Source organism: Leuciscus leuciscus (assembly GCF_965113295.1).
Source record: "Leuciscus leuciscus genome assembly, chromosome: 12".
NCBI classification, from domain to species: Eukaryota; Metazoa; Chordata; class Actinopteri; order Cypriniformes; family Leuciscidae; genus Leuciscus; species Leuciscus leuciscus.
The window spans coordinates 27,015,750-27,076,697 of record NC_138736.1 but is presented as its reverse complement, the minus strand read 5'-3'; the positions used below and the strand labels follow the sequence as shown (position 1 = coordinate 27,076,697).

Below are 60,948 nucleotides of genomic sequence, written 5' to 3'. Positions count from 1 at the left end.
TAGATAGATAGATAGATAGATAGATAGATAGATAGATAGATAGATAGATAGACTATCACGCCCTACAGTGTGGTAATCTTTTCCCCTCGTTTCTGTGGTTCATGGACAGTTACATGTAACTCAGCAATGACATCTACTGTTGAAAGTATTTGAAGAGTACACCGGTTTAGCAGGTCAAACAGAAGAGGGAGTAGCAGTATGTTTTGACATCTACGTAAAACACTAGTTTTGTATAATATAATATATATTTTATAATATAATATATATTTTGTATAATATAATATATATAAAAATAATGGATAAAACTCCCCAGTTGACTTTTTTTTTTTATCCAAGAGCGAAATGGGTTAGGAAGCGACAAAAGCATGTTTGCTTGTGATTGGCTCTTTAAATGAACGACAACAGAAATGGCCCAATCAGAGCTTGTTGCGATGGTAATTCCGTCGCATGTGAGTGGGATTTGATGAATTATGCAAATTTGAGCAGTTGTTCCCCTCTTCGGATGAGAGGCTCGATTCAGGATAGTCGGGGACTTTTATTGTTCTTTTAATAAGATAAAAAGTTTATTTTTTGTCGTTCGCTACAGAATAGATGAGATGATAATGACTCCTTGTGTTTTGATACATTAGAGGAAGGCACTATCTCCGCATTAGGATGTTATAGGTCCGGAAATTATGAGAAGCCGGTAGTGTGTAAGTGCAGCGAACAGTTTCGCCGGTCGGGGCTGCTCTTTGTCTGACACAGAGAGTAGTCAACGCGTGCTCTTTTGTTTAGGATTTTGTCTTTGTGTAACTGCAAACGGGCGATCTTTGTTCTCGTTCAGGCCTCCCGAGGTTGAAATATTTGTTTTGAAACATGCATCATATGAAGAAATATTTCACCGAGGGACTCATTCAGTTTACGATTCTGCTTAGTTTGATAGGTGTTCGCGTGGATGTCGACACTTATTTTAGCGGCTACTTTTCGCCGTTGATAGAAACGGACGGAGGGCCGAGCTCGGCTTTTATACAGACCCCTTTTCACCACTATCGGGACACCGCGGCGGGCCATCAAGTGCATCCAAAATGTCCCGAGCTGGACTATTTTTTCACCAGCCGCAGGCTGCTGAATGAAGTGCGTGCGCTCGGGTCCCCGGCCCGCTTCCCCACGCGTGTCAGCGCATGGTTGGTGCACCTGGTGCCTGATGACGGTTCCGATGTCAGTGAGCCACACGACCTGTCAGGGGATCCTGATGACGAGGACGTAAATACCGAAAATCACCGGGAAGAGTCTGATCACAGGACCGGAGAGGGCTTCGGACGGTCAGTATCTCAGGACTGCACCGTTTCAAGGCCTTGCTGTGCAGCTGGCGAACTTTCCAAAGAGGTAACAATGCAGTGCCATATAACACCCTTTCCATACTTAAGAGTTATATTATGTTGTTTTCTCCTCACTGGGTACACAGGAGCAGCATGTGAACAGCTCTAAGTATTTGTTTGTTTGTATTTTGCTGAGTTAGCCTGTTAGCTTCATGGCAAGTGGTGCTTTTGCACTCGTGAGCATCTAACGTTAGGCGAAAGCGAAACAATAAGTGACATATCCTATCCATAAGCAAAGTAAACCAGTTTAATGTTACATATTAAATGTTGTTAAATATATGGTCAAATTAGATCGACTTGTTTGAATTGATCTGTACTGATCTTTATGCTATGATTGTGTGTATTTACGTATTTTTTCATCAGCAAATTTACTGCAAATTTTTGTGAGGAAATAAAGTCGTGTTTACGATTTATCTGTTAACTTATTAGTTTAAATGTCAGTTACTATGGTAACTAAATGTACAGGTGCGTCAGGCAAACGTCACATTTAAACCATATGTTTAAACGTCAAGTATGTAAACAACTTTTTTTTGTCAAAGTACAGTGTTATAAAATTAATACTAAACGAAATTCCCTTCTTTTTTTCAGTTTTTTTAATGGATAAATCGTTTGTTTTATAATAGAGTATTCTGAGAGAAGAGTGGTAAATTACCATTTGGTCCAGCCCAAACCTGCTCTTTCTGTTCGTTGTTACTTGATCATGTCTTGACAGAGTTCAGCCTAGTTTCTGAAATCCGTTAATTAACGTGTTCTCCCTAGAGCACTGTTTAAACCGTGCATGTTATGCAAATATTTCTTCCTTTTAATTAACTACCACAGGTGCAGGTAAAATTCATAAAGTTCTTTGAATAAAATTAATCTATTGAATGAGTTGCAGAGAAATAAATTGGTCCTAAACAGGTGCACCATAGTTTATGGAGTATCTCTTGGAAGTACTCTTGAATTTAACTGTTTAATCAACATTTTTTTAAAGAAGAACATTTTAAGCCTTTATTTTGACAACACAATTTCTTTCTTTCCAGGAAACTTTACTGAAGCAAGAGAATGAGGAGGAGGACGAGAAAGACGAGAGAGGGCAGGAGGAAACCAGCCCTGCTTCACTGAACCAGCTGACTCAAAGCTCAGCATTAGAGCAGGAGGTAAACAAACACTAACTTTTCTACCTGTCTTACAGGAAGGGTGTGTTTATCAGGTTCAATGTAAAACTACCGTATAACTTTTTTTTGTTTCAAAATGAATACAATTCAAATGAGTCAATACATCAATCCTTCTTCCAAAACATGTTTTTGTCTTACCCTGATTCACTATGGTAAACCTATTATAAGCGTTTATATTTTAGACCCGACAGGATGGTTTTCATAAGTCACACATCTGTGCTTTTCTCGTCATATCTGTAAATAGAGAACAGTTGCTCAGGCTACTTTGAAGCATGTATGGTGTGGGAGTGGCATAGGTTAGTTGTCACAACGAGCGAGAAAGGTTGACATGGAGCAGCTAAGTCGAGAACCTCCGAGGAATCACCCGTTAAAAACAAACGCAAAACAGAGGAGTGTCTGCCGGCAAAAAGAGAATGCGACAGAGCTTGTAATAAAACAAGATTGAACATTGGCTTGGCTTTTTAGAGATAGAGAGAATTGAGGGATTTGAAATGTTGTAAAAGTGATGCGGAGATGTCATTTTTATTACTCAACAGGCGAGTAAGGTATTATATTAATCTATTAATGGGTATAGTGTGTAGTAGGGATGCACCGATCCACATTTTTTCACTTCCGATCCGATCCCGATACCTGAATTTGGATATCGGCCGATACCGATACTATTCCGATACCAGAGCTGTGTTTGCTTTAATATTATTATTATCATTATTGTTTATTTTATATGATGCTGAAATAAACTCCTCTCAACAGGCAAGTATGATATGTAGGCCTACATATTTATGCATGTATGGTAAGTATAAGGTCAGAAAAGGAAGTCAGAAAAACAGTAAATCCTGTTAACAGGAAAAATCCCATTCTGAAAACAAATATGCAACTGTAGGTCATGTCAATATTTATTACATTCCCAAAATGTCAAATACTTGAGTCTTGAAATATAAGAAAAGTGCAAGTGTAAACATCTTACACACACACACACACACACACACACTATCTAAAGGGTGATCCTCGCTCCGATGCTGTAACTCTCTCGATGAATGCTCGATCAACATCAGCCATGTGCAAACAGACAAGCGGATTTCGCCTCAGACGCGCGTCAATTTCGCTTCAAACTTTTGCTTTTTACGAGCGTCAATTTCGCTCTGGGCGCGCGAATGGATTCAAAATATTCAAGCGTCCAACTAGACGCGGCAGACGCGAATTTGACGCGCTATTCGCGTTTGGTGTGAACGCACAGTAACGTGGTGCTTTTTTAAATGTTTGATTGCATTCGTTGTGTTGTACGACGCGAGGGAGCTTCAACGAGCTCTGAATTACGGCTTTGCAAACATTGCATTTTGCTGTCTTGCTCTGCGGTGTTTCCAGTGTGAAGAATTTCCACACAGCGGCCGCAAACTGCGGAATGGATTTCCTGAGCGGTGGCGTGTCTCATAACTCTGTGTCTCATTGAGCCGCGCCTCCGTTCAGGAAATCCATTCCGCAGTTTGCAGCCAGCTAGCAGACTAGCCGGCGGGAATCACTTTTGGAGTCATTTCAGCAGACAACGTTAAAGCGCAGACATGACTCAAGGATATCGGATATCTCCGCAGGTTGGATCGGGAAAATCCGATACGTGAATTACGCTGGTATCGGTCCCGATACCGATACTGGATCGGATCGGCCCCATCCCTAGTGTGTAGTTATAACCACTAAAGGGCCAAAAGTTATGGAAGCTTGTTTTCCGCCACAGAATACAACAATTTAGAAGATAATTGTGACTTTTTATCTCACAATTCTGTCTTTTCCTCACAATTGTGCGTTAACATATCGCGCAGTTTATATCTCGCAATTTTGACTTCTTTTCTCAGAATTGTTAGACATAAACTTGCAATAGTGAGTTATAAAGTCTGATCTGAAAAAAGTTCTCAGAATTGCGAGTTTATATCTCACACTTCTGACTTTATAGCTTGCAATTGACCGTTCGCAAAGACCTGTCCTCTTTAGTTATTGTTGCTATATCAGACAAGCCACACATCATGTTCTCACGCATTGAAAAATACACCGTGGAGCAGAGAGGAAATTGACAACACGCTGACAGACAAGACAGAGCAGGTTACTTTTGGTTTCCGTTTTGTGACTCTTTAATGTGTCGTGACAGATCGCTGTAGCACCTCTCCTCCTCGATCATCTCTTCCTCCTAATAAACATGAATGAACATCAGAAGGAATGTTGTTTCAACTACGGAAAGTCAATCTACTAATGCCCTGTCCAAATACACATTCTTTGCACTTGACCATTTGTCTACTTGCATGGTGTATTTCCTGTATTTGGCCCAAGTGTTCAGGTTGACTACAAGTGTGTAGAACTTTTGATTACCCGATGGGACACAATTATAGTGTTGCAAAAAATACAAGTGTTTACAGAGCTTTTTCATTTTCATTACTTTGCATTGTCAATATTCGCTATGTAACTAACAGAAGGCACCATTTTAAAATTGTGGTGCTTCTAATTAAATGATAAAAAGCAGTTACAAATGTTGTACAAAATTCGCATTCCCTACTTTGCACCAATACAATGTGCAACACTTTGTTTTACTTCCAAATTATTTATAATATCGAATTATTTTAAGTTACAGTGGAATGTTTTCCTTGACATCTCACTATTTCGGGGCACATAATGCATGATGGGATATACTTAAAGGAGAACTTGGTAACTTTTTTAACTTAATAAAACTGTCTAGAAATCATTTGGATGGTTAAACAACCTGTTCTGGTGATATTGGTGACTTTCCCCGCTCCCCCCAGCGTTCCCAGGCGGAAAACCAACCTTGCAACTTGCGCACTGCCGTCCCGGCAAAGTGAAATTGGAAGTCTCGTGAGAACCGAGAACGAGAAGAGAACGAGCGCGAAACACAAATTGCTTTACGGCAATTCGACATAAACACACACGCATGTATGATGTATTACCAGATGACCCACCTCGGTAGACATAGCTCCACACGATACAGTTGGCTTGCTCCGATCAAAACAAACGCACATGAGCAGCGGTAGAGAGGGGGAGGAGGCCGCCGCAAGTGAGTTTTTTACGTCTGTGTTGTGAAATATACGCCCTCCCACAGCTGTAGGGGGAGCTCGTGGGGAAAACATGCGACAACAAAAGGGAAAATCAGCGAAGAAGTGACTAGAGTTCGCTAGAGTTACAGAGTTCTCCTTTAACTCTCCTGACTGCTTTGTCGGGCAAAATGGCGGATCCGGCGGATGGCGGATTATGATTGGTCAGATCACCTGTCAATCGAACTCTTGGTGAAGGGGGGAATTGCGAGTTCATCACGCAATTCTGAGAAAAAACAGATTTTAAACGAGCTTCCATTTTAGTGTACCTTTAAGAAATGATTGCATAATGTTACATAACAGTAATTTAGTTCATATTTTATCAGCTAAATGAATCAATGAATGAGATAAGTTATGTTAGTTATGTTTCTGGTCATGCAACTCCATATTAACTGTTGCTGGTGTGAGATTTTAAATGTTCTCTTCTCTTTCCAGGATTTGCTGGGTAGTACCCTTCCTCCACCTCTTTCTGGGCTTGAGCTTCCTCCCCAGTGGCAGGACTTCCTCTCTGAATTTGATGTAAGTGTGGACGCTCTGTCCTCAATTCAAGATTAAAGGAATGTTCTGGTTCAGTACAAATATATCGACATCAGTTATGGTAGAATGATTGCCACTGAAAATATGACTTATCTCATTTACTTCTAGGTGTGTTACAGTTACTGTAAGCTTAATTTTATTTTATTTTTTATTGGAAATGGCCATTATGCAACCAATGCTGTCAGTAGACACTGAACAATACTCCTAACAAAAAATAGCTAACAATACCAAACCAAAAAAAAAAAAATTCCAACTATGGGCTATATAAATGCTAGATTCTTTTTCTTGTTTGTTGTGCACATTTGCATTGAATAAGAATTTTGAAAATGTTTACATTGACAATATTTTCCTCTTCCATCTACAGGATTTTGACTCTATGGTCCCCCAGCGCATGTCAGATTTAGAAGCCGACCTTCCTAATCCCATCAGCTATGATGTAAGCCTTCAAGATGCCATGGTAACCAGGGGAGATTCAGCTAACTGCAGGCCGGCATCTTCCCGAGCACCCCTCTTCCGTCTGGAATCCACAAACTCTTCTCACTCAGTCCCACCTCAGACCTCAGCAGGGCCAATTCCTTCATCGCTCTTCTGTTTGTCTGGGAACAGCTCTCGTAATGAAACCTCCGCTACGCAGATGGGAGGCTTTCTAGATGAGGCTGTTTTTGAGCACATCAACATGTTGGATCTGGGTAATCTTGGTACGATCGACCCTCAGATGCTGGACGGCATGCAAAGTGAGATGGACACTCCATGGCTGGAGGATTCAGACTCTGGTCTGTCTTTGGAGAGCAGTTCTAGGAGCGCCGCATCCCCGTCTACTTCGTCCGATTCATTTTGCGAGGATGAGGGTGGAGCTACGGGCTATAGCAGTGAAGTGGAGTCTCTTTCTTCAAAAGGCGGCGCTTGTGCAGCTGCTTATCGTGATTGGTCGCCTGTGAACCTTCTTGACAACATCTGGCATGATCATACCTACTCAGCCCCACAGGCTCAAAATTCCACATCGCCTAGCTGGATCACAACTATCAAACAGGAAGTGATGAGCGAAGATGAGTCTGAACCTGAAGAGATAAGTCGCGACGAGCGTCGGGTGCAGGCGTTGGGTCTTCAATTTTCAGCTTTTCAGATTGTCAACATGCCTGTAGAAAACTTCCTGGAGCTGCTGGACAGGCAGAATCTTTCAGGATCAGAAGTCACGCTCTTGCGTGACGTGCGCAGAAGAGGTAAAAACAAGCTCGCCGCTCAGAATTGCCGCAAGAGGAAGTTGGATGCGATCATGGGCCTGCAGGGTGAGGTTGAGGGCCTTGCGGTGCAGCGGGATGCTCTCCTGCGCCAGAGAGCCCACACAGCCAAGGCACTTTCTGCTGCTGCTGAACATTTCGAGGCGCTTTCGAGGACTGTGTTGAGCCACATCCGGGATGAATATGGACATCCTCTGAACCCTGAGAACTACACGCTGCACTGCAGTGCTAACGGACGGGTGATGGTTCAGCCCCGCACAAACACAACGTCAAGGACAATGACTGGTAGCAAGACAGTGAAAAGAAAGAAGGTCAAGAAGCCCTAAGAAACTTTTTTTGAGAGTGTGTGTGTGCATGCGTGTTTGTGTTTACATACAAATATTTTTGTTTTCTGAAAGGTGAGTTTTTATCCTTGAGACAAGATGTTTTGGGGCATTTCTGGCTCTTCTTTGTTCCTAAAAGCCATTCGTAACTCAAGTGGAGGGCAAAAAGAATACTTTAAAAAATACTACACTTACGTTTGGGAGCAGCCTTGTTCGCTTGCTGGAGAGAATGTACTGAAAACACTGGATGTTGTGTATAAGAGTTCGTATAAAGAGTATTTCTAAAGAGCACATAAAAAAAACAAAAAAAACGTAATTTTGCTTTTCTTTAACTGTTCATTTAAATGGCAAGTTATTAAGTAAAGAATGTTTGCAGATGGTCACTGGAGGACCATGTTAAAAAGTGTGCCTCGCTATTTCTTGCTGGATAGAGCTTATAGGGACAGTTCATCCATGAATGAAAATTGTAATTTACTCACTCTCATGTCGGTCCAAACCTGTATTACTTTTCTTTTTCTTTTTTCCCCCCTGCAGAACACAAAAGAAAGTATTTTGAAAAATGTCTGTACAATGAAAGTCAGTCCAATGTTGTTTGTCATTGTCTGTCTTCTTTTGTGTTTCACAAAGCATGCAGGTTTGGAATGACATGAGGGTGAGTTAAAATGTTTGGGTGAACTATCCCTTTAACACAAAGAACCCCACAGCAATGACCCTAATTCAATTTAAACTGTTTGCAAACATTAAATAAAATACAACTTTCATCCAAGAAGACCACTGCAGTCACCTTCACACCTCGATTTATGTTTTTCTCACCACTGAGATAAATAAAACGATACACAGTTAAAATAATGTGATTTTATTCATGACAAACAGGATCCCGCTGCTTAAACTGTTCCTGTATATTACTTTACTGTCAAATTACATTTGCATTTTACATCTATGCACTTGCCTAACAAAAACAATTATAATGCGTTCTAATAGCTTTTTATAAAGGCTTTATACGGTTGGATTGCAGTTATGTTTTCAACTTGGTTTTCCTTTTTATTTTTTGCACACTGTCACATATTAAATATACATATAGAAGTGGTTATCTCTGAAGTGAAGTCAAAGTAAAAAAAAAAATGGAATTAAAAGAAAACGCAATTGACGAGTTTTGGTCTACCTCATTGCACAGTTATAATTTGGAAAAGGCAAGTACTACATCAGCTATTAGTGAATTAGTATAAAAAGAATTCTGGGCCCAAGCAAATGATCCAGTCTTGTTTATTTCCTTTATTTGCAGAGTGGTTTGATTTGTTGTTTGAGTAGAAGCGGTTTCTCTCTCTCTTTCTAGCTCGCTCTCTTTTTATTTCTTCAGTTTTTCTATTTTGTGTGTTTTTGAGCAATTATTTGTATGTATGTGTTTGTAAGGGGTTGGAATACCTTTAACTTTAAACAGGGATATTCAAAATCTGGCTCTTTTATATCTTTTAAAATGAATAAAGGAGGACATTGAAGTTACTGGTGAGTTTATTCTTTTTATTGTATTTTTGTTTTATGGATCCTAGATGCAATGCCGCATTTGATGAAGCAGTGTCAAGCTAAATTCTGTTTTCTAAATTTTAAACTGCACAAATTGTTAATAGTGCACAGTTATGTTGTTGTACTTGATGATGTTTCATGGCATAATGAGACTAAATTCTTGCTCTCTGGGCTGAATGCAAACAACCAAACAACAGGCAACACATGAAACACAATCATCAATATAAAGGTGGTTGCAACATCATGCACTGGTTTTGAATTGTTTTTATATACAAATTAAGGATTTTGAGGAAATGTTGAATTTGTGTTGATGAAAGGAAAAAGTTATTAAATGTGACAAAGGTAAAAATAAAAAAATGTTAATTTAAAAATGTTCAAAATATTGGTCATTTGTTTACATATTGCTATATTGACCCTTTCTTTCATAGTGATTTTAGGTGGCTCTATAACAGATGCTATAGGTCCTTCACAAGTGACAATATACATGCCAACAGTGTTTTTAATGTGCATGTAACTGAATACCACTGATTAGTGGATAATTTTTTTATGGGTGCCAGAACATATTATGATTAAAGACAAAGAAATCGATACAATAGCTATGGGTCATTAAGCCAGGAAATAGTGGCCTGGTTTCAACGGGACTTAGATTAAGCCAGGAGTAGGCCTTAGTTAAATTAGGACTTTTAAGTAGTATAAAAGCAATTTAAGTAGCTTTTATAAACGTGCCTATAAATTCTGGTGTACATTTTGAGACTAAACAATGGCAGTGTGTGTTTCAACATTTAGTTACGATAAAATGGTGGGGGTAGCGCTCGACCGGCCACAATGCTATATAAATATATAAATCCAGAAGTTTTGTAGACAAGACTGTAAATATTTTGTTTGTATATTATAACAACGTGTAAAAAAAAAAAAACAATACACAAACTTTATGTGTACTAATAAACTGTCTGAAGATGATCTCTTTGTCAAGTAGTCTAGGTCAGTTTGATATATTGTTTAGGTCAGATTACAAAACTACAAAAGGTTGGCATTAGTCCCCTTATCTGTTCCAAAAATAATAAATAATGTTAATGAATTAATTGACTTGCAGTATTCCAAATGAGTAAAACAAACAAACAACAAAAGATGCATTATTACTGACATCATCGCTCTTTGAAGATAGTCACAGGAATGTCCATAGTGGGAATGGGATGTCTTCCATATAGAATCTCTTTAAGTGTGACAATTTTGCAGATTCAAGATCACATCTGAAGTGCATTATACATTTTAAATATACTTTCAGACTGTTAGCACTCAGTTATTTAAATCAAGGAATTCAATCATTGCAATCAGTCTTTCATCAAATAATATGTGTGCTGTTCACATGTTCTGGATGTAAAACTTGGATAGCCTACAACAATGAACAGATTAAGAGTATGGCCTACTTTTAATTTTCTGAGTGTGTGGAACTTAAAGTTGATATCCAATGATATAATGTACTTCACAATGTACTGAACTATTATTTTAAATGATTTGAAATCACGGTTGCCCCGCCTTCTGAAAAAAACCTCATTGGACACACGTGACCGGTCGTAGGCGTGGCTTTACGTCCTCACGCACGATTCGGGCTGGCCTTCGTCGAGCCTCAGTCGATTTCTCTTCTGTTGATTTATAGTGTACCAAGAGAGTAAAAGTTTTTAAAGTTTGTGCCTCGTTATAGTGCGAAACATTTTCGCTGCAGTAATTTGCAGGTCGAGAAGCCTAAAGATTTGTAAATCACATCTTGATCCTTTTCCATTGTGAGGGTGAGTTTTCGCGCGCATGCATCTCGTGCTGCTCCATTGTAGTTTGCTGTTAGAATGCTGCAGCCTCGTTTGTTGCAATACGTTTTTTCTTAAATCTGTTTTAGTGTCTTTAATTGTTTCAGTTTGCATGGATGTAACATACTTACTGTTATATAACACACACATAATTTATTACACTGTTTTTGTTGGTTTGTTTGTGTATTTTTTCAACTAGCGATTAAGCTAACTGGCTATCTAAAACCAGCGCGTGTTTCAGCGAATATCTAGTAAGCAACGATTTCGTGAAACAGCAAGACATTATTTCGGACAGCACGGTTATTTAGAAATAATAGTGTTAATAATTATAAATAAACCTAAAAAGTAGTTTAAACTGCGCTCGTGCCTCTGGCCTGTTCATGCGTGCGTAGGTAACGTTAGCACGCATACTAGCACATATAAAAGGTAGCTGCTACCGTAGTCTATACCACATAACTAACGTTATTTAGTTTGAACGTTAATCGTAAAGGCTTCGGTGGATTCTTAAGATCATAGACCATTTACGAACGGACTTGAACTAATCTTTCAGTAAATGTGTAAACAATAGCCATTTTAGCATTATTGTGCAAGTCATAAATAAGGCAACTATTTTTTTTAAAGGAACATGCCTTTTAAATCATTTAAGTTTTATTTCATTTTTAAATCGCTAATCAGGTTCCTGATTCTGAGTCTTTTGTACGTTTTAGGTCGACATGGGTAAGAAGCAGGGAAGCAAATCAAAGAAAGATGTTCAAGAGGTGGAGGAGTTTGTGGTAGAGAAGGTGATGGACCAGCGAGTGGTCAATGGAAAAGTAGAGTTTTTCCTCAAGTGGAAAGGCTTCACAGAGTGAGTATTTTTTTTTATATATATTTTTGAATCCTTCTTTAAAGTTCATTTGATTTCTTGCAGGTATAATGATAATGAGGAATGATTGTTTGGGATTTTTCTTAATAAATTCTGCTGCATGTGATGAGAGTAACAAGATATGCTAATGTTTTCTTCAGTGCTGACAATACCTGGGAGCCTGAAGAAAATTTAGATTGTCCTGAACTGATCTCTGCGTACCTGGAGGCTCAGAAAGGAGTGGTGGAGAAACCAGAAGCTGTGAAAAGAAAATCCTCCACTGATGAACCAGAAACAGAGGAGAGCAAGGCAAAGAGAAAGAAGGAAATGGTAAGATTGTGTGTTGGTCATCAATTTATTAGTTTGTCCCTTGAAGGCTCTAATCTAGCAGGTTATCTAGATTTTAACATTGGTTCTTATTGCTAAAACTGATGTTTTGCTGCAGTCTGACAAGCCAAGAGGGTTTGCAAGAAACCTTGAGCCAGAGAGGATCATTGGAGCGACTGACAGCAGTGGGGAGCTCATGTTCCTCATGAAGTGGTAAGAAACTCACATAGTTATCAATTTTAATTGACTGGATATGAGACCATAACCTTAAATAAAATGGACATTTCCTCATCTTTAAGTTGCTCCAACCTGTATTTTTTCTGTGGAACACAATTTCTTTTTAAAAACATAATTCTCCTCCCTCCCAATCACACCTTTGTGTTCCACAGAAGGAAGTCATACAGGTTTGGAACAACATAAAGAGATGACAAGTGTTTTCCCTTTTAGATGAATCACTTTAATATTCTTCTAAAGGCCTGTAGGGGGCAGCAAAGCCTTTCTAAGTCACAATAGAATTGCTTATGTTCAACACTGTACCTCCTACTCTAATTTTCATGTTACGGGGTTTGTTTTATATTATAGCACTCTAACCAGAGATCTGTTTTGTGTTCACAGGAAGGACTCTGATGAGGCGGACTTGGTGCCTGCACGAGAGGCCAACACCCGTTGCCCACAGATAGTCATTGCCTTTTATGAGGAAAGACTAACTTGGCATTCCTGTCCTGAGGATGAGCAGCAGTAGCACCCCAAATCTAATTAAACCATACGTTAGTGTCTTCCACCTGTACAGTATTAGCAGAAGTGTTAATAGTCTGACGGTGGAGGAATTTTAAATGTATTGAGATTTGGCTGGAAGCTATGTGCATGACTGTAGTGAACCAATGAAAGTATGTGCAAATGAGATGAGTGTTTTTAAAAGTTGCTATATAGGATGCTTTAACTGTTTCTTTGAACTAAGTGTCACAGCAGTGCTGTTCATCTGTAATGCACCGGCTTGTGTTTTTTTCTCTACTCATCTCATACTTTCTATTCATGTTCATAGTTTCTTTTGGTTGTCATTATTGTAGTAGTTTTTCTTTTAATTATTGTTTACATGAATAATGGAAGTGTTTATGTAAATGTTTGTGTAAATATTTCTTCTTTTTTAGTTCAATAAAGGTTTATATGCCTGCTTTTAATCTGCTTGCATGATGTGTCTTGAATATCCAAAGCAGATGTTTTGTTGGATATTTGACTAAAAAGCCTTTACTATCTGCCTCAAAACATGGTTATTTGAGGGGGAGGGGGTGTTGGCTGTTAGCATGCAAAGTGCTTTTTTTGGGGTGTGCTATAGTGAACTGTTTTCCACCTCATGTCAACTGACCAGAGTACAAGTGCCACAGCTGTCTTGTGCCTGTTTTGCAGTTCAAATCTCTTTTGCAGTAATAATGGATTTTAAAGCTACACCATGTAACTATGCTGAGTAGTCCAGTACCTCCGTGACTCGTCATACACATACACACAGAGAAGTAGTTCTGGCTACAATGTCCTTCCACAAGTTGCATGCAGTTTTGTTTAACCGCTAGAGCGCCAAAAGTTACATAGTGTACCTTTTAAATAGAGCGCCTTACCAACTGGTAATTAAAAATGAGGAAGAGTGTTTTTTCCATTCTTATTTCACAATGCATTTGCTTCCACTCTGGGTAGTCTCTAATGTATTAGATTTTGTTTTTAGCAAAAAAGTTAATCTGAGTGTGAGTTTGTATTAGTGTGGCACTTTCATTTGAATAGTCTCCAACAGAATTGTGGGTTGCCTTTTTTTTTTTTTTATGATGTCTGTTTGCCTTTCCTGTTTGTGTAGGCTATTTTGTGATCTGTTCAGAGCTAAAATACTTCTCATCCACAGTCATTTGAGAATTTAGGAAGTAGATAAAAAAAAATTCCACATTTTGTAATCAGACCAACGAATGACTTATACATTTTTAATTGCACAATTTAGTTGAGTCATAAATTTTCCAGAGTCAAAATCATTAAATTTCTCCTCGTTAATCTTTCAGAGATTTCTCTCCTAAAACTTCTGAGCGCCAATCACACAACTCAGAAATTGCTTTTCAAGACATAAGCTGGAATCTGTTAGATATTTATTCTGTGTATCTAAAATACACAGAGGCGGTCTGTTAACCATGGAAAAAGCAATGTGACCAATAATGTCATTACAGTTCCTGACCTCATTGCTTTCTTGCCGTCAGGGTCAGAGTTCACGACTTCATGTTCTTCTCACTTTATCAGACGTGAGATGCAGATGGTGCCTCTTTCTATTTGTAAACTCATCAAATACAGGTGTACATCAGGGAGATATGCCTAAAAAATGAATAGGCCAATCTGTAATCTGAATTGTGATATGTTATTAATTTGAGAAAAAGAAACAAACGAGAGAAGGGAAAAGTGCTGCCTGAGGTCTGTAACCTCACTGCCTACTAACAGGATTATGACCACAGAAGAGACATTTATTAGCCTTCCATTTGCTCAGCTGGTTGCAGGTCTCATGACAAAGATTAGCGGTATAGAGATGGACTTTGAGTTCTGAGGCTTTTTCCTCTCAAGAACCTGTTTTTGTAATGTCATCCTGAAAACACACTTTACAGTCATAATAAAAAAATAAAAAACTGCACACTGGTTGGCTCATGTGTATACTGGCTACTTAAAGAATAATCCCTATATTATATAACACCTTGACAGACAGTCTGGAATGTCTCTGTAACAAGGGAACAATCCAATATCTGTATATCCTTATGGTCACAAGTACTTCAAGTACACAAGTACAAAATCCTTTTGGGTGTTGTGGTTGAGATGTCTCAAAGTGGTGGACTGCATTATGACACAGTGTTTGGTATTGATAGGTAAAAGTCCAGCTTCCCACCCTACTGGACCTTTGAGTGAGTTATCAATATAAAACAACATAATTAGTTATATTTTGGAGATCCATTCAATTAACAATAATCAGGCGATTTGAACACCCCTGCAGAGCTGAAAATGCTTCTGTGAAAAATTACATTGGGGAAACAGATTGTTGGGTGGGGAATGTCAAAACAACAGAGAACTCAAGTTACACAATTTTTGTATGTACATTTTGACTCGCACTCCACCCGATGGGGCTGCCCATGTGTCCCTTCCTCATATTTAAGTCAGAAAACAGTGATGTAAGCTGGGCCTGCTGAGTGTGTTAAGGTAATGCTGCAAATTAGTTATTTCCCAGACAGGGTAAGAAAAGTACAATTTAAAAATTAAAGAAGCAGGATTTACATTTCCACAAGTGATTCAAGTATACATAATTATTAATGAAAGTGGAAGGGAAGTCTCTCTTTTTTTTCTTTTTCTTTTTTTTCTTCTTTCCCCCCCCCTTTTTTTTTTTTTTCCTTAGCTGAAGAATAACTGACTGTGATAGACTATGTCAACAAATGAACCAGAGAATTCTGGAGAGCAGCAGAGCAGTCAGCTCTTACCAGAGAGGAATATTGCAAGTAGCCAACCACTGAAAACCAGTCACGCACTTCAGCACATGGAGGATCAAGACAAGGACCAAGACAATGGAAGGTAAAAACTATAATGTTAAATATGAAAGTGTTTGTATATGAACTAAATGAAATATGCTAAATATAATAAATGTAGTCTATAAATATATATATATATAAAAACAGAACCTCAAAACTTCCTAGCTGTTTTAAATCCCCGATACTGCCCACTACATCCGTAAATGTGCTATTGTTTTAGAGTAACATTTTATGGTAATCGATTCTAGCATTCTATCAGATAATCTGCAATTTGCTGAAGCCTGGATTTTAAATAGAAAAGATAATAATAATAACAATAAACATTTATTTGTAAGGCCCTTTTCATACATGAAATGCAAAAGACTTCACAAGCATAAAAACAAATATTGGCAATACAATTTCACACATTATCAATATAGGCTATACAGATATTCAAAAACAACTATAAAAGGTTCACAAGGTAAAATAAAGACACAAAACAAACTTTTACACAATATCAAATACTCATTAGCAACTTTAAAAAGTTTGTCTTATGCCTTTTAACAACATGAACACTGTAAAAAATGATCGTGATTTTAACGGTCAAAGACTGTAAAAATGCTACAGTGAAAAACTGTTAAATGGTTAAGAGAAAGTTTCCTTATACGGTAAACAACTGTGATAGATCTAACGGTACATTTAATGTAATTTTACTGTAAAATACTGTTAAATTTACAGTTTTTGGAAGTGAAAAAGAACAAGTCATTGTATAATTTACAGTGAAAAAGCGTAAATTGACGTTCCCACAATTCCCTGCGTGACACTTCACATTTGATGTATTTTTGTTGAAATAACTATGTTTCTTCATAGTTTTCTTAGTTTTTTCTAATCAGTTATGTACATTAGGGTTTTATGTTACATTTAATGTTTTTAAATTAATGCTTATGGCATTTCTAAAATTTCAGGTGTGTTACCATGATGGTGTTTAGTGTTTGTATGAATGACACTGTGCAGCTTCTTTATATTATTATTAATTAGTTTGTGAAGCGCTGTTTGTGATGATCTGAAATTCATCATGTGACTTTCATCTCCACTGTGATTGGTGGTTGTCAGTGTGTTAGTATGGTATAAAACAGATATAAATTCATCAATAGGTCAATAAATTAACATTACATCATATAATTAAATAGGGTTTATTACTGTAAATGTAAGTAAAGTCTGTAAAATCTAAAATGTTGCTACCGTATTTTTGACGGTAAAGTTCTGGCAACCACAGCTGCCGATATTTTACAGTAAATTTAACAGATTTTTTTTTTTACAGTGAATGCTAGAAGCCTCTTGCGTTTAATTTAATAAACAATTCCACATTTTTGGAGCATAGTAGCTAAAAGAAGCGCCACTGTATCACTTAAGATTTGCTGTATAATGTGTCAAAAGACCAGCACTAGGCCTACTCTTAAACTACAATTTGGAACATATCTTGACAGACAGTCAGTAATATATTAAGTTGACAAATTATGCAGTTTTTATAAACTAATAAAAGAACCTTAAAATCAATCCTTTGGTGAACTGGCAACCAATGTAATTCCATTGGTGTAATATGCTCTCTCATTTTTATTTTCATTAGTACTCTGGCTGCTACATTCTGTATCAATTTTAGCTTAGCTATACAAACCAAATGGAGCATGTAGAATGAAAAATAAAAGTGGCCCAAGAATTGATCCTTGGGGAGCACCATATAATATTTCATGTCTTTGGTATACAGTCACCATATTGACTAAGAAGTTCCTTTCTGTACATTACATTAATATGCATACTGAAAATATATGCAATTAGGAAACAAATATTTGTGTACATAATAGTAAAGACCTAAACTCCTCGTAAAAAAAAAAACATTTGATGTTTATTTTGTAAGACTTAAAATAAATGTTTTGTTTAGCAAAATAGCAGCTGTTCTGCTTGTTTTGGACACTTTCATATTTCAACAATTAAGATGTTGAAAATGAGTCATTGATGCCAAATGAAAATGTCAGGTCTTGTGCACTTATCACAGTAAAGAGAGATGCTGATATAGTTGTCATATGTCAGTCACAGTTCACATTGCGGTGACTGTCATGTGACTTGGCTTCTGACATTTAGTTAGATTTGAATAATGAAACTGAAATGATAAAAAGAGACATTCTCCTTACAATATTTATTTATTTATTTATTACGGGCTATTTTTGCTTCTATACCAGACTATTTAATATTTCTACATGTAAATGACCTCTACTATGATTGTCTATGATTGACTTTGCATGTGAACCAATAACGGTTATGGGTTGTGGTTTTACTGTCAGGTCCCATTTAGTTTGCAGTGTTCCAGTCTCTTTGCAAGGTCTGCATTACATTGTCACAGGTTAACAAAACAATATGCACAAAAATCAGGTCAGACTGATCAGGGACACGGGTGAAAAAAAAATAAATAAAACTATAGCCATTTGTGTCTAATGCTGAGATCTCCAGAAGGATATCCCATGGGCAGAACATCACAATGATTTCTCCCGCATCTATACCAACTGGAATTATTTGCTTCATTGGATGTTTGGGATGATGTCATAAAATGGAAATATGGAAATATGTTAAATCATAACCATGATGATTTCTAAATGATTCATTTTTGTGTAACTTTGTTCCAGTTATAGGTTCTGGGTGTATTAGGGAGGGAGCTTATCATTGTGAATGTTCAGCATGTCTGTATGATCTTTTCAAAAAAAGCATTTAAAACCTGTTTTTTCAAGATATGGATTAACAAATGATGAGCTGGTTCCATGGAACAGTTTTCGAATATAATTTTGCTAGAACTTTTCTTTTCTTTTTTTATTGAGCAGTTGGCATTGTCAGTGTAAAACTTTGGGTAATTTGTTAATTTACATTTACATTTACATTTATTCATTTAGCTGACGCTTTTATCCAAAGCGACTTACAATTGCTATATTTACAATACAACATTTACAATTTAACAACAAAGTCAAGTTAAAAATAGATTAAAAACAGCTGTTATATTTATAAAGAGGTCTCTATAGGCTTAGAGTAGCCTACCAGAAATAAATATTGAACTTATTCTGAAAATTTTCCAAATCAATACCAACGCACATATTTTGTACATTTGTTTATTGATTATTATAATAATAATAATTATTGTTATTATCATATTTTATTTGGTGTAATAATAACGGTGAAGCACCTGCTGATTTACACTTACAATAAACTTAAGTGACGAGAAGTATTTTCAGTGTTGAGAGCCGCGCATGCGCATGTCAAAGTCTAAGTCCGGAAAAAAACTTTCATTTCTCTTGGATTACCCACACGCGTCGCGAACTTGTTGCCATTAATCACATTAGTTTCTAAGGAGCACCTGGAGAGCGGCGGAAGAGTTACAAAACACCAAGGCATAAAACACGACAGAAAAGGTGAGAATAACAAATTAATGTAGCCTAGGCTATCTCATTTTATGACGTGAACTTATAAATAAACTTATAGGCTTTACTATAATGAATGTTAACGAAACAGTAGAGTAGAGAAAGTAGGCTACCGCTGAACTGTAACCGTTCAGCGAGATTTTCTAACAGAACATTACCGCAGCATATGGTTCTTTTTCCACACTGTAGTAAAACATTTTTTTATGTTTTTATTATTGAATGCCACCTCTTTTGATTTCTTTTCTTCAAAAAATCTTTCGATTTTGTTAAAACTATTCTTTTATCTTTTTTTGCTGTACATTGAACATATAGCCGTTCGTTTTAAGTGGTTTATTTCTAAGTGGTCACAATGTATAAATCTGTTGTGCTTAGGGTCACTTGCTGTCTGCTGGCCAGTTAGTCTGGGATTCCTAGAGTACTACTAGAGGAACTAAAGAGTAATCATAGTGAAAATCATAACAATTATTTTGAGTATCAATGAAAGTCACAGATCGCATGTTTGTTTGGACTAATGCTAATGAGACTTCCATTTTAGGATGCACAAAATAAGGAAAAGTGGTCTGCTTTATGATTCACATAGACGATTCTCTCTTACTCAGCATGCCATTAGGCTACTAAGCATGCACAGCAAAACCTGATTTCATTGAAAGAGTTGAAATGAATATGGGTTTGCTGTTCGATACGATTGATTTATTGTTTTAATGTCTGACATTACCCCATTCCTCACTGGGACTTGCTGCCCTGCTCAGTAGAAAAGTTAGCATTGCTGCTTAACCATTTCAGTGAAAGTGTTTTATTTTCACATTGATTTATATCAGGTCGATCAAAATGGTTTTTCATCATTTTGATTAAGCTCTTGAATCGCAGTTATAACACTGTAAAACTTGTTAGTTGTTATTTTTAGACCATTTCCTATTTTCTCTAGTCTTAGTCCAAGAGAAACAAAACAATCCCAACACTCAAAACCAGTCTCTTTCTATTTCCAGTCAAATCTCTGAGATGGAAAATGAAAGCCTTGTGAAGAAGGTCAGTGTCTTGTTTTTCTTTACATTTCATGTTCATCTGTTTTTTTAATTTTTATTATTATTATAATTTTTTTTAAATGAAACCACAACTTTCAAAAAGAGTCATTTGAAATTAGTCTCATCTTGTGATTGGTGTTCTGATGTTCAAAATTATATTCAAATATAAATTAAGTCTACTCAAATGGATTATTTTGTTTTGCTAAAATTAAATGTTTGCAGCATTTAACTAGTAACTTTTTATCCCAATGCCCTTTTAGATCAATGTTGACTTGATCATTGTATGAGAGAAAAAAAATGAAACCCTCTTTGGTGGAAAGTTTTTTATTACACTTTGTAACTGAACTGCAATTGTATCACGCCTTTGTCTGGAATTTTTCAAGAGGAAACTGGCAGCACATAATTTCATTGGCAATAGTTTACTTTTGTTTATCAAATGACTTTTCACAACCTTGCAATACTATAAAGACTAGTTTTCATTAAAATTATTTATATTTTGGGATATGTTTATTCAAAAATAATAACTTTAATGCATATCTCTAAGATTAGATGCAACATGGGTTATGCGCAACAAACTTCTGTATTCTTCCATTGTCTTTAGTGTGCTTTGTTAAATATAGAGCTGTTTTACTCAAGATGCCTTCAAAGGAGCGAGCAAAGATGAGCATAAACAATGTTCATCACATATGGACATTGATATCTAAAATATTTTTTTCTTCTCTTCTCACTAACATTCAGATATTAAAATTGAATAAAATGCCAACAGTAAAAATAACTAGCTAGGTTAGCTGATTTCAATAAAGTCCATTGATATCGCCATCAGTTCATACTGCTGTTAACACTTTCTCTGACAAGCGGAAACGATGAGACCTGTTTTTCTGTTTGTTCATGTGACGTTTGGCATAAAGCCTATTCATATGGCTTGTATATATTGGCTACAGGAAATTGTTCTGTTTTGCCAGTAAGTTCCTCTAAAAACCCTTTGAAATGTCTAAGAGGGTATTTTTGGGAAGTGTTCTGTTTGACCTCAAATGGGTTTGTCGGCTGTGATACAACAAATTGTGTTGATTTGAGAAATTCCAATTGCACATTACAAATAAATTCCAAATACCCTTTCAAAACTCCAGTTAGTGTGAAAGGTGAATGAAAGGGCAGTCTGAAGCAAAACTTATCTTAAAATGGAGTAAAACTGTAACTCATAATGGGAAAAAGTACAAGCACACTTTCTGCTGTGCTGAGTCACTTCCTTGTTCAATTTGAAACATTTCAGTGATCATAAACGCCTAACACTGACTGTTTCTCTTGTTGCAGGAGTTTATAAGTGTATGGGTACGAGATCCTCAGGTACACAAGGAGGATTTCTGGCACACGTACATCAACTATGAGATCTGTCTTCATGTGAGTGCAGTACCCACGTGTTTACATTGCACTGTTGTTACTGGGAAATGTTATTAATCAGACTTTATTTTCTAATGGATATTTGGCTTGCCATCTGTGTATATATTTTTTTCCATCGCCACACGTTTACCAATGTGAACATTAGTTTCAATATATTCTTCTTGATTATAGACCAATAGTATGTGTTTCCGAAAGAAGACCTCTTGTGTGAGGAGGAGGTATAGTGAGTTTGTTTGGCTGCGGCAGAAACTGCAGAACAACGCACTGCTCATGTGAGTACATTTGAGGATATCATACTCAGGGCAATACAAAATTATATTTTTATTTAAAAGAAAAAAGTAATGCAGAAAAAAACAAACAATACTGCATTGGCATTTGGTCTTATTAGGGGTCTTATAGGCCCCGTTTACACCTAGTATTAAGATGCGTTTTCGTCAATTCGATCACAAGCGTTCGAACTGCCACAAAAGACCACCCACTGACCTAGTGCGTAAACATTATGGGAAGCGCGTTATCCAAATGGGATTTAAACTTTGTCGGCTGAAGACCCAAGTTTGGTTTGAAGACAAACTTACCAAGCACATTGTTCTCTCACCATTCCTGATTTCTAACGCACACTCACAGCATTCGGCGGCATCTTGTGGCTATCAGCAGAAACGAAAGCTGCTGCAGAAAAGGCAAAATACAGCTAAAGGTTTTAGAAAAACACAAAAGCTCTAGGAAAAAGAATACATTGACAACAGAATAATCAATAATTAATATTTTTTACTGATTCTCTCCTGCTTTTTGCATGTGTTCATAATTTCTTTTCATGATTTGGCACGTTTCATTGCGTTATCACAAATAAAAAACAATTGACTCCAAGCACAACTGAGCAGTATGCTTACAAAATCTTTAACACATTTTTAATAATATTTGGAAAAAGGATGAAGATGATAATTTTCCTAGGCTAGAACACTTTTTGCCACTACTGTATGGCAGTTCATTGACTTTCCAACTGATCTTCAAACCATGTGGCAAAAGCAAGTCACTTTATTAGGATTGCAATCTTTCCTGGAGTTGTTGGAGCCGTTGATAGAACTCATGTTCACCTCGTGCTCGAACTATAAATTAAGAGACGTATATCAATAGAAAAGGATTCAGTAGCATCAACACTAATTTGTTATTTTCCGCAATACAAATCCATTAAAAAAAAATGTCAGTGTCTTAATTGATTTTATTATAATTACGTTACATGATTGGTGTCATGCTGCTGTGACTTAACCCTTGCAGGCTCACTATTGGATGATTTAAAGTCCCTCTGTAGTCAATAATTTTATCCCTTAAAACTCACCTTTGATCACTAAAATGGCATATTTAAAAAAAAAAAGTTATCCCTGTGAAATTGTTGTATTCATGCCTTAAATGCAACTCTACACCCTTGCTTCATTTAGAATATGCAAATTAGCCCCGCCTTCACTCACTCATACCGGCTCTGCAAGTAGATGTATCAGAATGCTAATGTGCTTTATGTCGGACACATAACAGTAATTCATATGATTAGCCTTTTGCTTGACTACGTTATAAAAGTTAATAATGTTTTGCTAATGTTACACAAACTATGTTCCCGTTCACCATCTCAGAGTCTGCCTTCTAAAACTCAGCGTCCTTAGATTCCACTGCTTCGCAGCATAGTAATAATGATGATATGCTAAATCCTGTCAGCATGTTGACGGGATTGGTTACAAGGTAGTTTGTGATGCAAGGAACACCGCGATTTCAAACCGCGTCTTTTTTCACTGCAGTTTTAAGGAGAAAATTCTCAGCAATGGTGTTGACTTATGAATTTGCACATGATTTGTCTTAAAGCATATTAAAAACACCACATTAACATATAAACAACATTTAAAACACCACAGGGGGTCTTTGAAAGTTGAGGGCAGCCATTTTTGAGGGCAGAGTCTTAGACTTTGCTGAAAGTTGATTTTTCCCTCATCTAGTTACCTCTACTTGTGATCCGATCGACCAAAACGCATCTTAATACCAGGTGTAAACATGGCCATAAAGTCACTGTATAAATTTGTTTAAGGATATGAGTGTAATCTCTCCCTTTCTTTGCAATATGTCTTTTGTTTCTGTAGAGAGTTACCTAAACTTCCTCCATGGAATCCTTTCTTTAATCTCAATAATGACAGCCAGATCACTCAACGGATGCAGGGGCTGCAACAGTTTCTTGAGGCGTGAGTTTCTTCTGGCACTCCTTGACACTGTGTCTCCTTTTTTGGTCATGATTTATGATTAACTTGATAAAAATTAATTTGAAAAATAATTCTAGACTTTCAGCAATTAATACATTCTATTCTAGATTAGACATGAAGGAAATGCAGTATTTTTGCCATCTATAGAAAAATACAGGTATAGAAATTAATATAGATAGTAATGCAGTGTTTCATTGTATAGCATTATTGTTGTTTTATTGGAAACCTTTTTATTCTTTTCTCTTTTTAATATTTATTCTATGTCAAAATTAACAGTTAAGCCACTTAATATTTTGCACTTCTTTAAATAGAAGTTTTTTAAATAGAATTTCAATCCTCATCACCAATTTCTCAAACTCATTATACTCCATGTAGTTTTATTTAATTGTTTGTGTTTATAGAGTTCTACAGACACCATTACTGCTGTCAGACAGTCGACTGCACCTGTTCTTGCAGTCACAACTGAGCATTGCAAAAATGGACGCTTGTGCACACGGACTGACACATTACACTGTTGCACAGGCAATCCAGCGATGTATCGGTGATGCACGTTTCCCTGTGGAGGAACCGCATCAAGAAGAAGACAGCAAAACATGCTGCGACTCAGACTGTGACAGGTGTGCGCCTCTGTCTCATAAGTATCATAAACCCAGTGTTACTTAGATATGTAAATTGCTTAAACGAGACAGATTTGGTATTTTAAATGTTTTATTCATCAATGAATCATGCCCATGGTAGAACTTGGTAGATGTTGAGAAAAAGAGACATTTGGCCATTAATAAATAAAAGGGGCATTTAAATATGTAGATTGATTAAATTTATGCATGTATTGCATTTAATACATCTGTACAAATATTGTGATGCACAACATGAATATTCCTGTCTGATTGACTTTGTGTGGCAATTGATTTCTTTTTGCAGTACAACATCCTCTGGCTTGGGCAATAGTATAGGACCTGTTGAAGAAGACTCTTCCCATAACGAGAGCTTTGCCCATGAATTTCAAGCCACGACCCCTGAGGCAGAACTCTTTAGCAGCCTGTCTTCATCTCCTAGCAACCCGCAGCATGTGCACCCTTGAAGTGCACTCAGTTATGTGAACTCAAGAGATGTGCACATACATATACTCTGTCAAAGAGAGCCCCTGTTGCTGCTTACAGCCTCCAGAGTTCTATCTGGATGGATAAGTGAAAAAAGTTTTTTTATTACATGTTGTGTTTGTCCATGCTGTTTTTTATTTTATTTTTTATGTATAAAATATCTTTTTATTTCATTTCCTAATATTAGTTGGCTTCATATTAAATCATCCTCCTTAACTAAAGTGCTGACATGGAAATAAAACAACAACAACAATTAGAGTAAAGTAGACGGGAGTGAATTACAGTATGACTTGGCATCATTCCTGTTTTTCTTGATGCTGTCATTCAGGTGCGTTTAATGTGTGCCTGACAAAGAAGCTTTTTAAAATCTCTCTTCAGCATTTTCTTCTGTACAGATGTGCTTTTGTTTAACAGATTTTAAAATAATATCAGTAAGTTGAATAATATCATTTATTACTTTAAATGTTTCTTAAAAAATCTTATATTGACATTGCTGAAAATGAGTGTTGAAGAATGTAAATGTGTGACGGAAGTGTTATAAGTACTTTTTTTTTATTGTGATGTGGTGTATATTCAGCATTAAATGAATAAATGTTTGGTTTTTTTAAATCCTAGTTGTGAATGGAATTTATGAAATGCCTAGAGATAACGTATTATCTAAATAAAACAAACACTAAATACGTTTTCAAATAGAGAAAGAGACTAGTTTCTGCCTGTTGTTCACATGACATGAGCCATTCAAATGATATTAAATGCATTTCATTTGTTAAGCCAACATGATCATAAGATTGATCATTATAGGATAAAGAGCATCATCATACGGGCAACATATTAATATTGCGAAGGTCATTGGTGCATAAGAACTGGATGCAACAAGCTTAACTTTCCTCTAACATGGACTACTTGTTTGAAAGATTAAGGGTGCACTGTTAGACTTTTCAAGGGTTTTTTACAGTAACTTACTGGCAACACTGTTGCCAGTAAGTTACTGTAATTAAGAGTTACAGTACCAAACCGTATTTCAGTTTTGTGTAATACAGTGCATTACTGTAAAAACGAAGCTAATCAGTACAGTGCATTACTGTAAAAACTAAGCTAATCAGTACACTACTGTAATTATTTTTATTTGTACTAAATATAAATTAGATTTGATAATTTTGATATATGATTAATTTTATTTTTATCCTACATAAGTACTACTTTCATACAAACCAATTAGACAAAGTTATCACAAAATACCATTTTTTTATTTAAAACATTTCATATCACAAAATAAACATGCCAATGCTGGAAATGATGTGTGAAATTTTTACACATTAATGGGTAAGTTTAGAGACAACATTTTTTGTGTTAATTTTAACTCATTCATTGTGTTAATGATTTTAACAAAGTAAATATGTCAGAGAGGTTAGCACAAAGATGTGTAAACGTGTTAAATTAACACATTATGTGCTGTCCTTCACTGCAAACATTTTTGAAAACATACATAAAATCATAAACAAAACATTAGCATTTGACTAAATGAATGTAGAGTCATTGGTTGTTTAGCTTATACAAGTATTATAATGAAATATCAACCATTACATTCATAAAACTGCAGAATATAAATACATTTTTAAGCATTCAAAAAGGAAATGTCCAAAACAGGACAAAACACAGTTCTTTTCACAATACAAGACACATAACCCCACCTTAAAAATAATTTCACTTATTTACAAAAATGTGTTGGATTCATGTACACTGGTGGCCAAAAGAAGTATTTAAGTGGCGTAATGTTTTTGAAAGAAGTCTCTTTGATGCTCAAGAAACATTTATTATTATTATCAATGTCTGACTGTCTACTCCATCTTTTCTACAGCATAGGAGTAAAAGTCATCATCAAAATAATCTTTAAAAAGCCAACACAATGTTTTTGTCCACCTTTGTGAATAAATGAACTTCTCCAAAGATTGGTTCCTGTTCAGAACTTGATTGACAACATCAGAGTGTTCCCTGGTCTGCATGCGTGTCCACAAACACTAATGTACTCAGTCCTTCAGAGGAGATCCCGGTTCCAACACTATATGAGAGAGAGAGAGAGAAAGAGAGAGAGAGTATTAGTGTCACATTATTTTGAACCTCCTTTTTTGTTAATTTTTATTATTATTTTCACAAAAACTTAAGAATATATATTTGTAAACAGCTTTTGTCAATAAATAGCATACAAAAGAACTAAATTAAATTATGCCAGATTAAATTTTAATACTTACAAATCCTAAATTCTGTCCAAAAATGCTGAGATGCATAGAAAGAAGTTGAACGACTGAAATAGATGATTTTAGCCCATTTCAGCTTGTCTGCAGTGAAGGGGTTCCTGTTTGAGACAAATACACAGTAAGATACATGCAAGAAATCACTGTGTGATGATCGTTCTCCTTCCTACAGTAGTTAACCCACCTGTGCGCTGATATTAGGACCTTCCTAGTCAGGTGGAACTGCAATGGTAGAGTCGCTGGCTAATAAAATATAAAAATAATGCAAAAATATAAACTTAAGTTTAGAATGCTAGATTTGGTCTTAGTGAGAGTTTTACTGCAGTGCTTACCTGGATACATTTAATCTGGTGAGACTGAACAAAGACAATGGTCCATCTTCTGATTGGTTCATTTGCTGTGTAATAAAGTTAGACATAATGCAAAGGTCACTTATTTGATATAAAGTTAGCCAATTTTATAGAGATTTTATAAGATATTGTTAGCTACCTAGTCTGCACCAGTGGCTCAAAAGCAATTTTCACATAGTGTATGCTAATCATTTCAGCAAACTTTTCAAAATATATCACAAATGGGCTGGCCTACCTCTGGAATCTTGCTAAGTCACTGGCGCGAATTGGCGCTTTCGCAGTTGCCTTTAAACACAAAAATGGAAGTAAATATTAAATTCCATAAAAAAAAAAAAAACTATAATATGGTATAGTTTGCAAACTAATGCTAAAACTATAAAGGTTCTCATCAGTAGGCCAACATTAAGATATAAACAGAATTTCAAATTAGTTTATTCACATTTATTGTTAATGTAAACGCGTTGCTCGTTGGCATATTTTAACTCGACAATTCAATAATCTAACAAAGTGTGTAAAATGAAACGTTAGCTCAGTTTACCATGGTAAAGTTCGTTACCGCCATGTTGACGACGAGTAACGTTAGGCTAACGTTAACGTTATAACATACGTTAAACTGGGCACAATCCTGTCAACATTTTTTTTTTTTTTTTTACCTTGCTTGCTGATCTCTCTCTCTCGGTGAAGTGAATTCCGTCTCTTCCCCGGGCCAGACACGAACGTCGCGATCCAACAAAAGACAGACCCCATTACCTTCACTGGATGTCTGTCTGACGCGACACGACAAATCCCAGACAGTGTAGTGATGCGCCGCGGCCGTTATATTTCAGACGTAGTCCGATACGAGTCCAAGCGCTCGCACTAGTTCTTACAAGGGATAAACAGGTTTGCATTTAAAGGTCCGGTCGCTTCAATGTGTCCAATTTAGACAGCCTCTGGCTATTATAGCGTTGTAGACACGTGGTGTAAGGCAAAAATTAGGAAATAAAAAGCACGGTGGAATGGTGCCAGCCAGAGAGGCAGTTACGTCAAATACAGTAGTATACAGCAAATTTAAAAAATACAGTAAGTCTCTGTATGTGGTGTTAGACGTCACAATAGAATCTGTCTGCATCCTGCAAGACTTCAAGTTACGCCCCTTCAAATTACGTCATTTCAAGTTACGCCCACTTCAAGTTACGCCCCTTCAAGTTACGTCATTTCAAGTTACGTCCACTTCAAGTTGCTCACTGTTTTTTTCGACTTAAAGCTGCGCTGCACAGACCGGTCGGTGTATGATATCAAAGTAGCCTACCGCGAGAGCGATAAGAGCAAACAGACACTTATGAATGCTTTTGAATCGCTCTTGCACGAGTTTAACATGAACAGAACAAACTGTTTCCCACACATAGTGCGGTGCGCCACAGAATCAACACCGGCCGCAACATATTGCGTTTCGTTATAAAAAATAAATAAAAAGTACGCTCGCTATTTAAAACACGTAGCGTATTCATTCAGCTGCATTTCCTTTCCTTGCTCTCCCTCCGTCTCTCTGTCACTCACGCGTCTCTCTCACAAGCGATTTTTTGTCTTGCCTTATTTGATCGGTAAATGATGTAGAATGTAGATGACTGCTGTGCATACGATAGGAACGAGCAGAGAGAGAGAAATCCCCGGTCGCGCGCGCGCGCGTCTTCAAACTGTCTGGCTCTCTCTCGCTCCCTCCCGCATATTAATCAAAATCAGTTGAGAATTGACACGATGGTAAAAGATCGGAAGACCGAAGTTTCACGTGGAGCATTCGGATATTTTTTTCCTGAATTACCGCTGGGTGTGAATTGTGCTAAAACAAATTAAAATTAAAATAAATAAAAATAAAACTTTATGATTATATTATTATTATTATTATTGAAGAATAATGATCTTTGGTCTTATGTATGTCATTGGTAATTCATTGTGTGTCACTGGTGTTACTGTCTTTTTTTTTTCTGTCACATGAAATAAAATATCACATGTGACATGATCATTTTACAACCATTTAATTCTGCATACACTCAAAAGTTAAGATTTAAACTAAGGATTGCATCATTAGGCTACTTGATTTTAACTGGTTTTCAAATATTTTCATCATTATAGCAAATACATGGTTGCACAAATGAACTAACATCATTCAACATACTTTTAACAAACATGATTAAAATAAATAAAACAATTTCCTTATTTGCTGAATTATTATTATTTTTCTGTACCTCTGACTACATGTGCTGAATTTTTTTTTTGAAATAATATTTAATTAAAACCTTTAATATATTTCCAAGCTGTCATTTATGTGTATTCATAAAGTCAAAGGGTAATCTAATAATGTGGTTTAAATGTTAAACTTACGACATTACTAAATGTCTCTATACGAGCTGGCATCTTGCCGACAACATCTCATTTTGAGTTTGACATATCGTGTGGTTCTATGTGATTTGGACAACTTCAAGTTACGCCCACTTCAAGTTACGCCCACTTCCTGTTACTCCCCTCTCTTGCAGTCCGCAGACAGACCCATCTCAGACGTCACAGAAAATTCCCATGATGCAATTGGAATCACAGTTATTTACTGTAAAGAGAAATAGCAGTATAATACTGGGGGATTTAAAGTAAATAACTGTAGAAATTACAGAAAAGTCTAACAGTGTGGATGTTGCACTTAACCTGCCACATGCTAAATGGTTGTCAGTCTCTCTCTCTCTCTCTCTCTCTCTCTCTCTCTCTCTCTCTCTCTCTCTCTCTCTCTCTCTCTCTCTCTCTCTCTCTCTCTCTCCCTCTCCATGCACAACACAGCACTTTTTCAGTAGGCTATCTAATTGTTGTTTAGGAGAGAGATTAAATTCTCTATAAATGAGGGATGAAGTTTTTGACAGAAATGTTTTGTTGACACCGGTGGTCAGATTGGGGTTATGTTCGATCTGCGTAGGCGTAGATTCATCAGCATCTAGCAGCAGCCGATAAACACTTCCAGTATTGTCATCCAGATCACTAGAATCGCAAAAGCCCACCAATCTCTGCCGCTGCCAATCACCATCACTGTGGTGCCAAAACTAAACCCTGTCTGTTATTATATAGAGTATATTTATTAGGCCTATAATATATAATAATATTATCAATGAACAAATATTATAAAAATACAATAAAAATTTTCAGTCATGTGAAAAAGAAAGGACACCCTTTTGAATTCTACGGTTTTAAGTATCAGGACATAATAAAAAAATCATCTGGTTTTAAGCATGTCTTAAAATTAGGTAAATACAACCTAAGATGAACAACAACACATGATACACTGTAATTATTTATTTACAGTTTTAAATTATTATTTTTTTTATTTTATTTTTTTACAATTTTCACAAGTAAGGTGTACATTTTCAAAACTCTTAGTACTAATATCACAACAGATCATTCAAACATTTCAGCACATTTTCACAAAATCACAAAGTATACTTTTCACAACACAAAATAAGTGTTTCATCTATATAAATGTTTCATTCACTGTAACTGCCTTTCATAATGCCATTACTATCAAACTTTTGATTTTCATCTCTTTTCGTTCAGGTTTGAACCATGACAGTTTCATAACTTCATACCTTTTGATAACACACTAGATAGATACTATTACAAACATTATGGATTCTATTACATAAGTTAGGTAATGTAAGTGTATTTTCTAATGTGGCAACTACCCTATTTTACTGTAATTATTTCAGCAATAAGGGTGATTTGAAACATGTATCTTGCATTGTTTGCTGTTGAATTAACTGATTGTTAAAAGTGCTAAATTGAAAGAAGATTATACTGTTTTATTTCGGTGATTAAACCAAAATAATGTAGGTGATTCGACTGAGTGAATATATATGCTTCCTCTCATGCTGATAGATATGGTTATTGTTGATGGCGAGTTGATTGGATTGATTATTTAAACGTGCTCCTCCCGAACTTTGTTTAATGAAACAAAATTTTTTGAAGTTTTTGCCCACTGTTCTTTACAACATTGTGAAGGGGTGGATTCTGGAATCCACTGCTGCTTCAATATCTAATGTAATGAGTTATTATAATCAAGGTATTAATCAGTATTTTTCCTTCTAAATATCACATGAGTTGAATGACTTCTCTAGGCTTATGAGATTTTACTTTGTTACCAGTTACGAAGTTACTGAAATTTTCATGTATTCTCTAATGTCTGTCTGAAATATCTGAGAGGTAACTGAAGGCCCAATGCCAGGAATGAGTAACAGTGCTTGCTCATCTAGCCCGGCTTCCAGAAATGAAATATGGACTCGTTTTGTGTTTGAGAAAGGTCTGCAACATGTGTCAATACCTATTTTTTTACAGTCTATGGTCAATACATACATCTGCTTTTCTTGGGTACTCTGACAACTAGTCACAGGGGTCATTGAAGTCTGTAGTTTAAGGGACCATTTCTTTGTTAAAGCCTATACTTTCCAGTTAGATTAAAAGTGTCCTCTCCTTGAGAGAAAGAACGTATTATCTTGATGTTTTGAGAAGACTCTGCTGTTTAGAGCCTGGCCAAATGTGTCTCTGTGTGTGTGTTTGTATTCTTGGTTTCAGGTAAAGGATCAAATGGCATTATTGGAGATGTTTTCCAATGATATGAAATGTTTTCTCTTGTTTTCTTCGACATGTTGGCGCCCAGCAACCCAGATCTGCGACCTGAAAGGTCACGACGTGCCTAACTTCAGGGTCTGAGTGTCAGCCGCATAATCGATGGAGATATGCTTTAGTCTATCTGTCCATGTGTGGAAAATTACTATGTTTATCTATTTCTTAGCCAATCAGAACCATTCAACCTGAAGCAAGGACATAGCTTAGACCTTGGTGTAGGGTATAATTGCTGTGATCTTTGTAACTGTAAGCGGAACAGCCTACAAACTCCTTGTGAGTCTTGACTTCTGCCTGATGAAACTGCAAACTATCTTCAGTAAAAATGTTCTTTAATTTATTATAATTCTGACTCTTATTATAAATTGACTGCACTTCTGACTCCGGGTCTTAATTAATCATACCTGGTCCTTGGGTCTTTAACTGTAAATCCCCTGACAATTGCTTCATTTCTTTGAGGTTTGTGGGCATCTGTTTATGCAAAGCTCTCTTAAGGTTGTGGTAGATTTTTAATAGATAAAATAGTAAACTGTATATTAAACTAACCATGTTTCTAACATCTAACGTTACTTCTCTTTTTAGGCCTAACATGATAACACTTTGAAACACAATGTACTAAAATGTTCAGTCCTGTGTTTTTGGATGTTGTATTTTTGCCATACCCCTTTTGTCTTTGGTTGTGTGAGTGTATAAATAACAAGTTTGGGAATTTAAACTAGACAGATGACTAAATTTGAACCTTGTGTGATTAACAATGAAGTAATCATTAAAACAAAGTTTGCTTTACCTGGTAACAGGTAAATGGTTTGTCTATGAAAACCAATCAAATTGTGGGGAAATTATGTAATGCAGTATGACATTTTTGCCATACCTCCTTAATCTATAAAAACTGTTGTATTCTTTTAGTTGGTGGGATTCTCAATGGAATTTGTCTGAGATCCTCCGGCCTTGCTTCTTCTTGGGGGAGATTCTCTGAGAACTGCTCGGGAAGATCTCCTGGCCGTGATTAAAGCATTTGAAGGACATTTGCTGAGGTCTGTTTGTCAATTTTTCCTGCGCAGGAAGTAAGCTAGTAACGGGAACAGGTATTAGTACCCAGCCGACGTCGATGTGTAGACGCGCTAGAGTATAGGATTAGGACCCTGCCGACGTCGATGTGTAGCCGCGCTAGGGTATAGGATTAGACTCAGCCGCCGTTGATGTGTAGACACGCTAGAGTATAGGATTAGCACCCAGCCGACGTCGATGTGTAGCCGCGCTAGGGTATAAGGTTGTACTCAGCCGACGTCGATGTGTAAACGTGCTAGAGTATAAATATTATAGGCCCAGGTAGGCTTAGGTCAGATGAGATAGGACTTAGTTAGGTTTAGGGAAAAATCTACGACAAGGTCCTGCCACAGCATTTCAATCGGGATGACGTCTGGACGTTGACTGGGCCAGTGCAACACATTAATTCTTTTCTTTTTTTCAGCCATTCTGTTGTAGATTTGCTGGTGTGCTTGGGATCATTGTCCTTTTGCACGACCCAATTTTGGGCCAAGCTTTAGCTGTTTAGCTGTCACATTACTTTTAGTATGCAAAGAGTTCATGGTCGACTCAATGACTGCAAGGTGCCCAGGTCCTGTGGCTGCAAAACAAGCCCAAATCATCACCCCTTTACCACCTTGCTTGACAGTTGGCATGAGGTTTTTAGGCTGATTTGCTGTGTTTGCTTTTCACCAAACGTGGCACTGCGCATTATCTCCACTTTGGTCTCGTCTGTCTAAAGGACATTGCGCCATTTTTTCTTGTGGTTTGTTCAGGTGCAAATGGCAACCCTAAGCCGTGCAGCCATGTTTTTTTTTTCTTCTTTTTTTTCAGGCAACGCTTCCAAACAAGCCATACTTTTCCAGCCATTTTCTAACAGTCATGAACTGTAGAGTCGGAGTTGTAGTTCTTGGGTTTTTCGCATTGCAAGATCTGACCTTAGGGTGAATTTGGGATGTTCACTCCTGGGAAGAATGGCAACTGTCTTGAATGTTTTCCCCTCGTGAATAATCTTCCTTATTGTAGAATGATGGACTTCAAATTGTTTGGAAATGGCCATATAACCCTTCCCAGATTGGTGGCAGCAACAATTGCTTCTCTAATATCATTGCTGATGTCTTTCCTCCTTGGCACACCTGAATGCTCCAGACCAACAAACTGCCAAAACTTCAGCTTTTATAGAGTTGGCCACACTTGCAATCAATTAAACGGAGGCATTTGATTAGCAGCGCCTAACTGCTATTAAAATGGAAGCAGTAAGGGTGTACTTAGTTTGTCACTCATGGTTTCTCCATTTTGGCTTTATTTTTGTTATATAAATAATGACACAGTGTAGTATGTCGTGTGTTATTCATCTGAGGTTGTTTTTACCTAATTTTTAGACCTCCCAAGAACCAGATGATTTTTTTATTATGTCCAGATATGTAAAACCATAGAATTCAATAGGGTGTCCTTTCTTTTCACATGACATATGTAATCATAAACCAGTACAAAAATAATCATTAATATTAAATAAAACATGCAGACAGACAGCCAGACAGCCAGACAGATAGATAGATAGATAGATAGATAGATAGATAGATAGATAGATAGATAGATAGATAGATTGTAACAATAAACATAAACCAATACAAAAACCAGGCCAACTGTTAAATGTTTTAATTACTCATGAATCATAAAGACACACAATCATCTCTCTCATCTCCCTGTTCATGACCAGCGATGACAGGACTGTCTATAATGTATCCAGATAGCATCTCAGCACCAAATAAGTCCTTAAGGGCATATAGGGGGGCAAAACATGTCGCATTAGGATATGAAACAAAGAGCCACCTCTACCTTCAAGTCATGGGTCACTAATCAGAAGCACTTAGCCTGAGCAGGGGTTGCTGTGGTGAGAGTGGGGTTGGGTGAGGGAAGAGACGGTCATTTATCACCGGCTGTTTCATAGTGAGGCTGAGCAGAAAAGACAGCGCAGACTCTGCAGACAAACGACCAACAATAAAGAGAATTAATCAGCACTGATTACCTGACTACCCACAGCCGATAATGGAGGCTTAGAGAAACAAAGAGAGAGGGAGAGTGAGGGGAGAATATGGCCGAAAGAAAAGACGGAGCCAGATCTGAGGAAAAGCAAGGAATTAGGAGGATCTGATCACTCTGAATGACTTGCTCTTTAAACTGGAGTCATATTTTGTTTCATTTTTCTAATATTCTATAAAACAATCCACTTAAATGAGTGCCATGTTCCAAAGGCCAGTAGCAGAGTCTTGTATTACCACTGAACGGCTGTCATTGTCCTGCGGTTCGTCAATACAGTGATCAGAACTCAGTACAGGCTGATGGATTAAACAACTGAACGAATTGGATTCTTCTTGCTGTGCAACGCCAGCTAATCGTTCCTCACACACAGCAATAAAATGCACCTCCAGTGCGGTCACACGCTCATATTCTCTATTCAGCCCACCAATCACTGCCTCGTCTGATTTTGATATCTGAGATGACAAGGATTGGCCATTTTTACTGGCTGTCTGCTAAGCTAACCATCAACAGAGACTGTGATAAATCAGCCACTTCTGCCCTTTTATACCCAATATCAGAAACTACATTAAGCCTATTGGCCAAATAAAATGTTCATTTTATGAGGATGGTGTGATTGTTGCAAATGTGAAGACTTCAATCTGTTTAGGTCTGGTGGGATTTCTAAATGAGCTATGTTTATATTATGATATGGGTTTCATTTTTTAAGGTTACATCAAAACATGCCCCATTGCGATTACCCTTACCTGTCAAGTTAATCATTTGCTTTGAAATAGCACATGGCGGTCACTCCATTGCCAAGGGTATTAACAAAACATCCCGTAAAGACTTCCCTGGTGCTCATTGGTTGAACTGCCATAACCGGTCTAAATGAACACTTCTTAATGGACCCTGATGGGTGAACCTAATCCAAACCCAGTTGCTACTGATCAACTGGGGAGAAGGAACAGATGGATTACTTTGTGTGTGTGTGTGCATGTGCATGTGTGTTATATTGTGCAGTAATTGCTATGTTTCTCTGGTTTATTGGCTCTTAACCTTGGGCTGACAGCTACTGAGCAGGTGGGGTTTCTGTTGCTATGACAACTGAGTTCAGGAGTGTGCTGGCATAGGATATACCCTACTGCAGCTTGGGGAAAATCACCCATAAAAATAGAAAGGTAAAGGATTTTTAAGGATTTAGTCATTTATTTGAGGGGCGGTGAGTGGATGGCCCTATGTGTAGGCTATACAAGTGTTTCCCAAACATGAAACTTGAAATGTGTTCATTATTAACTGATATTGTACTGGATATCATATCATTTAGCATTATCAATGATATATTTGTAGCATAATGTAGCAAAAAGTAAGTTACTTATTTCTTTAGATGTGGATTCATTACTGTGAATTTTAATAATTGTTATATAATATTTGAATATTTCAAAAGATGTTGAAAACGAACCTCCAATAATATAGCTAAATGATGGTGATGTTACAATGACCAGAATGTGTCAAATTTTAGTTTACAGTTAATTTTGCTAATCAGCAAATAGTAGTCTTAATAGGGTGTACCGGCGGTGTCTGTGACAGAGGTACTGGAATGTTGGATGTTGTTCGAATTAAACACATATCACAGAGGTGCAAAGACAAATCAGACGGATTGCTACCACAAAGGTTACCGTGAGGCACTTAAAATGGAAATAATTGAACAATTTTATATAAAAGCACTTACATTAAAATCAAACAGAATTTTAACTGATGGGGTGTAGCCTATGTGTAGGTTTACCTCGATTCATGTCTGCACAATTATTATAACAAACATGCAGTACACAACAAAACAGTAAATTAAGTATCTACATATTTTTAAGTAGGCTACATCTGGTTAGGAAGAATCATTGTCATACCATGGACGAACTCTTTGGGTGTCTTTTATCACGACTTCAGGACAGTAGTTCTGGTTTTCTCCTTGATGATGAATAAAAATACTGATGAGCATTATCCTGAAGTGCAACTCAGAATCAGCGCTCATTAAAAAGGTTATAGATTCTATTACAGTTCCTCTTTGGCATGAGCAATCCCTCACACTGCACAACAGTACCCAATAAATACAAGTATATTTACAGCAGCTTTTATTGTGACAAACATTATTCTCATGGTTAGTTAATGATGTAACAAAGTGACTTGTAATGGCTGTTAGTCATGCACAAATATATTAATAAAAGTCCGCATGATGCAGCTGCAGGCAGCAGAATGTAATTTTATTTCCTATTTGATAATGAAAGAGAGGGATAGACAGGGGAAGAGCAAATGTGCATAACCGACTGAGTGACTAATGGCGGAGAGAGGCCGAGGGACGCGGAGAGAAAAGGCGAGAGAGACCATCTGTTCTGCTCTCTCCTTGCTTTCTAATAACTAACCCTCTCTCGCTTCAGTTCAGATTCATGATGGGAGATAGACACACACACACACACACACACACACACACACACACACACACACACACACACACACACACACACACACACAAACATGCTGCAGAACAGCCAGTCCAATTAGAATACATTAAAAGAGAATTCATGATTAACATCAAGCTAAATGGCATAAGTATGACAGCCTTGACAAGTTGAGGAAATGACGTTCATTTGTGGGCTGGGCCGCACAGATGGGTCCTGATGGCAGGCATCACTCAGAGAGAAAAAAGAGAGAAGAGAAGAGAAGTCAGAGAGAAAAAATTGAGAAGAGAAGAGAAGAGAAGAGAAGAGAAGAGAAGAGAAGAGAAGAGAAGAGAAGAGAAGAGAAGAGAAGAGAAGAGAAGAGAAGAGAAGAGAAACAGGCAAACAGAAAAATGAGAAAGGAAGGAACAGACGATCTATTAGGCCTAGGCTACTGAACAGACGAAACCGAGACTGCCTCTCAGAGACCTTATCCTATTAAATTCTCCAATTAGTGTGAAGACATAAATAACTGCTTCCAATTTCAGTGTGTCACTCAAGGGCAGGATCCAGCTCCAGGGAAACAAAACAATTTAAATTACGTTCCTCTCGCTTTGTGTCCGGCCTCTCGTTTAATGCCATAATTACGCTGCCATTCTTTCGCTCGTCCTCGCGACGATACATCACCTCCTGCGACCCCGGTGATAAACGTCCTTCGCAAGAGAAACGTGAGCTAAAAAACAGCCGCTGTCCACTTTTCTTTTTTTGCAAGAGCCCTCTCTCTCTCTTCACCCTGACAGTATATCACCGCGAGCTGCTGAGCCCCCCCACATCTATAATTCACGCGTCCCTCGACTGGGTTGCTGTCGGTAAAAATAGGAAATCCATCATGGAGACAAATGGTCGTTAAATGAAGCCCCTCGCAGCAGATAGGCAAAGCGGCAGATGATGTTTAATTGTCTCTGCGTGCTCGTATGAAATCAGTTCATGACCGTGGCGATATGACCGCGGGCCTTTAGAGGTTGTGGGGCATATTCTTTAGGGCTACATAGTGTCAGAGAATAATTAAAAGGCTTTTAATTTCGGCATGAAATGGCAGTAGGCCATGGTTACTAGGAGGTCTTTTGTGGGCTATCACCGACAAATATGATGCGTAAAGATGTATTAAAAGGGTCAACTATGCAAAAGTGGGGTTAGTTTTTGGCAGATTCACTTATATATTTATTTTATGTGATGCTAGCCTTTAGTGTCTTTAAAATAACTTAAATATGGCTATTATGGGCCTAGGACTGCATTTGACTTTTTCTTCAAGTGGAACGAACTGTGTTTTTAAGTTAAACTTCGCTGCTTTGAATAGCCTACAACTGAAAGAAATTTTCTTCTATGAAGTCCAAAACCCTGATTACATTTTTTTATTCATGTCACAATAATAGGCAATGGAATAATATTATTAAAACAACCTGAAGACATGGATTACACCAACAGAAGTAATTTTAGCAACAGCATTTACACTTGCACATGGGAATCACACCCAAGGAGATTTAGACACATAGCCTAGTCTACAATTTCTCTAATCGTTAACATCCAATTGAGACATGAATTACAAGTTATAACAATGTTTTAAATACATGATCGGAACATGATAAGCCTGAAAGATGAATAGCAATTAGCGATATGTTCATTTTAAAGAGCTTAAGACAAATTGGTCTTTCAGAGGAATGAAGAACGTGAAATACGACCGGACCACTAGAGGGCACTGGCAATGTGGGGGAAGAGGGGAGGGGTCCATTTCCTTCAGGAAGAAAAGGTAAGATTCTCTGCATCACATCACATCTGTAAATATCACACATACAACAAAATACAAACAGCCATAAGTAATTTGTGCACTGCCATTCGCAGCCAGACCTAGGAAATATAGGATTCATGCCAAAGCAGTTTTTTGCATTATAGCATAGCCTGCTCACATTTAGAAGCAAACAGCTTTTCATTTGACAGGCTGGTGCATAAAGTAAGCAACCATTACCAGTCACAGTACGGGCATTCATTTGCACAAAAAGGAAAAACTAATGTGATTGTGATGAATAAATATTTGCCATTCTTAAATTTGTATAGTGCAGTTTTGTGGTTATGCAAATAAAATGCAAAATAATAGTTGTATTGATGTTATATTGTGCAACTACATTGCTTAATTAAGACAAGAGCTTGTCCAGATTTTCTGTCTCTGTGTGTCTCTCTGTTTGTGTGTGTCTGTGAAGACGAGTGCAGATGAATGCATTATTCATGGGTCAGTTTAAATAGGAATTTTAGGCTGTACAGCAGCCTTTTAAATCTCCCATCAATCTGTCATCCTCTGATTCACGGCAGCACTTCATCACCTACCTGAGAAGGGAAAAAGAGGGAAGGAGAGAACAAAAGAAAGAGAGAGAGAGAGACAGAGAGAGATCTTTTTGTCTGTCAAGCTGACAGGCTGCAGTTGCTGTGGCAACTCCGTAACATCTTTCTCTGCCAGTCGGGAGGAAATGAGCTGCCATGTAGCCTGTCGACCATCTATCACTCTACACTTGAATGTACACACACACACACACACACACACGCACACACGCACGCACGCACGCACGCACGCACGCACACACACACACTCTTTCACACACAAACGCTACATCATGTTGTGGGCTATCAGTGCTTTTTTTCCCTTTTTTTTTCCTCAGCAATATGTTTTTATTTTGTTCTTGCTGATCAAACCTTTTCAAACTGAAGTTTTCAGAGAGAAAAAGAGAGATAGAGTAGGACTGAGATCTGAGAGTGAAAGACAGAGGGGGAGGAGCGGTTACAGAATGAGCTTATTAACTTGCTTCCCCCTGCTGTTGTCGAAATAATTACAATGTGTTCTTCTGTAGCTCATTATCATAATACATTTACAATGAGTATGCAATGTCATTCAGAGGGCAGCTTCTCTGCAGGCGTAAAACTGCCCCGTCAGCAGCTGGAAGGCTCCCCCAATAGATGGCAGGGCTATAATAGTGCAGCATTAACTTCTCCCATGCTGACTGTGCTCTCTCTTTCAGCCACATAAAACGCAGAGGAGAAAAAGAGATAGACAAGGAGAGAGCGAGAATGCTGAGGGAGTGACAGCTAGAGGAGGAGCATATAAGGTAAAGTGAGAATGAGATAAGACAGAAGAGAAAAGGAAGGGAAAGTTCAGGACACAGGAACAAGCCCCCTGGCCAAAGGGCTCCTGGAAGTCTCGTGCTATGTAGAGCTGCCTGTCTTTTACACGAACAAGCTATTTAAAAGAGAACATAGCATAGACTTCAATTGTTTTATATAAAGGTCAATTCTAAACAATTCTCTCTAAATATTTTTTTTTATTAAAACAGTAAAAAGTTTTCATTTACAGTAAGTGAATTTATGCATCACAACATTGCAATGCATAACATTCAGATTGGTTATATATATTTTTTTTATTTGCTAAAGATTACATTTAAAGGGATAGTTCACACAAAAAGGAAAATTATGTCATCATATATTCACCCTTGTTTCAGACCTGCATGAATTTCTTTCTTCTGCTAAACACAAAAGAAAATATTTTAAAGAATATGGGTAACCAAACAGTTTATGGACCCCATTGACTTCCATAGTATGGGAAAAAAAGGTCCATCAACTGTCTGGTTACCAACATTCTTCAAAATATCTTCTTTTGTGTTCAGCAGAACAAAGAAACTCATACAGGTTTGGAACAATGAGTGAGTAAATGATGACAGAATTTTCATTTTTGGGTGAACTATCCCTTGTGTTGTTAAATTATTAGTTAAATATCTACTATTGAAAAAATCTGTAAAAGTGTCCAATAATCAATTATGATAATATATTGTGCATCCCTAATACAATATATAAAATATACATTACTTTTTATGATATAAATATACACATCTTCTTACTTATCAATATTTATATAAAAGAGTAGGCTAATATATTTACATAATATTTAAATTATATATATATATATATATATTTTTTTTTTTTTTTTTTTTTTTTGTGTGTTTGTGTGTGTGTGAAGCTGCTGTAATAAGTGAATTTGCCCGGTGTGAGATTAATAAAGTCTACCTAGGCTATACGTATAAAAAAAAATCCAAAAAAAATCTGCTTTGTCTGTGATCAGCTATTCAATTATTCACCTAAATTGTCAAAATACAATTTAATTTTGGATCAAATAGTTGATTTAGTATGTTACATTAATGACACTTAAATATATATATATATATATATATATATATATATATTGATAAGAATGGTAAATTGTGACCCTGGACCACAAAACCAGTCTTATGGGTAATTTTTTTTTTTAAATTGAGATTTATACATCATCTGAAAGCTGAATACATAATCGTTCCATTAATGTATGGTTTGTTAGGATAGGACAATATTTGGCCGAGATACAACTATTTGAAAATATGGAATCTGAGGGTACAGAAAAATCGAAATATTGAGAAAATCGCATTTAAAGTTGTCTATTTCTATTGGTGATAGTGCTGCATCCATTCACAAAAATAAATGTTTTATATATTTAAGGTGGGAAATTTACAAAATATCTTCATGGAACATGATCTTTACTTAATATCTTAATGATTTTTGGCATAAAAGAAAAATCTATAATTTTGACCCATACAATGTTTTGTTGGCTATTGCCACAAATATACCCGTGCAACATAAGACCAGGGTCACAATTAAGTAATTTATACATTATGTAAAAAAAGTTTAGCAAGGGGGCTTCTTGCCCCTGGTGGGGGGCCAACTTTCCCCAACAGTGGGGCACAATGTTTTAAAGGGTGCATCTTACCCCATATTGCTATATATATATATTGTTATAGATTTATTTTTTATAGTTTAGATTTATTTATTTAATGTATGAATAATTCTTGTAATTGAGGATGTTCCCAAAAGAAAGTTGAACTGTTGGGATCAAAATTGTCCGTAGATTACACTAAACCCACACATGCACATTTACACACACAGATACATATTTGCAAAAAAGCATGTTAACTTGAGCACAGTTCCATTTTATATCTACAGTATTTCCAACATCCACATCCTTTATCCAAAACAAGCAGTTTGTGTGTGTGTGTGTGTGTGTGTGTGTGTGTGTGTGTGTGTGTGTGTGTGTGTGTGTGTGTCTGTGTGTGTGAGCCAAGTGGAAGCCGATAAAGCGACAGCTGTCAGAATGATGGAGTGTCTGTCAGACAGGATGTGAGTAGCGAATGAATTCGGCGCTGCTGCCTGCATCATTGACTCACATCTTTCAAGTCATTCAGAGATACATGCAGTCAAACCTCATAGAACTCGCAGAATCTGTCTCTCATTTGCATAAACACGTGTCATGTTTAGCTACTGAGCCACGTCTTGTCATTTTCACCATTCATTTTGTTTCAATTTAATTATTTACAAAGGCAGTAACTGTCTCAGGCCCCGTCATACTACAAGAGAGGAGGCCTACCTATGCAAATTGTCCCTGCCCCCCTGAATTTTTTAGCTATGGCCCTGATGCAAAGACTAGTTGTTTACAAATCCTGTAGCTTCAGTAGCTATTGAGAATTACAGAATGATTCAAATCATTGATATTCATGTAGTTTCACAGAAAGCCACACAATCTATCCTAATGGTATTTATTACACTAAAAGACCAAGTTCAGACATAAGTAGATTAACTTCGAACATAAATTTAATTTGGCCTTGGAATAAGTATTAATGTTTTGTTGTTTATCTTGCCCTCCTAAAGGCAAAACGTGGTTAATCCTGTTTCTAGTAAATTAGTTACTAGCTCCTGATATAGTCCTCATCTTAATGCTGACAAATCTTCATAGTCCAATACAAGATCTCTAGTGCCACCTAATGGAAAATTGACAAAGGACCGTGCATGTCAAAATCCAATCAGCAAGAGTGCTCTTTTTTTATTGTCTACCCCTGTTCCTATTCTATTTCCATTGTATCTGGAGTGTCACATACAGCTCTGGAAAAAATCCATTTACAATACAACATTTCTCCCGAATTCCAAATAAAAATATTGTCATTTAGAGCATTTATTTGCAGAAAACGACAACTGGTCAAAATGACAAAAAAGATGCAGTGTTGTCAGACCTTGAATAATGGAAAGAAAATAAGTTCATATTCATTTTTAAACAACACAATACTAATGTTTTAAGTTAGGAAGAGTTCAGAAATCAATATTTGGTGGAATAACCCTGATTTTCAATCACAGCTTTCATGCGTCTTGGCATGCTGTCCACCAGTCTTTCACATTGATGCTGGCTGACTTTATGCCACTCCTGGTGCAAAAATTCAAGCAGCTCGGCTTTGTTTGATGGCTTGTGACCATCCATCTTCCTCTTGATCACATTCCAGAGGTTTTCAATGGGGTTCAGGTCTGGAGATTGGGCTGGCCATGACAGGGGTCTTGATCTGGTGGTCCTCCATCCTCACCTTGATTGACCTGGCTGTGTAGCATGGAGATTGTCCTGCTGGAAAAAACAATCCCTAGAGTTGGGGAACATTGTCAGAGCAGAAGGAAGCAAGTTTTCTTCCAGGACATCCTTGTATGTTGCTTGACTCACAAAGACAAATCTGCCCGATTGCAGCCTTGCTGAAGCACTACGTTTTATTTAACTCTTCCTAAGTTAAAACATTAGTATTGTGTTGATTAAAAATGAATATGAACTTATTTTCTTTCCATTATTCGAGGTCTGACAAAACTGCATCTTTTTTGTTATTTTGACCAGTTGTCGTTTTCTGCAAATAAATGCTCTAAATGACAATATTTTTTTATTTGGGAGACATTTTGTCAGTAGTTTATAGAATAAAACAAAAATGTTAATCTTACCCAAACACATATCTATAAATAGTAAAACCAGAGAAACTGATAATTTTGCAGTGGTCTCTTAATTTTTTCCAGAGCTGTATATAGCCTAGTAGTATAAAAAAAACAGCAAAAAAAAACAACAAAAAAACAGTGTTAGCCTAGTGTAGTAACAAATACATTTATATATATAAAAAAGAATAGATTGATTAGAGCGGACCACTAATAATTTTGTTTAAAAACAAATATTGGAAAAGGGATTTGGATTTTTTTTTTTAAATGACTGAAAGTAAAAAAAATTATAAAATCATTACATCTTTTATGAAACATTTGAGAAATATATAATAGAGTGCATGAGAGAGATGTATGAAAATTATATAAACCAACCTTCACAGACCTGCAAACAACACAAATATGTCTGCAAAAATGTACCGTTATGATGCTCATGAATATATTTTTCTTAAAAATGTATCTCGAAGAGATGTATGAAAATTAGACCAACCTCCACAGACCTGCAGTGCAAACAACTCAAATATGTTCTTAAAATTGGTCTCGAATTAGTGTTGCAAATTTGACAACAATAGTGAAGAAATTCATAACGCATTCAAACCATAGACTGGAAAAAAAAGATCGAAACGCATTCACTTTTCACCATGCATGATTTTCTTCCCTTTAACCACTAGGTGTCACACTAACATTTAAAGCAGACTTTCAAGTGGAAGTATGAGGCTGAGGGGGCGCGCTGCGCGATGCCAGGTGAAGAGTTCAGTGCGCGCCTCCGAGAGTGATGATGCGCGACCTCACATCAAACTATAATTCAATTTGCCACGAGGTAGTAAATGCATCGCTCTCGACATGTAGTATTGCGATCGTCTAAATAAGGTCCTTAAACTGAGGCATGCCAATAAACAAATGCTGCGGACTATTACGAACACTTAACCTTATGGACGGAATATGTTTGCCACCATTAATTTCAGTGTTTCACAGCGCTCGCACACATTGCAGCCACGAAATGTCTAATGGGAATGCGCCGTTTATATATTGGACTACTATAATTGATGATGCCATGATAGAAGATTGAAGAAAAAAAAGAAGAAAAAAAATGACAGGCTATGTTCGAATAACTCCTGTTCCATGGAGAAGTGATAACTCTCACATTGAGTATGAAAACACCCTGGTGATGTTTTAAAATGCTAGTTATTATGTAGATATGTTTTTAAATATATTTATATATATAGCCTATATATATATATATATTAAAAAGGGGACATTTTCTTTTCTAGAGATCATTTGATTGGACGAAAATCTGTGCAGTGTAGATGGAGTCATCTTTAAATCCATAAATCTGACAATTTTGCTCACTTTTAATATAAAGATGGCTTCAACGCTAGATATTTTATAACAATATAAACCCCCAAAAATAGGACATTTTGATTTTATGAAGTCTTTAACACAAATCAATGTGATAGTGATACATATTTCCAAATTCCATGTGATAGTGAAAGTGATTTTATATTTCCAGATTTCCATGTGGGACAACAAAGGGTGATTTGTTTTTCATTTTTAGGAATTCAGTTTCTAATGAACACCACATAAAACACACACATCTGTGTTTTATGTTTATTTGGAATTGCCAATCTGCACATTGTTTGATGCTCAAGCCTTATGAAAACAGACCTACAAGTACTCATAAGTCCTGTTAATTGCCATAATTATGAAGTGACGACACTCTGATTAAATTACTGCAGCACCAGCTGCTCTGAACCAGTCACGTGAGATGTTGGCTGAGCTTGTGTGTTTGCGCGTGTTCAGTGCAATGACTGTAACCTTGACCTGTTATCATGAAGTTCATGATGTCATTTCCTCAAGACATAATTTATATGTATACAGAAAACCAAGTAACTAGGATGCATGTTCACACAGGCATATGTACTTCAACACATTCTTCCTCTCATGCAGATAACAGAAGTTGACTGAAAATAAGGCACACATGACTTTTGTCAGTCTGACAGATAGGGTCATACACCTTTGCCCTACATGAAACACAAAGAGAAATGGTTTTTATCAGACAGTTTTTCAAAATTATTCACACATAGCCTTCACTGACAAAGACAAAGGTGTGAGGACTGATAAAAGCAGTGTGGTGGTCAGCATATAGACGGCTTCTTCTGTTTAACGCACAAGGCTTCCTGTCGTAATAACCTCCTCCTTCTGCTGTCCACAAATTCTCCCCTTTCACACTCTTAAAGAACATATGGAGAACACTAATCAGGAGAATAAACCGTGTTGGCTCGAGTTAACTTGTAGTTGAAAAACTGTCTGTCCCAATCAGAAAGTCTCTATTAGTTTCTGACCATCTGGTTACACATGGAAATGGAACAGTTAAATCAGATTAATTAGATTTTTATGCTTAATTCTTCCCACTCATTCTTTCTCAGTTCTTTATTGTATCCATAAAGTACGTAACTCTTGATTCGACTCGTTTCTTAATGATATGCACCGTGAAGATATTTGAGCTTGGCCAACATTTGTGCTGTGTATCCGAGGATCGATGAGTGGTCTTAAGTTTATCTGATTTTCCACTGGCCGGACGGGGGACAGGTCGATGGGAAGCTGCCTGTGTCAAGTTGACCTTTTCAGGGCATCGGCGACCGGCCGTCCCCTGGGCACCCCTCCTGTTCCCGTGTCACACTCTGAGTGACACCGGTCCGTTCGGCTCAAACACAAAGTCCGGCTGGACGTCTATATTGCACTGTCGCGGCAGTGACAGAGATTGGCTGCAGTATTTGTGAGCTGTCCTTTGCCACTGACACTTTGCCGATGAATGCAGGCTAATTTATGCGGCCGAATCTCCTCTGTGCAAAAATGAAAGCTAATTGAGTCATTACCTGCTAATTCAAGGCAGGATTGCTTGTGTAAATTGGCTTACTTTGTAAAGCCATGTCCCAATAATCTCTTTATCTTGTCTCTCTCTCCCTCTTTGCCTAAACCTACAGGTTTTTAGACTCACGGCTCTACTGGTAACTTTTCTCCATTTTGTGTTTAAGCATTTTGTTATTAATTTTGGTTTTCTTTCTGTAGCTCATGACAGTAACTCATTAGAAAATTGCATCTCTTGTAAGTGTATGTCAAAGTTCATCTATAACTATTTAAACAGTAAAATACCTTTTCATTCGCTTTACTACATTAAATGTGGTTGAATTATTGTGCCAGTTGCGATTATGATGTTACATGTTAATTTTAGTTCATTTTAGTTCTGTTGCTGGAGGGTTTTCCTATCCATACTGAACAGAACTAATGACTTATCGTACTGATGAATCAGTACGCTTCTGATACAGAAAGCAATCATGATAAAAAATAAATAAAAGGAAACTTAGTCTAAAGTGATATCTAAGAAAATAAACATTTATCAAACCAATTCATACTTTTAGGACCGACAACATCACCATCTTATTTCACAATCTAACAAAATAATTAATTATTCACAGGCTAATGTCTGCAGCACTGCATCATTCATTATGAATCTCAATGGTTTGTTTATGAATCGATGTGGACTTTTCCGGAAGGACAGTCACACTGTCATCATCAAGATTAATTAAGATGTTTCCTGCATAGCTAATGCATTCAAAGCCATCACCATGACAACTGTTGAGCACCTCAAACTCGATGTGTGGGTGTGTGTGTGTGTGTGTAGATAGTAATGTTGGCAATAAGCAGCTCTAACTGCATTTTTCAGACGGTTGAGGTTTCCAGTGGAATTGAATGTAATGATCTTTCCTCCTCCGTGAGTCTTGCCGAAATAAAACTGTCCATTTCTCTTCCTCTGTGGTTTCTTATGGGAATAAACACAGTAATCTGTCTTTCTTTTGTGGTTTTAGTGGAGTAAATGTGAAACTAACATCTGACACCCACCCTGACCCCACTGCCGCATCGGTAGGGTAAGGGCCCTACACTGAAACACTTTCTTTTACCATTAATCAGTGATTGGATTTTAAGCTCTCAAAAGAAAAAAACTTTCTGGCTTTCATACGATGTCCAAATATAGGATAGTATATTTGAACATAGTGTGTGTATAATATCATACCCCTAAAGAACAGTATGCAAAAAAAGGCCTAGTTTTTGGTTTTGAATACAACATGTAATATTGGGGCATATTCTTAATATTGCAATAAGAAATGTACTTTAATTTCATGGTTTGATTACTTCAGTAATATATATTCAAGATATATTTATATAGTAGCCTATTTTTCACTCGTTGGTCTTTAAATGTAAACATTAAAAGAAACTGTTCTAGTGTTGAATTATATACATTATTATGAAACATATTGATTTGTATACATGTATACAAAATGGTTTATCATAAGAATAAAAGCGCATTAAATTGATCAAAAGTGACAATTATTTTGAACTTTTTCAAATTCATTTTTGTTTTTTATTCATCATGAAAAAAAAAATGATTACAGTTTCCACAAAACTAGTAAGCAGCAAAACTGTTTTAAATATTGATAATAATCAGAAATGTTTCTTGAGCACCAACTCATTATTAGAATGATTTCTGAAGGATCAAGTGACATTGAAGACTGCTGGAAATTCAGATTTGCCATCACAGGAATAAATTACATTTAAAAAAATATTCAAATATGTATATTGAAAATGATTTAATTTATTTATTTTATATTGTAATAATATTTCACAATATTACTGTTTTCACTGTATTTTCGCACAAATAAATACAGTCTTGTTGAACATTAGACTTCTTTCAAAAACATAAAAAAAATCTTACTGACCCCAAAATTTTGAACGGTATAGTGTAGGTATTTGTATATGGAAATAATTTTGGCCTTTTCATGAATATTTTGACATTATAATCTTAACATGTATGTATAATGGAAAAGCATAGACAAATTTTGGTTTAGAGAGAAAAATAAACATATCAAGCACTGATTGTCACTTTAAATCATATGGTTATCGAAAAGCTTCTGCGCCCTGTGAACCCTGATCACCGGCTCCTGCTGGTGTTGAACGGGTTTGGCTGTGACCTGGTTTGCCTGGTTGCATGCTGATGACTTATTTTAAGCCATGCTTAAAAACGGCCCAATGACGCCTCTAAGATATTGGGTCATGTTTTTTGGATGGCTCCATAGGGACAAAATGAGAAAGTTGAGGAGACAGAAAGAAAAAAATATCTCTTGTACATTCACACATCTGACCTTGCCAGGCTGAATATATGATTAATTGTTGTAGTGGTCAAATGTATTAGAAGAATGACTTAAGGGTATACTCATCCAGTTTATAAGTAAACAGCTGATAATGTTTCAGTAACTTACGATTCAGTTGGTTGCATGTAATTTGCAGCTAGCCTCATAAGTTCTCTCATATCGCTCCACTATAGCATAAAATTACATTAGTGAAGTACTTTAAAACTTTCTGAAGCTTTAGTATGATGTAATATATCATATTATGTTGAAGAATTTAACTTTCACATATTGATGGATTAATGAAATCTTTCAATCATTTCTTGGCTAATATGACTATTGTGACATGTGCAATATGATGATTGTAATTTGAGATACCCTCTTGGCCTTGGTACCATCTAATGTCAAATAAATCTCTGGTTAAGTAGTTGGAGTGTCCTTTTTCCAAGATTAATGATCTTATTGAACGTACATTGTATGAAGCAAAATGGAAGAGAGAGGAAGAAAGTGGCAGACTGATAGTGATCAACTCAGTAGCTCAATGAAGGTGGCAAACACTCGTTGATCTGACACAGTCAAGATATTTAAATTGCATTTCTCTCAGCTTAAATTTCTGGCACTTTTTGGATAAAAAAGATGAGGAAAAGAATTTGAATCACTATATCGCGACCATGCAGGAACTCTTCTGCATACTCAACATTCTGTTTTTAGTGTCAGGCTGGGAAACTGTCAAATTACCCATAGTGTGTGATTCCATCTGTGCTGCTGACAAGTCTGCCAGAGATGGGATTTAATCTCTTAATAACCGTGCTAATGTTTTTTTCTGCATCCCTGACCACATCTGTCCATGCTCACCAGTTAAACACACTTTGGAAGAAGAGAGAGAGGAGGAGAGACAAAAAAGATAAAGTTTCACTCTTGCAGTACCAGGACAAGTGATTGATAAATAAGTAGCAATAAAAGCAAACTTCTCTTTCTGAACATAGAACAGTACAGATTTTGCAGTGCATTTTCTGATAATCTCTTAAACTTGCACCAGACTTTATATTATTGGTCACAAATAATCACAAAATACCTTAATAATTGTTAGATGTTTGATTTTGTTTTACTTAAAGTCATACTTGTGTCTTGAGTCATAGCTGAGGTTCCAAGGTTCAAGGGCTCCAGCCTTTGAAATGTTTAGTCACTACAATTAAAAGACATTTTGTGTGTGTTTTCTCTGCATAATATTTCCTGTTAAACAAGATGGTCCTTAGCTAATCAGCTAATTAGAACCCCTGGGTTTAATTAGGGCAATAGAACACATATACACTCATACGCACACATTTAGACCATCAACATCTCGCTGCTTTGTCAGAGTGCTTGTTAACTACTTCAGTGTTCATTAGTGACAGAGCCCAAGGCCTTAATTAGGGAACTGGATATAAGAGGCATAAACAAGAAGTATGGTTGTGATTACACACAGACGCACACACTTTCACAGTCACACTCTCTCTCTCCCACTATTACTTTGACCATGCATATTGTATGTGTATAAAACATGTGGTATCTCTAAACTTCTTCCATCATTCTGGTTGAGATTTGGTTTTGCTTTGGTTCCTCACACCTTCTTTAGTATATTGACAAACAGATCAAGTGAATGACTGACCAGATGACCAATTGATCGATTGATTTAGCAGTTGTCCTTGGATAGAAAATGCATTTCCAGGCTTTCAAATCATTGGGGTTAAAGGGATGGTTCGGAGAAATTTTAACCTAGAGTCCTTTGCACCAGGACCTCGAGCCAAACACCCCCCCAGAAGCTTTTTTTTCCCTTGGTCGAACATTATTAAAGTTAGAGCTAGAGACATCAGCCAAATGGCTTAGTGTAGGCACTAATGGATCCAAGGTTGTATCTCGTAAATTACCCCACTAATAATGCCCGGAATGGTACCAAACTTATACAGTAGTACAAATAGGTTCTGTACTCATAAAACGAGGCATTGGAAAGTTTGTAAGTACATCAAGAGTTTATTTAAATAACACTTGCCTGATGGCTTATGCTACCGCTAACCCGGATGTCGAGGTCACTTCCGTGATTTTGGGAAAAGCCCATAAAAGTCCTGGCAGAAAGCGATGCATACACTGTAAAAAATGTCTAACCTCTCCAAGTCTTCTTTTCTAGTGACTGGTCACATCTACATTTTTTAATTGGCCCAAGTGCAATTCTTGTTGCACTATTCTGTTAACATTGGCTCAATAAGAAATAATACGTCAGACTAATTGAAAAATGTAGATGTTATCAGTCACTAGAAATTTTTCACTTGGGGATGTAATTTTTTTTTTACAGTGTAAGGATGTAGTGTAACGACTCCCAGTTGCAGGAATGTGTCCCGGGGTGACATGCGGCTGAGCGGAACCTTTTTTTTTGAGAACTTGTTTCCCCCGGGGAGTGTTTCCGATGTGATATTAGGACGGTTCCGGTTTCCTATGTGAGTAATGGCGGCTAAGGAGGCTTGATGAGGAAAACTCGTGGCAGGTGCGAGAGGAGAGGATATAGAACGGTGATTGGGACACGCATTGAAGGAGAGGTTTATAAAAGCTATTCTGGCGGCAAGAGATGGGTGTGAGGCACGCAGCAGGTGAGAGAGAGAGAGGATGAGGCCGAGGAGGAGGCCGCGGAGGGAGGCCGCGGGAAAGAGAGAGAAGACTTCGACTGGATTGCGGGTGTAAGCCTTGGTTGCACCATGAGTCTGTTGAATTGCAGTTTTATTGTGGAAATGAGCACGAGTGAAATCTTACAGTGTGTTGGTGAATATACGAGTGTGGGAATTGTGTTTCTGCTTTTCACTCGCAGTGACAGCTGTTCATTCCTCTCTCTGTCTGAGTCCAGTGAAGAACCTGCTAAAGCTGTGAGTTATACGTATCATTCATTCTCCGTGTGAGTCTAGTGAAGAACCTGCTACAGCTGTGAGTCATATGTGTCCTCCACTCTCTGTCTGAGTCCAGTGAAGAACCTGCAAAAGCTGTGAGTCATATGTATCCTCCACTCTCTGTCTGAGTCCAGTGAAGAACCTGCTAAAGCTGGGAGTCATATGTATCCTCCACTCTCTGTCTGAGTCCAGTGAAGAACCTGCTAAAGCTGTGAGTCATATGCATCCTCCACTCTCTGTCTGAGTCCAGTGAAGGGCCTGCTAAAGCTGTGAGTTAGACGTACCCTCCATTCTCTGTTTAAGGCTAGTGAAGAGCCTGCTAAAGCTGTGAGTTATACGTACCCTCCATTCTCTGTTTGAGGCTAGTGAAGAGCCTGCTAAAGCTGTGAGTTATACGTATCCTCTATTCTCTGTCTAAGTCCAGTGAAGAGCCTGCTAAAGCTGTGAAGTATACGTACCCTCCATTCTTTGTTTGAGGCTAGTGAAGAACCTGCTAAAGCTGTGAGTCAAATGTATCCTCCACTCTCTGTCTGAGTCCAGTGAAGAACCTGCTAAAGCTGTGAGTCATATGTATCCTCCACTCTCTGTCTGAGTCCAGTGAAGAACCTGCTCCCCGAAAAAGAGAATGCTGAAGAGACTTTAGACTGTTTTTATTATTTAATAAAGAACATATTTATTTTTAATTCTGTGTCTGCCTCCTTCGTGTCCTCGGTCAGCTCCTCAGGAGCGGTACGCAAGCTAGGGGTGGGCGGTCCGCTGGCGCTCGCCCCGGCCTGTGACAAATGCACTAATATTTTGTTGGTAGTATCAGTTTATAACAATTATTAGTTAACACTAAGTTGTCAACACTTCCGAAAAAATTAACTTCTATGGAGAATTAAATTCAACAGCTTTTCCCTTACACTTGTGAGTTTTACAAAGGACTTTTACGGGCTTTATATATATGTATATACACTCACCTAAAGGATTATTAGGAACACAATACTAATACTGTGTTTGACCCCCTTTCGCCTTCAGAACTGCCTTAATTCTACGTGGCATTGATTCAACAATGTGCTGAAAGCATTCTTTAGAAATGTTGGCCCATATTGATAGGATAGCATCCTGCAGTTGATGGAGATTTGTGGGATGCACATCCAGGGCACGAAGCTCCCGTTCCACCACATCCCAAAGATGCTCTATTGGGTTGAGATCTGGTGACTGTGGGGGCCATTTGAGTACAGTGAACTCATTGTCATGTTCAAGAAACCAATTTGAAATGATTCGAGCTTTGTGACATGGTGCATTATCCATGTCACATATAGTAGCCATCAGAGGATGGGTACATGGTGGTCATAAAGGGATGGACATGGTCAGAAACAATGCTCAGGTAGGCCGTGGCATTTAAACGATGGCCAATTGGCACTAAGGGGCCTAAAGTGTGGCAAGAAAACATCCCCCACACCATTACACCACCACCAGCAGCCTGCACAGTGGTAACAAGGCATGATGGATCCATGTTCTCATTCTGTTTACGCCAAATTCTGACTCTACCATCTGAATGTCTCAACAGAAATCGAGACTCATCAGACCAGGCAACATTTTTCCAGTCTTCAACTGTCCAATTTTTGTGAGCTCGTGCAAATTGTAGCCTCTTTTTCCTATTTGTAGTGGAGATGAGTGGTACCCGGTGGGGTCTTCTGCTGTTGTAGCCCATCCGCCTCAAGGTTGTGCGTGTTGTGGCTTCACAAATGCTTTGCTGCATACCTCGGTTGTAACGAGTGTATATTTCAGTAAAAGTTGCTCTTCTATCAGCTTGAATCAGTCGGCCCATTCTCCTCTGACCTCTAGCACCAACAAGGCATTTTCGCCCACAGGACTGCCGCATACTGGATGTTTTTCCCTTTTCACACCATTCTTTGTAAACCCTAGAAATGGTTGTGCGTGAAAATCCCAGTAACTGAGCAGATTGTGAAATACTCAGACCGGCCCGTCTGGCACCAACAGCCATGCCACGCTAAAAATTGCTTAAATCACTTTTCTTTCCCATTCTGACATTCAGTTTGGAGTTCAGGAGATTGTCTTGACCAGGACCATATCCTAAATGCATTGAAGCAACTGCCATGTGATTGGTTGATTAGATAATTGCATTAATGAGAAATTGAACAGGTGTTCCTAATAATCCTTTACGTGATTGTATATATCCAGTGGGGAGAAGAAGTATTTGATACACTGCTGATTTTGCAGGTTTTCCCACTTACAAAGCATGTAGAAGTCTGTAATTTGTATCATAGGTACACTTCAACTGTGAGTGACGGAATCTAAAACAAAAATCCAGAGAATCACATTGTATGATTTTTAAGTAATTAATTAGCATTTTATTGCATGACATAAGTATTTGATACATCAGAAAAGCAGACCTTTGTTACCAATTACAGAGATCATACATTTCCTGTAGTTCTTGACCAGGTTTGCACACATTGCAGCAGGGATTTTGGCCCACTCCTCCATACAGACCTTCTCCAGATCCTTCAGGTTTCGGGGCTGTTGCTGGGCAATACGGACTTTCAGCTCCCTTCAAAGATTTTCTATTGGGTTCAGGACTGGAGACTGGCTAGGCCACTCCAGGACCTTGAGATGCTTCTTACGGAGCCACTCCTTAGTTGCCCTGGCTGTGTGTTTCGGGTCGTTGTCATGCTGGAAGACCCAGCCACGACCCATCTTCAATGCTTTTACTGAAGGAAGGAGGTTGTTGGCCAAGATCTCGCGATACATGGCCCCATCCATCCTCCCCTCAATACGATACAGTCGTCCTGTCCACTTTGCAGAAAAGAATCCCCAAAGAATGATGTTTCCACCTCCATGCTTCACGGTTGGGATGGTGTTCTTGGGGTTTTACTCATCCTTCTTCTTCCTCCAAACACGGCGAGTGGAGTTTACCACATGACCTTCTCCCATTCCTCCTCTGGATCATCCAGATGGTCATTGGCAAACTTCAGACGGGCCTGGATATGCGCTGGCTTGAGCAGTGGGACCTTGCGTACGCTGCAGGATTTTAATCCATGATGGCGTAGTGTGTAACTAATGGTTTTCTTTGAGACTGTGGTCCCAGCTCTCTTCAGGTCATTGACCAGGTCCTGCCGTGTAGTTCTGGGATGATCTCTCACCTTCCTCATGATCATTGATGCCCCACGAGGTGAGATCTTGCATGGTGCCCCAGACCGAGGGAGATTGACCGTCATCTTGAACTTCTTCCATTTTCTAATAATTGCACCAACAGTTGTTGCCTTCTCACCAAGCTGCTTGCCTATTGTCCTGTAGCCCATCCCAGCCTTGTGCAGGTCTACAATTTTATCCCTGATGTCCTAACACAGCTCTCTGGTCTTGCCATTGTGGAGGGGTTGGAGTCTGTTTGATTGAGTGTGTGGACAGGTGTCTTTTATACAGGTAACAAGTTCAAACAGGTGCCGTTAATACAGGTAATGAGTGGAGAACAGGAGGACTTCTTAAAGAAAAACTAAAAGGTCTGTGAGAGCCGGAATTCTTACTGCTTGGTAGGTGATCAAATACTTATGTCATGCAATAAAATGCTAATTAATTATTTAAAAATCATACAATGTGATTTTCTGGATTTTTGTTTTAGATTTCGTCTCTCACAGTTGAAGTGTACCTAAAAATTACAGACCTCTACATGCTTTGTAAGTAGGAAAACTTGTAGGAAAATCGGCAGTGTATCAAATACTTGTTCTCCCCACTGTATATACTAATTAAAATGTAAATATTTTTTTTTTGTTTTTTTAACTGATTTTTTTTTATTGTAAATATTTTCCTGCTTCTGCATAAATGTATATTTCTACATATTCAAAGTGACTTACATTGCATTGAAAGTATTTATCAATTCATGCATTCCCTGGGAATCAAATCAGTGACCTTGGCATTGCTAGTGCCATTCTAGATTGTTTGAGCTTTAAATGTTGTAAATTAAGAACAAATCTGGGCTCAAGTTCAAAGCAGAATAGACCATTAACAAAAAAATTGTTTTACAAATAAGGATAAATTAAAATAGTCCTTATTTTATGAGTACATTGTCGTTTTTCTCCTGGTTTATTCCTTTTCTTCAGGTTGTGTTATTCACAGCTGTGAATGAGTTAATGTGCTCCTATGGACATGTATGCAAGCCAGCATCTGTGCTCATATGCAGTGATGCCTTTATACAAAAGATGTTCAACGGAAAAGCTGGGCAGGTGGGTTCTGTATGTGGGAGGTTGGCTGAGTTAGAGTTTGGAGTCCTGGTCTGTGTGTGTGTGTGTGTGTGTGTGTCTGGAGCTTAGAATTCAAAGCCCAGTGATAAATCATTCAGAACCTCCCTCTGTAATCACACACACACTCAAGAGTTGTGATGTATGAGCCATGTCAGAATCAGAGGCCCCATGACACACACACTTCACAAAGAACACAGGCGAACACACACACTCACACATGGTGTAAGAAGCAAGTGAATCTGCAGTGGTGCTTGGGTCTCAACAGGCCTCAAGCTCATTCTGTCTCTCTCTCTCTCTCTCTCTCTCTCTCTCTCTCTCTCTCTCTCTCTCTCTCTCTCTCTCTCTCTCTCTCTCTCTCTCTCGTCTGTGCCATTTTACTGTCTATGTCTTATTCTTTCTCTTCTCCTCCATAACTTTCCTCTCCTCTCAGAAAAATATAAAAAGCACCACAATCAAGCTGTCTTCCTGATACATATGAAATAGAGATATAATTGCCTTTGCAAGCTAGAAAAACTATATATAGAAACTGAAAATGTATTGTAAAGGAAGAATCACGGTTGGCAGAATTATTTGATCTTCAATAGCTTAAAGTTTTGTCTCAGATGAAGGTCAGTTTGCTTCTCCAAAACATAGTAACGTTTTAAAATTGGTATATGGTAAAGGTAAGCTGCTGAAAAGAAAAAACGTAACTGGTTTGCTCATTTTATCTGGTCTCTTGGCTGGTTTTAGCCACTTTCACTTGCCCAGGCTTGGAAACCTAGTGACTGTCCAGGTAAACCAGCTAAACAACAGCTGTACCAGGCTGGGAAACCAGTTTTAGATCAACAAACCATGGTAGGCTGATTTAAGCAGGTTTTCTTTTTTCTGCAGATTGCAAGAGCTGATTCCAAATCATCAGTTCTCATTCTGCTATATTTATCTGCTGCTTTCGACACTGTTAATCATAAGATCCTTCTGCCCATCCTCTCATCACTGGAACTCCACTCTGCTGGTTTGAATCTTACCCCACAGGTAGGTCGTTCAAGGTTGCCTTGGGAGGGGAGGTATCCAAAACACATTATCTGGTCACCAGGGTACCCCAGGGATCAGTTCTTGGACCTTTTCTCCATATACACTACATCGCTGGGACCCATTATACAGGCACATGGTTTCTCCTACTATTGCTAAGCTGGAATTTCAACCAGACCATCCCACGGTAGCTGCAAAGATCTCAGACTGCGTGGTGGACATCTTGGTATGGATGAAAGAACATCACCTACAACTCAACCTACCAGAGACAGAGCTTCTTGTCCTCCCAGCCTTCTTGTACAGCACACTTTCGTCAAATTCAGCCAGGTATCTTGGGGTAATCTTTGATTACTACACTACAGCACAATCATGTAGGTTTGCACTGTACACCATCAAGAAGATCAGGCGCTTTCTAAGTGAGCATGCAGCACAACTTCTCATCCAGGTCCATGTCATTTCTAGGCTGGACTACTGCAATACTCTTATGGTTGGACTTCCAACATGGTGTAAGGCCGTCCCAATCAGTACAACGACAGTTTCCGATAAGCGGGCGAAGGTTTACTGCGTGTTACTGTCTTTTCAGCGTGGCAGTAATTTAGTAAGTTATTTAATTCCAATTAAACTTTTATCTGACTCCATTTTATCACGACCTCGAATTTAGGTTGGAATGCCAGTTTGTTATTGGTCTTGTATATAATAGTTCAGTAATACATTTGATTATTCTATTTAACTCTTTACTCTTATTATAATCGTTAATTCGGGTGGCAAAGTCATGCAGTGACTTATGCGGGCCCACGATCACAAACTCGTCAGTCTGATCAATAACCAGAGGTTATGGCTAGTACATTAAGATAATGCCGCTCCAATGCTTGCTATTACCTCAGTAGTATTTTTTATCTAGCCCCCTACAGTAATGCGACTGCATAACAACTTAAAGTCAAGCAGTTGGTAATAAATCTAGAATCCCACCTGATGTGCCTCATGCTCCATCTAACCTGAGATCTAGTATGTACTTAACCCTGAACGCAGATTTTGCGGAAACAATGGATACAACGGAATCTACAAAATTTTATAATTTCAGAGTAAGTCAGAATAAAATCAAATGTAACAATTTATTATTAGTCAGGTAAATGTATCATTCCAATTTCATAATCAATTAAAAGATAATCAATACAATAACATCAAATGCTCAGAGATAAAGAGAAAAGATGTATAATTTACCTGACATTAGAAAAATACATGATGCTGAATGTCCTTTAGACACGTCACACCACTGCGGTTGTGGCTCACATCAACTTCACGACATTGGTGCTCGCCAACAGGACGGTAACGGGCTCCGCACCCTCCTACCTACACTCTCTCTTATGAGGCTCAAGGAGCCTCTGGTCTGTAAGTGAGTGGCAACTTTGTATTAATAGCACTTTTTGTATTTATTGCTTCTTTAGATGAATAATTTGTTTTATTCCTCAATTTTAAGTCGATAATTGTAAGTGGATAAAAGCGTCTGCTAAATAAATGTAAATGAATAGTGTTGAATAAGAAAAAAAGGATGATGTTATGCTCTTAATTCATGAATATCAAGCCACACATTTTTTTGAAATGTGCTCCTTTTGACACACTAACCTTTATACAAGGGAGACATGTTGACTCATCAGAGGAAGAGAGAAGGTATCCATGGGGACAGGTGGAAGTTCTTGGTCAGCAGTTTCCATAGTGATGCCTGGGAGAAGAGGAGAGTCTGACATGATGAATAATTTAAGATTCATGCTGAACGCTGAACATTCTCTCACACACACACACACACACACACACACACACACACACACACACACACACACACACACACACACACACACGCACACACACTAAAGGACAGGAGTGTATACTTGCTGACAACCAGAAAAACTAGTGCATTTTGGGAGTGCACACTAGCTACTCTCACACTAGCTACCTTCTGTTCAAAGGCATTCCATGTGACATATCTTTTGAAAATGTTTTATATAATACATAGCTGGAATATGAGAGTCTAAAAGGTAATAATGCTGGCTCATTAAGACAAGTGTCTGAATCAAATGTAGACATAAAATCTTTCGGTAACACTTTATTTTACAGTGTCACTGTTACACATGTAATATGTAGTTACTGTAGTAATAACTATAAATTATACATAATAACATGACTTTAACACTAATCCAAACCCTAATCCAAACCCTCATCCTAACCCTACCCTCAGTACTGTGTAATCAATACTGTGTAAATGTATAATTACACTGTAATACTGACACCTTAATATAAAGTGAAACCAATCTTTTTTACTGAGACACCATCATATGGTTGATTTTTGCAAGCGGAGCAGATGTGAGTAGATTTCAACATTTTCCGCCATCTTGAATTTTCTAAAGAACCTCCTAGGCTGTTGCGCCGATTTTCACGAAAATGTAACTAGATTATCTTTAGACCATTGCGACAATTTTTTTTAGAATTCAAGTTGATTTGTCAAACCGTTCTCAATAACGCACAATTGGAATTCGAAGAGCACGCCAAAATGGATGTGAGGCCATATCTCTGCGACGCTTTAGCATATTCAGACCAAACTTCGTGTGTTATGACAACCATGACTTGAAGGTACCTGCACAGTTTCGTCACAGTGCCAAAAAGTGGTCAGGAGACATGAAAAATGGCTATTTATGCTTATAACTTTGGAACGGTTTGGCCAAAAATCACAAAAGTCTTTAGATTCCATTTTGGGTGATGGCCATTCTGAATTTTATTGTAAAATGCTATATTTTACAAACACATTGATGTCTCATTATGAAACTCGGTTTGTGCCATCAGCACCATGCAAAACGCCACATTGTGATCAAAAGTTATAATGAAAATAAAAAACAAAATGCTTGTACAAAATAACAAAATTAGCTTTTGATTAATTTTGCCTATTGTCATGCCAAGAACAGACCAATTTTCCTTTAAAAACCTACTTTTACCAACTCTTCCTAGACCATTTCTCTGATTTTCACTAAATTCGAGTCATATCATCTTTAAACCATGATGGCGAAAAGTTATGGATCAACAAAGTGGATGGCATAATGACAAAACGACTCTGAGGCTGTAT

The 60,948-nt window shown here is 37.5% G+C and overlaps 2 protein-coding genes and 2 long non-coding RNA genes across 7 annotated transcripts; 3 read left to right on the top strand and 1 right to left on the bottom strand.

Moving 5' to 3' along the window:
• The first annotated feature begins 488 nt into the window (after positions 1 to 488).
• Positions 489 to 13,371, top strand: nfe2l3 (nfe2 like bZIP transcription factor 3). The gene is made up of 9 exons (XM_082185561.1): positions 489 to 1,365; positions 2,381 to 2,497; positions 6,037 to 6,120; positions 6,503 to 7,695; positions 10,457 to 10,475; positions 11,730 to 11,869; positions 12,028 to 12,196; positions 12,312 to 12,406; positions 12,809 to 13,371. The coding sequence occupies exons 1-9, from the start codon at positions 856 to 858 to the stop codon at positions 12,933 to 12,935; spliced, it is 2,454 nt and encodes an 817-aa protein (XP_082041687.1). The 5' UTR covers positions 489 to 855; the 3' UTR covers positions 12,936 to 13,371.
• A 2,054-nt stretch (positions 13,372 to 15,425) lies between these two features.
• On the top strand, positions 15,426 to 25,529 carry snx10a (sorting nexin 10a). Of its 3 annotated transcripts, XM_082187178.1 has the most exons (8): positions 15,657 to 15,766; positions 19,086 to 19,154; positions 20,150 to 20,189; positions 21,497 to 21,583; positions 21,755 to 21,855; positions 23,704 to 23,802; positions 24,222 to 24,437; positions 24,742 to 25,529. In XM_082187178.1, exons 3-8 carry the CDS (start codon positions 20,163 to 20,165, stop codon positions 24,899 to 24,901), a joined length of 690 nt encoding a protein of 229 aa, XP_082043304.1. In that variant the 5' UTR covers positions 15,657 to 15,766; positions 19,086 to 19,154; positions 20,150 to 20,162; the 3' UTR covers positions 24,902 to 25,529. The 3 variants fall into 3 exon arrangements, with proteins under 3 accessions (XP_082043302.1, XP_082043304.1, XP_082043303.1); XM_082187176.1 differs by lacking the exon at positions 19,086 to 19,154 and having other exon boundaries at positions 15,426 to 15,766; XM_082187177.1 differs by lacking the exon at positions 15,657 to 15,766 and having other exon boundaries at positions 18,893 to 19,154.
• Positions 25,530 to 26,209: 680 nt separating this feature from the next.
• On the bottom strand, positions 26,210 to 27,798 carry LOC309511843. 2 transcript variants are annotated; one of them, XR_014210790.1, is made up of 5 exons: positions 27,758 to 27,798; positions 27,505 to 27,569; positions 27,357 to 27,415; positions 27,170 to 27,273; positions 26,210 to 26,979 (listed from the first exon to the last, which is right to left on the bottom strand). It is a non-coding gene; the product is annotated as an uncharacterized lncRNA (long non-coding RNA). The 2 variants fall into 2 exon arrangements; XR_014210791.1 differs by having other exon boundaries at positions 27,505 to 27,778.
• An 815-nt stretch (positions 27,799 to 28,613) lies between these two features.
• Positions 28,614 to 29,240, top strand: LOC309511846. The gene is made up of 2 exons (XR_014210794.1): positions 28,614 to 28,740; positions 28,809 to 29,240. It is a non-coding gene; the product is annotated as an uncharacterized lncRNA (long non-coding RNA).
• Positions 29,241 to 60,948: the final 31,708 nt, after the last annotated feature.

What these genes read in the sequence shown, in the direction of transcription:
- nfe2l3 (XM_082185561.1), top strand. Translation starts at nt 856, where the DNA reads ATGCATCATATGAAGAAATATTTCACCGAGGGACTCATTCAGTTTACG. An exon ending in CTGGCGAACTTTCCAAAGAG is followed by an intron (nt 1,366 to 2,380) that starts GTAACAATGCAG and finishes CTTTCTTTCCAG; the next exon opens with GAAACTTTACTGAAGCAAGA. An exon ending in ACTTCCTCTCTGAATTTGAT is followed by an intron (nt 6,121 to 6,502) that starts GTAAGTGTGGAC and finishes TTCCATCTACAG; the next exon opens with GATTTTGACTCTATGGTCCC.
- snx10a (XM_082187176.1), top strand. Translation starts at nt 15,621, where the DNA reads ATGTCAACAAATGAACCAGAGAATTCTGGAGAGCAGCAGAGCAGTCAG. An exon ending in CAGAACAACGCACTGCTCAT is followed by an intron (nt 21,856 to 23,703) that starts GTGAGTACATTT and finishes TTGTTTCTGTAG; the next exon opens with AGAGTTACCTAAACTTCCTC. An exon ending in TGCGACTCAGACTGTGACAG is followed by an intron (nt 24,438 to 24,741) that starts GTGTGCGCCTCT and finishes TTCTTTTTGCAG; the next exon opens with TACAACATCCTCTGGCTTGG.